Source organism: Lepisosteus platostomus, chromosome 5, assembly GCF_059453375.1.
Source record: "Lepisosteus platostomus isolate fLepPlt1 chromosome 5, fLepPlt1.hap1, whole genome shotgun sequence".
In the NCBI taxonomy this organism is placed as follows: domain Eukaryota; kingdom Metazoa; phylum Chordata; class Actinopteri; order Semionotiformes; family Lepisosteidae; genus Lepisosteus; species Lepisosteus platostomus.
This window is the reverse complement of record NC_142615.1, coordinates 12083746-12154644: the sequence shown is the minus strand read 5'-3', so window position 1 is coordinate 12154644 and position 70899 is coordinate 12083746. Positions and strand designations below refer to the sequence as shown.

Sequence of the window (70899 nt, the reverse complement as noted above, 5' to 3'; positions counted from 1 at the left end):
AATTACGCACGAACTGGAACCCGGGGGACCGCTGTGTGCACACGTTCACAACGCGAGAAATACTGTTCAATACGGCTTCGTGCGAAAAACACGTGTATGACCAAAGGAAGCAGAACAGCGCAGTCTCCAATTACCCAGACTGTAAGCACGGGAATAAAGCTTTGTTTGATTTCTGAAACCCTTCCTTTATGCCCTGTTTTCATTCAGGTAAGGGTCAACTATATTCACAATCCTACTGACAGCAGGAAGATTAAAATATTCTTTTCTCAGCAGCTTATTAAAAACAGCTCCCATGATGTTCAAACCGATTTTTTACACAGAACACTGACACAGCTTTGCATTCTGAATCTCTTTTTCTCATGCTTTTATTTAATATGGCACAATGCACTGGGATAGGGGTATTCTGTTCACAAACCAATAGCATTTAAACCACAGCACCCACAATGCAGCAAGTGTTTTGCACACTAAGCAGGTCCTTTGACTTTTCCCAGCTTTGTTTTGGGTTGTGGAACCTTTCTTTATATTTTTTAGGATTTTCTGAAGATAACACTACAGGTAATACACTGGGATAGGTGGGTCATCTTCATGGCTCAATAGCATTTCACATACAGCACCCACACTGTTGAAACCAAGTGTTTTACACACCAGACAGGCCCCCTAACTTTATATAACCTTGCTGTGGCTGTGGCCCCTTTCTTTAATTTTTTATGATTTTCTGAAGATTACACTAAAGGTAATACACTGGGACAGGTGGGTCGTCTTCATGGCTCAATAGCATTTCAAATACAGCACCCACACTGCTGAAACCAAGTGTTTTACACACCAGACAGGCCTCGGAACCTCGTACAACCTTACTGTGGCTGTGGCCCCTTTCTTTAATTTTTTATGATTTTCTGAAGATAACACTACAGGTAATACACTGGGACAGGTGGGTCATCTTCATGGCTCAATAGCATTTCAAATACAACACCCACACTGCTGAAACCAAGTGTTTTACACACCAAACAGGCCCCAGAACCTCATACAACCTTGCTGTGGCTGTGGCCCCTTTCTTTATTTTTTTATGATTTTCTGAAGATAACACTACAGGTAACACAGTGCGATAGGTGGGTCGTCTTCATGGCTCAATAGCATTTCAAATACAACAACCACACTGCTGAAACCAAGTGTTTTACACACCACACAGGTCCCCTAACCTTATACAACCTTTCTGTGGTTGTGGCCCCTTTATTTATTTTTTTAATAAGAATTTTAGTTTTTCAATATGGCACCATTAGACAGGCGGTACATGGGGATTGGGGGGTGCTATTCATGAGTCAATAGCTCTTCAAGCACAACAGCCACAGTGCTGCAACCAGGTGTTTTACACCAGACATTTCCCCTAACCTTATACAACCTTGCTTTGAGTTGTGGAACATTTCTTTATTTTTTAATGTTTTTTTTTACTGTAATCGAGTGTTGTGCTCACTAGGCAGGCCTCCTGACCTTTCACAGTCATGCTTTGTTGTGTGCAACTTTAATTATCTTTTTAGGATTTTTTGAACATGGCAACTTCCACCGAGACGGGTGGGGGTTGTGGGGGTGCTCTTCAATAGCTTTTTCATCTATACACACAAACGGATGTAACCAAGACACTCAGAACCTGTCACGCAGGGGCTGACTGCTGAGGATAGGGATCCAATGCGGTGCCCTTGGTAGGGTTGGCGCGAGACGCAGGCGTAGTCGGAGTAAACAGGCAGGGGCCCGAGTCCGGGAAGGCGTTGAAGTTGCGTCGGTAGGCAGAGGCGTAAATGAAGAGACAGGCTGGGGTCAGGATCCGAGAAAGCGTAAAACAGGCGAAGGTACAAAATCGAGTGGCTAAAGCAGTTGTCGGAAAAGCGGGGTCGAGGTCCAGGGGAGAAGTCATAGTAAGGCAAAGGCGTAGTTAGTAGGTAAGCTCCGGGAGAGAATCTCAATCGTGAGCAATGACCGGGGGACAGATGAGGGTTTAAGTAGAGGACTGATTGACATGTGCACGTTTGGTATGGGGAGAGCTCGAGGGAATGCGGGAGCGCTTGTCTGCGTGAGGGAGATTCATGACAGAACCAACAGAATCAACCTGAACTCATAGAAAAACAAGAATGCCCCCGAGACACCTGAATCCCCCTCCTGGACCACTCTGGTATCAACACCCCCAAACCCATCCATACCAGCTAACAAGATTCAGAATCGGTGCAACCCTCCAACCTGGACCAAGAGCAGGATGGGACAAGAACCTGCACCACACTACGTACACAGGTTTGTATTTTTGGCTGAAGATGAAAATGTCTAACATAGATTGTTTTGGTTCTAGCAAACAATAAAAATAGTTGTTAAAATCCAAACACACATAATGAGATCACTCTCTGTCAGTATGTGTAACATTCTGGGTCTGGGCTCCTCTGTATTTGGGCTAAAGAGAGTTCAACAACATTTATTAAATGCACTGACATCATAATCTGACAAGATCCATTGTTTAGGGGAGACTTGACCACCCACTGTCCCCCTGGTATCGTGAAGCTCATTGTCCTTTAGCTTTCCAAAACCAGAATCACTTGGGACTCCGGGGGGATCGGTGTATGCAAAATATGAATTCCTTATGCAAGAAATTGTATATGGTCAATATAGCGATCATATCTTATCAGCAGATGGTAATCTCCAAGGAACAAGTAATAGGTTTATTCCACGCTGAAAAATGATCAAATGATTGATGAACCCAAGTGATTTGAAAGAAATGTTAAACAACTCAAAGCGAGGTTGTATAAGGTTAGGGGAGCTGTCTGGTGTGTAAAACACCTGGTTGCAGCACTGTGGCTGTTGTGCTTGAAGAGCTATTGACTCGTGAATAGCACCCTCCTATCACCATGTACCGCCTGTCTAATGGTGCCATATTGAAAAACTCATAAAAAAATAAAGAAAGGGGCCACAACCAAAGCAAGGTTGTATAAGGTTCTGGGGGCTGTCTGGTGTGTAAAACACCTGGTTTCAGCAGTGTGGTTGTTGTATTTAAAATGCTATTGAGCCATGAAGATGACCCACCTGTCCCAGTGTATTACCTGTAGTGTAATCTTCAGAAAATCATTACAAAATAAAGAAAGGGGCCACAGCCACAGTAAGGTTGTATGAGGTTTGGGGGCCTGTCTGGTGTGTAAAACACTTGGTTTCAGCAGAGTGGGTGCTGTATTTGAAATGCTATTGAGCCATGAAGACGACCCACCCGTCCCAGTGTATTACCTGTAGTGTAATCTTCAGAAAATCATAAAAAATTAAAGAAAGGGGCCACAGCCACAGTAAGGTTGTACGAGGTTCTGGGGCCTGTCTGGTGTGTAAAACACTTGGTTTCAGCAGTGTGGGTGCTGTATTTGAAATGCTATTGAGCCATGAAGACGACCTACCTGTCCCAGTGTATTACCTGTAGTGTTATCTTCAGAAACTCATTACAAAATAAAGAAAGGGGCCACAGCCACAGTAAGGTTGTATGAGGTTCGGGGGCCTGTCTGGTGTGTAAAACACTTGGTTTCAGCAGTGTGGGTGCTGTATTTGAAATGCTATTGAGCCATGAAGACAACCCACCCATCCCACCTGTAGTGTTATCTTCAGAAAATCATAAAAAAATAAAGGTTCCATAACCCAAAACAAAGCCTGGAATAGTCAGATGACCTGCTTAGTGTGCAAAACACTTACCTGCAGCATTGTGGGTGCTGTGGTTTAAATGCTATTGGTTTGTTAACAGAATACCCCTATCCCAGTGCATTGTGCCACATTAAATAAAAGCAAGAGAAGAAGAGATTCAGAACACAAAGCTGTGTCAGTGTTCTGTGTAAAAAATCGGTTTGAACATCATGGGAGCTGTTTTTAATAAGCTGCTGAGTAAAGAATATTTTAATCTTCCTGCTGTCAGTAGTATTTTCAATATAGTTGACCCTTACCTGAATGAAAACAGGACGTAAAGGAAGGGTTTCAGAAATCAAACAAAGCTTTATTCCTGTGCTTACAGTCTGGGTAATTGGAGACCGCGCTGTTCTGCTTCCTATGGTCATATACGGGTTTTTCGCATGAAGCCGTATTGAACAGTATTTCTCGCTTTGTGAACGTGTGCACACAGCGGTCCCCCGGGTTCCAGTTCGTGCGTAATTACGCATCGATGAAAAACCGGAGGTTTAAAAAAAGATAATTAGCTCACCGATAGATTGATGTAAAGGCTGTGGAAATATCCACAAGTCGTTGAAGGCGTTCTGTGCTTCCATTGCGGAGATATGGACAAAAGCATATTCGTGCTTGGTCAAAAAAATGTCATAAAAACGAAAAAGTAAAGGCTGAGAAATCATCCACAATGTATTTTATACACAAAGCAAGTGTTTTTGTAACTCTAAGAGGTTTCGTGAAAGCGCTACAGGCGTGCCAAAATCGTTTTCGAACTTCAAGCTAACTTTACCCCGGTCTCTCAGAAGAAGTTTCCCGTCACCCTGCGAGGGAGAAGAGCCATCAATCACCGAGGCAACTACTGAGACGGTTAACATTAAACACGTGAAATGCGAGATGTTGTGATTTTTTTCCCGCTTAAGGCTTCTATCGTTTCTACTCTAACGAGAAAGACCTCTTTAATAGAAGTGAGATTTTAACAAACGTCTCCAGGGTTAACTGCGACCTGAACGCAACGCCTTAGACCACCAGCCATCTTGCCTGTGGTACTTATAATGAAGTATATATTTTCTTTCTTTCTACTCGTTGATAAGAAAAAAAGTGAAATCATGTAATTAGGGATATGTCTTTTTTTTCCATGGGGAAAACTAGCCCGAGCAAATGTGAAGTTTAGAGCAGCGCTCAATAAAAATGATCAGAACCCGAAAGCGCTTCTTATGCGGATCAGTATATTCCGATACCACTGGTTCTGCAGAAGAAATAAGAAAAACCGAACTCAAAGCACTGTGTTGCCATTACGGGTACTCTGCAGCTGCTTTAAGATCTACTCACACCGTGTTGCCATTAAGGCTACCTAGTTAAAAAAAAAACTTATCGTCACCTTTTTGAACGTGATTATTAGACACCCATTAAATCTCAACCGTGGTTTCTTGAGAGATCGTTCAGCGAGCGAGTAATAAAAAAATTACTTCGCTTCCAACCTCTGCTGTCACTGTAAACTCGGACGTGATGATGTGCAGTGTGCCTTTCCTCTTGTCGTATTCAAGAGTACTCACTGTGTGAGCTGTACTCTACTGTGATTTAATTTAGATGATTACGTGGAGTAGAGTGACAAGATCGACTTAAACATTTTCGGTTTGTGAAATGAAACACTAAATACACTACTGTAAATACAAGTAATGGACATTTAAAATAACCACAGTAAAGCTAGAAGAGTGAAAGGTAAAAGACTATTTAGAATGACATTCACAATAGAATTAAAAACGGCACAGCCGCCCGAAAAGGGACTTGAACCCTGGGACCTCAGATTAAAAGGCTGATGCTTCACCGAATGAGCTATCCGGGCTCTGAAAGAATGTCGACACTGTCGGGATCCTCGCAAGTCACCTGTCTCTGACCCGTCTGGAATGACCACTGACAGACTTTATCCAGAAGCGACGGCACCACTTCCAGTAGAATGAGAGAGAAATACAGCATGACATGGATAGTTAAGGGGCTCCCACAATCCATCTTTCCTCACATTACTGATTTTTTTCAATAGCATTTTGACCTTTTTTCACATTCAGATTTTTTTTTACATTTAATAAAATATTTTAATCAACAACATTAAAAAGAAAACAAATGGAACATTTTTTGGAACAATAATTAAAACAATCTTTCAATGCCTTGGTTGTATACGTGTGCACACCCTTTATAAAGGGAGTTGCAACAGTGCTGAAATTTAAAGAGCATTTCTGTAGAGAAAACAGCCTTGATGTTAAGCTTAGGGAGCCTGTCTTTTAGAAATTCTATTTCTTAACACCTTGCACAGCCTCCCGACAGACTAACAAATATTTTTTGGAGAAATTGGCTCACACACCGGAAGACACTAACGTTTATTTACGTTAGAGTATGTGAATAACAGTTTAACCGAAAAGGTTTGTAATTGTGATTTTGTTAAAATTCAATAAATCGTCTCTCAACGATTTATTGAATTGAGCCCCTTAACTACCCATGTCATGCTGTATTTCTCACTCATTCTACTGGGATTGGTGCCGTCGCTTCTGGATAGTCTGTCAGTGGTCATTCCAGACGGGTCAGGTATGACTGCTCTTCGGAACAAGAGACACGTGACTTGCGAGGATCCCGACAGTGTCGACCTTCTTTCAGAGCCCGGATAGCTCAGTCGGTATAGCATCAGACTTTTAATCTGAGGGCCCAGGGTTCAAGACCCTTTGCGGGCGGTTGTGCTGTTCTTAAGTCTATTGTGAATGTCATTCTAAATAGTCTTTTATCTTTCACTCTTCTAGCTGTACTGTGGTTATTTTAAATGTCCATTACTTGTATTTACAGTAGTGTATTTAGTGTTTCATTTCACAAACCGAAAATGTTCAAGTAGATCTTGTCACTCTACTCCACGTAATCATCTAAATTAAATCACAGTAGAGTACAGAACACGCAGTGAGGAGCTCACACAGTGAGTACTCTTGAATACGATAAGAGGAAAGGCACACTGCAACTCTGCAGAACATCACGTCCGAGTTTACAGTGACAGCAGAGGTTGGAAGCGACGTAGTTTTTTAATACTCGCTCGCTGAAGATCTCTCAAGAAACCTCGGTGGAGATTTAACGGGTGTCTAATAATCACGTTCAAAAAGATGACGATAAGTTTTTTTTTTTAACTAGGTAGCCTTAATGGCAACACGGTGTGAGTAGATTTTAAAGCAGCTGCAGACAGAGTACCCGTAATGGCAACACAGTGCTTTGAGTTCGGCTTTTCTTATTTCTTCTGCTGAACCAGTGGAATCGGAATATACTGATCCGCATAAGAAGCGCTTTCGGTTTCTGATCATTTTTATTGAGCGCTGCTCTAAGTACCACAGGCAAGATAACCCTGGAGACGTTTGTTAAAATCTCACTTCTAATAAAGAGGTCTTTCTCGTTAGAGAAGAAACAATAGAAGCCTTAAGCGGGGAAAAAATCACAACATCTCGCATTTCACGTGTTTAATGTTAACTGTCTCAGTAGTTGCCTCGGTGATTGATGGCTCTTCTCCCTTGCAGGGTGACGGCAAACGTCTTCAGAGAGGGAGTCTCCCACGCACGGCTTTCCTTTATCAAGAGCTGAGACAACAGAAACAGACTTCCAACTGACATGAATTACTTCTTGAGCGTTTATGACTGTCTTTAAAAGCTGAAAGCAGGTGAAAAAGTCTTTGGAAATGAGGCAATGACTGCTGACAGTAAACAGAACTGACGCTCAGCTGCAGACAAGCGCTCCTCGTTAGCATAGTGCTGAGTACCCCCGCTTGTTGCGCGGGAGACTGGGGTACGTTTCTGTAACAGGGCGCTGGTTTAATTTTTTAACAACCTGACTTCACTTAAAAAAGTGTGTACTGTGTACTACGTTTCGGACTAGATAGTGTGGTAGAATATGGAGATCATCTCCAGCTTTGAGCTCAACTGCAACAAGAAGTCATGCTAAATGTAGTATAGTGAGTAGACATCGCCAGACAACAGAACGAGAGAGTAGAAGGCAGGTATATATTGCGTAAGGGCGTGATCTGTGTAGTTAATAAAATAGTTAAAATAATATAAAAACGTCTCTTAATTAACATACACAACATTGAAGGCGACGAGAGATGAGTGCTTGACGGACTCAAAGCGAGTGCAGTGCAGATTTTAGTTCTCTTGCTGGTAGAAACGAACTTCTGAATTTTCGGACTTTTCGTTTAGCTTGGCCATGGAAGATATGGCAGCCGCGCCGAGAAGCTTTGCTTATGCCCAGCTTTTTCCACCGCTTCTACTGAACCTCGGAGCCCGGGATTTGTATACGGAATACAAGATATGGATGGAGTCATACAGATTTGTTTTAAATAGCCAGTGGATCTACAGAAGCTCAGGATGCCGTGGGACGTGCTACATTACTGCACTGTATCGGGGCTCCCGTGCAGCGGATTTTCGCCAACCTCCCTGGAGAAAAAGACTGTAGCTGCCTTAGACGCTTCCTTTACACAGCGGAGAAATGTGGTTTTGGAACGGCATAAATTTAGGCAGAGAACTTAGTCTCAGGACGAATCTGTTGATGCTTTTGTGACTGCACTAAGAGAACTGGCTAAATCGTGTGACTTTGGAGTATTGGAAACTGACATGTTAAGAGATCAACTTGTGGAAAAATGTGCACATAAGAGACTATAAATTGCTGCAGGAGGAAGGGCTGACTTTAGAAAGAGCTCTTACAGTCGCTAGAATTCATGAAGCAGCTCAAGCAGAATCAAGAATGCTTTCTGACCACAGTGACAAAGTGACACTGAACGGGGCGCTCGCTCAAACTTTACAAACAAAAGCCGAGCAGCAGGACGCAGTCATGCTAGAGAAATAGAAGAACAGGGGACGGCTGACATTACATGTTACAAGTGCGGACTAACAATGCACAAAGCAGATGAATGCGGAGCGTGAACAGCAAAATGTCTATACTGCAAGAAAACAGGACATTGTGCACATGTCTGCAGAACATCACGTCCGAGTTTAAGGACAAGTATTCCTTTTATTGCTGTTGCTGCCTCCGGTTTACATTTGGCGATGTAAACCAGATTCAGAAAAAAATAATTTGAACAACCTTATTCCCATGCTTACTTGAAGGCGCGGTGGCCAAGTGGTAAGGCGTCGGTCTCGTAAACCGAAGAGCGTGGGTTCAAGCCCCACCCGTGCCAGTTTCACTTGTCATCGCTTTCCTTTAGTTTCAAAGTCTTAAAAAAACTCGCAATGTAGGGATCTCAATAGTAAGAGAACATAACTGTCGCCAGTGATTAGTATTCTTGCATATCCTGCCTTGTTTTTTAGTCGACAAAGCTTGTTTCTCTTCACACCCATCTTCCGAATGATCGCCTCAGCATTGGGAAGGAACGTGCGCTTGGTACAGCCCCCGACTCCATGGTCTGATCACAAACAGATCGGGTGAGCTGTCAGTCCAGGTTGGAAGTAACGTTCGAAAACACTAAAAATCTGACTTAGGAACGAGAAGACCATGCTTTTTTATACGAGTAAACGATAAAATAATATACTGCCTGCAAGACTATGTCAAGTTCAAGTTCAAGTTTAAAGTTCAAGTTTATTGTCATTATACTCATACACAGATATATGGTATAACGAAATGCTATTTAGCTAGCTCTCGGACATAAGTAGTACAAAGAAAAAAACACAACAACAATACAATTGTATAACAAAAGAAAGACAGAGACAACAGCCGATGTGCAAAAAACAACAACAGGCAGTGTGCAAAACAACAAAAAGGTAACAGGTTATGTGCAAAAACATGCATCAAAAGAATGAAATAAAGGGATAGAAATAATGGGGAGTGAGCTTTTGACATGTATGGTAGAGGTAGATTTTCAATGTGTGTCTGGGTTTTTGGTAAGAAAGAAGGCACTGTGAGGTACAGATCATAGGTGAGAGGTGAGGAGAGAGTGAGAGAGGCTGGGAGTTTAATAGTTTGATAGTGCGGGGGTAAAAACTGTTTCTGAGTCTGGTAGTCCGGACCCGAACGCTCCGGTGACGTTTTCCATGTCATGCTAAACGCCACAAATTGTGTTCATCCAGTCGTATCAATCGTCCTAAAGTTACGGAAAATCGGATGCAACTGGTGCAATCAGCACCTATTTTTTCAGGATAGTCGAGCGGTTTAAAACAGCAAATTCACAGCTTCATGTCTTTTAAGCTTTGTGTTTCGATCTCCAAATAGAGGCACGGGTTCAAATCCCACTCGCGTTTTACCCTGTCTTTTTTACCTGCCTTTACACTGTTTCAGTCTTGTTGTGCTCGCTGGCAATCATAGTACGAGGGAAACGGAGAAACTGCTTAGCAAATACATAACGGACAGAAAAAAGCTTCGAAAACACGTGAATGTGATTAGCAGCAGTAAGGTATGCTTCAAATGTTTAAGGCTGATTTATAAAAGCAGCAGAAGAAAGGTGCAGCACAATGCAATTTGTGAGAATTCGCGGGTTTTTATGCTGCTTGGACTTCTTTCAAGCCTATGAAGTGACCCCCGTTTTATTTTCATTTTCAAACTTCAGAACCGAATAACAAAAAGGTTTCATGTGTGACAGCATTCCGTTGCAAATACCGTTTCCACGATGTATTCAGCGACGGGAATGAAATATTTTAGTGCTGGCTCAAATGCGAGGAATTTCAGAAAAACCTGGAAAAGCGACGCTTGCAGTAAAAGACAAATTTAAAGCGTGTAGTCAGCATAAACAGAACAACGCAATGCTCTGTAAAAACGATCTGAAGCCGCAATTACTCTTTTATCTCAGACAGTTCATTCCGATACGATGTTTCCGCAGAATAAATGAAATGCCGAACTCCAAACATGTTGTTGTCATTATTGTTACTCCTGCTGCTGTAGTGTTTGTTGTAAAGGGGCTGGACTACTTTGTTCAGTCCAAATTCCATTATGTGAATTTATGCTTTTTTAATATAAGCATTAACAATACAATGCGTGCTCAAAAACCGTTACTTATTAGCTTAAGAAGCGGCAGTGTTTTGACAAAGTGTGGTATTCGAACAGAAAATGCTGAAGTGTTTAATACTTGCTTGTGAGCAGATCTCCCTCGATTTAGACAAACTCTTGTTCGGCCGATGATTTCAGATCAAAATCTGAATCAAGTGGAAAGAAAGCTGAATTACGCTGGGTACTGGGTATCACTGTTACGCCATCAGGTCATGCTAGGAGGATTGGGGGGATCAAATTGACGCAGAGGGACCCAATGTGGGGGCTGAACCCACAGTTCTGAGATTAAGAGATTCTTGCTCTATGGACTGCGCCTATATAACTCTTGTGCTCCAGCAGTAATGTTTCTGGGTGTGGATGAACATGACATTATAGACTGACAGCAGGAACACGTGGCCCACAGGCAGTGACAGTATCGCTATCACATTTGGCTGCAGTATATTGTGTTGAGAGCAGCAATAACTTTCCTGCAGAGATGGGAGTGTCTTTAATACAGCTCTTTCAATCGGACAGAGTAACAGGAACTGACCTAAAGTTTCGGCTGTGGATCCATCTCCACATAGGGGAAAGAGACAGTAAAATAGCGATGAAGAAACAGAAAGATTTGTGCTCGCTGCAAAGTAGGAAAGAGGTGGTCAGACACATAAAACAGCTTGGTGATAATTTGCAGCGACAATTTTATGTTATTTAGTACACGGATTTCTCTTCATGTTCCTTAAGATGTGTAATTTGTATGTTGGTTGTATGAGAACAGTTTCTCCTAAAGTCCTGTCAATTGACAGTGGAGATCTAGCTGGTGCACATCTTCAAGAAGACTCTCTTTAAGGCGATTACAAGTTTCTCGAACAAATCTGTGTCATATTTTTAAAATAGTTTAGCTAATGAGCAACGAGAGTACAAATAAATTCTCCCATCCTCCATTTGAAGATAAAACTCCATGTGCGAGTCTAAGTTTCCTTGAAGCTACTGATGTTCGTCATTATTGGACATTCCCGGTGATATTGACTAAGGAGCTCAATTTTGACGTGTCGTAGTTCAACATGTGCAAAACACTCGTATCCCCTGCAAATATCGGCAAGGTCAGTGATATTCTCAACAATTTGTGCCATTGCAATTCGTGCAATTCGTGCCATACTTTTTCGAAATGTATTCTGACATGCCAGGATCAGAGGGTCATATTTAAAGAAACTGGTGCATTAAAATTTCTTGTACTTCAGGATTTTGATAGTCTGTTACATTGTCTTTCACACGGCGGTGTCAGAACTGTGAGACATTTTCATAATCGGGGGGAAGGAATAAGCAATAAGCAATAAGCAGAAAGTGCAATCACCTTTTCCCAGTGTAAGTCCGTGTTGTGGTGAGTTTTTAAAATTGGTTTGCGATTTTCTGAAATATATTCCATACAAAAATATAATTTGGACAGTCGCTATTTGGATATTCCCTTTCAGTGAAGATGTCTACAGTATTCCAGCCGGATTAGTACTGATTGAAGAGAGCCATCTACAGGCGAAAGGTGACATAACATCACAGCAGCACCATTTAAGGTGGAACGAAAAACACGCATAAGAAGCTGGTGAATAAGAAGCTACTGTAACTTCAGCCTCGTAGCAGACCCTGGGAGGCACGCTCAAAATAATCATCTTTCCCAGTACTTCAGAGTCATATTTAGATCGCTTTACTGCAATTTTATTTGATTGATGGGAGATGTGAAGCCATCGAGCCTGTACTGCGCTTTCACATTGAAATTGAAGCCATTTCTCCTGCTTTCTCTCAGTGTCCGGGCTGCAATTGCGTGTAAAGGAGGCGACTTGAAAATGAAACGTGTAATCACCTTACAGAGGGTCTTTACGACGGGGTGCGTCAGCTAGTTCTCCATTATTGTCAGTTTACTGGACTTCTGAAGAAACCTATCTACAACGAAGATACAAACTGCACAGTTTAAGGCACATGAAGAGAAATCTGTTTGCTGATTGACTCAAAAAATGTCGATACAAATAATCTGCCAGGCTGATTTACTTGTCCGACCACCTCCCTCCGTCCCCCTTTGCTGTTAGCACAATTCTTTCAGTTTCTTTTCTTGTATTTTCCTTGCTATTTTAGTGTTCCCCATGTATAGATGGATCCACAACCGAAACCGTTTTCACCCTGTGTTTCTGCACACCTTGCACAGTTCCAGTGGCGGAATCGGTCAGCGTGCGGTACTTATACAGTAGTGCACAGCGGAGTCATGCCGAGGTTGTGAGTTCAAGCCTCACCTAGTGTCTTTAGCTACTGAAAGCAACTGCTTTTCCTTTGAAGCCCATGCATGCTGACGCAGCTCCCTACTTAAATTACCATCAGCTGTGTATCTCCAGCTGACCTGTACACAAATATATGAGAGAGGTCAACTGAGACGAAAGGAGCACTGAAGACTTGAAAAAGCTCTCGCATTAGACTCTGTGTTTTTGTTGTTCCCCAGATTTGTTTTTAATGTTCTTTTTCTTTTGAAATTGTTGCGTTTGGTTTTTTTTTTCGTAGTTGTTAGACAACGACCGGGATTTACCTAGGTTCCTGGAAGACTTCTTGTTTTGTGTTTGTTGTTTTTTCGGGTTACAACAATTGTTTTTTTCTATTGATAGGACCCCACGCATTACTATGGGAGTAGTTAACATTAGTTCTTACATTTTACAGTACCTGAAATTACCACATAAACTACTACTCTGTTTCCTTTTTTTTGACAGGCACAAGTGAAGTTTGTTTTTCCTTGCTGCTGATTGGTAGCTACAATGGGTCAATTGCAATAAACTTATATTCAATAAACTCCGCTGAAATTTGTCAGCAACTCTGTACTAAACCTGTTCTCAATTGCAACAAACCTAAAATAACAGCTGCTGCCCGTTAGATGTTACTGCATTAGGAGTCTAGCTTAAACCACCTCTTCATAGGTTTTAAGCAACTCAGTAGCGGACTAAGCAGAACAATTGATCACATTAGAACTGTCTTGAATGTAATGGAAATAATGTACTCATTAAGTAACAAGGTTATGCACCACTTGCTTGAAAATTATTATTATATTTAACTAAAATTGCTTTCCAGACACCACAAATATTCACAATGAATGTTATCATTACACGTATTTATTAATAAAAGTGTTATTTATTAATAATTAACTTCCATGTATATCTTTATTAGAAGCTGTATTACAAGTAATGCATATACAGTCTTTATTATAGTTAGTTTTCAGTTATCCTGGGGAGGGAAGAGAATGGAAATTAAGGAAATAAAAAGTTAAAGGGCTTTTAAGTCTTCAATGTGTTCTGTCATAGCTGTGTGTTGTCATATCTGGGTGTTAATTTAGTATATTTGTTGTATTATTTATTGTGATTTGACACTACACTTGTGTTTCTCAGGAGAAAGCAGTAATATTTTTTTTTTAGTTTTTTGAGGGTACAGAAAATTGTATTGTACGGCCAAATGTAAGGTTACATTAAGAAACCCTTATTGTTACCTTTTGCAACATTATTTATTTAAGACGGTTCTTCAGAATAGTGTCCCTTACGTATCTGTGACTGTGGTCCAACAATAACGGTGCTGAAATAGCCGGAATGTGTGGGAAGAAGATGGAGATGGAACAGGAGGCTTATTCAGTCGATAGAAAGGTTGTGTAGGACTGAACACACTACGGTTATGGTACTGGGTTTAAGAGCATTACGATCCTACAGTCTCCTGATCCGTAATCAGATGCGTTATCCAATGCACCACTGGCCCTTGTACCGCATTCCTCAAGTGCACCACTGTGAGCTTGCGCCGCTACAATAATACATCGCCCCAGTCCAAATTTTCTCAATTAGGTGCACGCTTTCTATGTGTATTTAGTTAAACAGTCTTTCATTTTGTCTGTTTTAAAAATTGCATCTCTTTAAAACAGACAAACGAGTTTATGTGTCGCGCTGAAATTCACACATGAGGGAATTCAAACGAAAAAAAATCACAGAAAAGATATCGCGCTTAAAAAGAAATCCAGAGTGGAGATGCTGGTGATAGAAAACGATGCATGAGATGCTTTACCTCTGAACTAAACTCGGCTCTTTAATTGTGTTAGGAAGAGTGAATAGCCAACAGTGTACATTTTAAAAATCAAAGCAAGACAATGAGACACGAAGAGAATTCCGAATTCTCCTTCATTGTTTAATGAGCTTTAAATGAACGCCTAAGTGAAAGACAAATTCACTATTTTCACTTTGTGATTAAAAAACACTTTTATCACACGTTTGACTTGTGCCAAAAGTTTGAAATCTCTGCAACTATCAGGATGCTTAAGGACATCCAAAGAAACCCCATCACATTTAGGGGAGACGGTGTTGAGGTCGGATTAATTTGAAATGTGTCTCTGGGGAATTTTGATTTACCAACGTTATGTTTAACTGAAGGATACGCTGACTGACTGTGCCATAGAAACTAACGCACATCACCTTTCTTCTACATTCACAGGTTTTTGGCTAAAGACAAAAAAGTCGTTTTCGTTTCCTTGCCAGCTGGCAGTAATTCCTCTGCACTGACAAAACAGATGAGTATTTTATCTTTCGCAATTTGTATGGATTTTTTTAAAAACAAGTCGTTCCAAAAATTAAATGAACACTTCCATTAAATTTAATGTAGAAGCATGTTGCTGTCCATAATGATAAACTGTGTGGCAAGACAGGAAGAAAAGCACCAATGGGATTCAAACCCATGATCTCTCGTTTACTAGGCAGGTGCTTTAACCAACTAAGCCACAGCATTCTCTCATCCTAGTGTTAATCCCGCATCAGCAGGGTCAGTTTGTCGGCATGCCCGTCTCCATTTGGTGGTTTGAGCTGACGCTGCCATGACGTTCCCATTAAATGCAACCGAGAATACTCCAACCGGCACGCCGCTTCGCCTGCTGTCGGGGAACTAAGCCACGGCACTGGCATCAAATATCCCTTTTACAGCCACTTGGACACATCTCAATTGCTCTGAGACACCTGCATTCAGTGTGCGCTGAGCCTGCTCGCTGAGCAAATGACGAGAAATGGCTTATGTCCAAGGAGCTCAATTTTCTTTTTATGTTCAACGGGGTGTCCACTACAGCCGGCACTGAAGCACAGCACAGGCTCTGTGGTTTGACATCTCCCAAGGTAAATGTTGAAATTGTAGGTGGAAGAGGAAAATTACCCTCGTGTATGGGGAAAGAGGCCAACTCATGTCCGGAAGGGGCTAAAGTGTGTATGGAGGTGGCCTAGTGGTTAAAGCAATAACTTCTTCATACATTATACTCTGCACAAGTAGGTTTGAAACCCATCCTTCTCGAGGAAGGGCTTTGACACATTTTGACCTTTTTAAACTTGGTGTGCTTTCGTTTCATTTCTTCACTCCTATACTGTAACAGTAATATTTCTAGATGTGCATGAACATGGTAGGCTGACAGCAGGAACATGTGGCCCACAAGCATTGACAATATCAGAGGTGTCTGCAGTGTGTTGGTTTGTGAGCAACAGTAAAATAACTTGACGTGGAAGCAGGTGTGCCTGCATTAACACAGCTCCATCGAGCGGAAAAAGTAACACAAGAACAGACTTAAATTCAACAGCGAGTTTCTGTAGCTGAAAACAGAAACTACTCCACGTGATGATTGAATTCACAACCTCGGCATAACTCCGCTTTAAAAGCACCCCAACCTGACCAATTGCGCTACATTCTGAATCATTAAGAATTCATTGTAAAACCAACAGAAAGTACAAACTTCTATAACTACAGTCCTAGTTATATAACAATTGTAAGTATAAGGATAAACTACTGCAAGGCAGTGGTCCACCTGAGCAAATAAGGTCGTAATAATGTTGACACCCCAAAACATAGACACTATGTAACGTGCTGTTCCTGGACGGATAGCCCTCCTGCACATCAAACAGTCCGATGTAGTAACTGTGAATTCGGGGTTAGTGTAGTTATCTGACCATTGACAAAGTACAACTATTTTTTACGGCGCAAGTTAAGTGAAAGTGTTCAAAAACTTTTTATCCAAACCTTTTATCCAAAACTGACGGGGGTGGGACTATTCAGTTGAAGGGGCGATTTTGGCATGCCAGTAACATTTTCACAAAACGTCCTAGAGTTACAAAAACACTTACTTTGTGTATAAAGTGCATTGTGTACACACTGTAAGTTCACAACGGGAGAAATACTGCTCAATATGGGATCCTGTCCAGGAATTTCAGGGCTGTAGGGGGTCAGATCTATAGATGTAGTAAACACATTAGTGGAGATGGTGTGTCTGCTCTCTGTGTGAGAGCCGGACAGGAAGAATAATCTGTGGTCTGGGAAGTAGCGACCCTCGTTGGAAGAGCAGGAGAGAATGAAAAAAAAACTTTTTCAGGGACGCTGATTTTTCTCCTTGGGGGAATTAAAAGCACTTCTAAGGAGTGACCTTGTGGCGCAATGGTAGCACATCTGACACCACATCAGAAGGTTGTGTGCTCAAATCATGTTGAGATCGGTTGATGTGTTTCTGCTGAACCCAGAAATTACACCATGCAGTCCAGTTTTATCTGTATACCACATAGATGATCTAAATGAAATAACAGAGCAGTACAGAACACGCATTCAAGAGATTACACAGCAAGTCATTTTGAACACGACAAGAGAAAAGGCACACTGCACATCCGTGAAACATCACGTCCGACTCTAGAGACAGTTACATCACAGAATGGAAGTTTCAGGCCCCTTTTTTATTACAGGTTCAAGCTAACCTGAAAGTTACAGAGTTTTAGGTCACTTTTGTATTAAATAAAATAAATATTATTTGCCCTTTTTTAAATTGTGGATGAAATCCACTCCCATGTACCAAGACCTTACAGTATATTCATGTTAATTAAAATGACCAACGCTATTGGACATTAGCTGGTGCTTTTTGTAACGATTTGCTATTTCATGCAGGAAAGAAAGGAAACCCGACCCAACGTTTGCTTTCAGGTGCGGTTCATTCACATAATGGACATCTATTTCTGAGGAGCCTGATTTAAAATCACACAAATCCGGTCGAACCTACAATCTCATGATGCAAAATCAGATGCGTTATCCATTAAACCACTGGCCAATCATGTAACCGAATTGCACCATGGTGAGTTCAGCACTGCAATACTAGTAATACACCACCCCATCTAAAATTTCTAAGTGAGAAATGTGTTTTCTACATTTTTATCAGTTTTAAAATATCATATCTTTAAAACAGACAAAGGGTTTGTGTGTCACTCTGAAATTCTGATTGATTTAGAATTCAAAGAAAAAATGTTTTCTTCAACAATGCAGTGAAATTATGACATCTTCACTCTACTTCTCTCTTGTAGTAAAGCAGACCTTGCAGTGTTAGCATTTACTCCAGTAAATTAGGTCATGTATCATGTTAAATCACTTCTTCAAAACAAAACATTTCCTGGTGCACGTTTTCTCCATGAAAAAAAATACTTTTTTCCCTTACATGATTTCTCGTTTTTTTCCATCAGAGTACAGAGAGAAGAAAAAAGGGAAAAGCAGTGTCGCAAAAGAACTCCGTCACCCTTGGGAGATGTCAAGCTCATCGGATATGAAAAGTGCCCAATAAAAGCAATTTTGCTTAATTTATCTTAGCTTCAGGACTGCTATTATGTGTGAGGAGGCAACTTGCTCAGCCAGCAGACTCAGTGCTTATTGAATACAGGTATGTTTTGAGTGTCATGCTGATCGTCTTATAAATGCAAAAGAAACTTTTAAAGCTGATAAAGTAATTTGCATGTGGCTACAACATCCCTGGAAGAGAGATTTTATCAGTTGCACATAATCGGTATTTTTTACTTTTTGTTCAGCACTGGAAATATATTTTTTTAAGTTTTCTTAAGAAGATCTCATGAAGTATTGACAGGACCTACCTTTAGCACTCAATAGCGATATTAATGGAGTAGAAATGTAAGATAAATTGATGATCTGAGCTAAAATAGTCCTTCCGCACCTCATGTAACAGTGTTTGTATTCATGGCAAGTAATATTCTTTTTCAACCCCAAACGTTGCTATTGCATTAAGCTTTGTGCGACCATTGGAGGTTTCGGTAGCTTCTGGAGAGCGCACTTTTCCAAACTGAAACCTATAAGAACATTATTCAAGGTACACCATGTCCCAGAATCGTTCATCGGGACTAGGATTAATATCAATGGAAAGTACTTCAAAATAAAAGATTTAACTGAAATATTAAAAGAGTAGGAAAGCATTTAAAATAGAAAAAATCAGTTCAGATGATATTTCATTTTTGAGAAATGGGCACATACATCAGCTCAGTGAGCAGTGCGAGGTGCTCTCTTGGAGATGATGTTAAATTAGTTAAAATCATGTGATAGTTGAAAAAGCTTAATACTTAGTGAAACAGCCAGCACAAATGGTTGTGTTTGTGATTATGTCACTTCTCTACTATAGCAGCGTCGATAAAAGACCCTCTGAAAGCAGTAAAGCACTGCACAACTGAATTCATTGCTATTTGGAGAAATCCACAAACTCGTGTTTTTCATGTGCTTTAAAAGACAGCCATACTCACCGACAAAATAACGACACTGCAGCTGATTTTTTCCGAAGCACAGTTGACCTTTCTGAGCCAAATGATGAAGCTCACCCAGTGAATACTACAGCAGAAGGTGGAGGAAAGTGCAACTTTGTAACTACTGCAACCACAGGAACAACTGCAAGAAGCAGAAACAATTTCCCATCGAATGGTGGTGTTGTCTGAGGTACGCGATGTGAACGTGTGCAGAGAATCCCACAATCTCTTCAAAACTTGGACAAAGTATTTCTGATGGAGCGCTGTGCGCAAAGATTGAATAAGCTTTGCTCCTGCCGATGATTCTGCGTGAAAAAGCACAGCATTCAAGTTTCACAGAAAAATGCACCATGCCTACAAAACCAATTTAAAAAACAATTGCGGCACACTACGATTCACACTGACTCAAAAGTGATCACGGCAGATGTTGTTCCCTGCATAATACTGAAGGGACCAAAGAGCATTGCTGTTGGGAACACAAAATGAGGCTTTTTTATGCCTTGATGTTAAGCTGACAAAGACTATCTTGAAACACCTAGTTCAGTCTCTCGACAGACTGTCAAGCAAAGCTTTTACCCATTGAACTCGCAATAGAAGGAAGGTCTTAACCCACCAACACTTAGCAGCGGCAAGATTCAAACCTAACCCAGCGAAGAAAATGGAGCACAAACCCAGCACTTAGACCACCCAGCCACACTCCCAACACCTTACTCTTTTGGAGAACGTCGGGTGGGTTCAGCTCTTGTTGTGCGATGCTTGGAAATGACTGCACCTTCGTTTTCCGAGATGTTTCCTATCACTTCTTTGTCAGCTCTGAATATAGTGCTTCTTTGGAGCAGGCTTCAGACCTTTTATTTTATTTATAAAGGAGGGCGCATTCAGAAACGTGTAATTCCTGTTTTAGAAATACTTTGGGCGGTGTGTTTTATATAACGCACAAACAGTATTCTGATTGTATACTGTAGACCTGTGTAGCAATCATACTGGACGTGACTGGGATTCTGAAATGTTTCTTGAAAAGGTATTCAGGGCTGCTTGAATCTATAATAAAAAAGTGACCCGAAACTTCCTACCTTCCAATCACTGATGTAGCTCTCCCTAAACCTGTATGTGATGTTTTGCAGATGTGCAATGTGCCTTTACTCCTGTATTAAAACTGACCTCTGTTGTTGGGCGGAGTTGAAGGAGAACTAACTGCACAGAAAAAGTATGTAACAATAAAATGTTTCTACACTTCAAAATGTCCCTTTAAATCCCTGCTCACACACGTCGGTGTGGGGAGCGGGCAGGTAGAGAGCTTTTACAGATGCCCATGATGTTTCTCATGGGGTGTTACCTGCAGTAGCATCTCTCTCCACGCCTTTGGAAAGAAAAGAGTGGCTCCAGTGCAAGGTATGGTCAGAACAGCTGGTCTGATTGTCTTAGAAAACAAGAAATTAAAATCAACAGGGAAATTGAACAATACAGAAATCAGTGCAGTATACCATAGGAAGCAATCAAACAAAATGCTCAGCAAAAATCGTAGTTGAGTAAATTGGTGGAAAAAAATATTTGTAAGCAAAGGAGAGCCCGCGCTGCGCGTGAAACACATCAATCGTTCAGCATTTCTGAAACATTTCATTGAATTGACAAAGAAGAGCCTTTAATGAACTATTCTTTACCCCTCTGTTCCTACTGTATTTAATACCACCATCTATTGTCTCCTCTAACTGTGTATTCTCATCCTGCTTATCTTGTGTATTTTTTTAACTTTATTGGTTTCATTCTGTAAAGCGCTTTGGAAAGCCACCTTTAAAGGCACTATATAATGTAAAGATTATTATTATTATGATTAATAATAATGAACAGTGCATTTAACACTGAGCACATGCGGTCCTTCTTTGCAAAGGATTGCAAAGGTTGGGAATTAGCCTTTCACTCGTGTTGTTGAAGATCGTATCCTGGCTTTGTTGCAGGAAATGTCTGGATGCCATCACCGGATCAAGGAGAGGATCAGGGTTTTGGGAAGTCTTTTTGATGCCTGACACTGTGTGTTGTAACGGGTGTCATTCTGGACCTAAACAACAGAGAACACTGTTGAAATTGCTGAACTGCCTAGCGGACACTTTGTCGCCTTCTTCTGACCTGTATTTAATGCGATTCTCTGAAAACTTGGCACGTTATATCTGCTACCTTTATGGAGGGCACACTCATAAGAATCATAGATTCGATCACAAGCATCTAAAAATGAGCATGAGAAAATGACATCACGCTATAAGGCTGAATGGCACAAATTCTCCTGTTACTTCTTCAGCAAATGTGTGTTTTTTGCTTCTTAACACTGAGATAGTTGGAGATATTTGGCAGCAGTGGGATTCCAACTCACACCCCCAAAGAGACTAGAGCTTTAATCCAGCTCTAAATTAAAAATTGGGTGACTTGTAAGGGCTGGTAGGAGAGGAAAGGTATAAATGCTTCTTTTTTGGACAAAGTCTTTATCTTTACTAAAAGAAGGAAAGAAATATTTGATTATTATTTTTTCACCAGTTGTTTTGATCAAATTATTGTAACGCAGTGCCATATTAAGGTATAATATGTACATGAACGTCATGTCTGAGTCGATGATGGCAGCTGAGTATCACTGGAGGACAGTTCATCATGAGTGGGTAAGCCTGCATAATGAGGGAGAAGAGATCGGCCTCTCTGACGCAGTGTCCAGTGACTCTAACCTTCTGTCCTACTGTTCTCTACTTATGTAGAGGGTGAATGTTTATTTAGGTGAATGTTAGGTTTCATTCTTGTAAAATATTTCTGAGCACTTTTTTTGTTGCTGAAAATTAATCTTGTGCATTTGAATTAATTCCGATATTGTCACCTAATTCTATACATTGTTTCATCAGACTAGAACATTTAGAGGAGCTCAATTGCATTTATGAATTGCATAGTGATATTATTTCTTTCCGTTTAAATACTTCAGTCAAAAATGTAGAGAAGGTGCTCCTGTTTTCACCATTATAAGAACTGTGATGCACCAGTAATATTTACTCTCACAAAAGTATTGTAATTGTATTGTTCTGTTCTGTAACAATCTTGAGTGACACAAACCTTCTGTTTTACTGCACTACACTTCTCCAGAGGCCAGTTCAGCACACAAGGATCCTCAGTCAAACAAACACTGCAATCGCTTGATAAACGCCATTTCTCATCCTTTCTCTTAGTGTCGGTGCTATTATTGTATGCAAAGGAGGCTACTTGACAATTAAATCTTAAAGAGAGTCTTCATGAAGGTGTGCGTCGGCAAGCTGGGCAATTGACTGGGCTTGTGAAGAAACCAATCTCATTCAACAACCATACAAATTGCACAGCTTAAGGCACATGAAGCGAAATCTGTGAGCTGATTGACACATAACAATGTCACTTCACATTATTTGCAAAGTTGTTTTGCTTGTGTGACCACCTCTTCCTACTTCACAGTGAGCACATATATTTCAGTTTCTTTCCCCCATGTGGAGATGTATCCACTGCCAAAACTGCTGTCTGATTATTTAAATTATCTGTAAAACTGTTACATGACTTCATCTAATTGTAAATTTATAAGACGGTCTATGAGACATTTGTTAGAGTAGCTGAATCCCAGGGCTCGTATGGAATCACACACAGACGGGTCTTCTGTGTGATCTGAGTCCCACTGCCCAGAGCTACAGACTGGTCAAATGGTCACTATTGTAGACACGACCATCGGACCATCGGCTACAAATAATCAATATACTGATCATAGTGTCACTACTGGTGTTTATTACATAAATACTATTTATAAATAATAAGATAATTCCACACTCATATGTGTTATAAAACATTTATAAACATTTTGGGAGGCTGACATACAGTAAAGAAAGTAATACCGAAGGGCTGGAAGTCCTGGAAAGGGTTAATAGAACCTCCTTGCTTTCGACCTGGAACAGAGCCCACAACTGCCAGATCAGTGACCCCTGAGCCCAGTTCACAGAGAGGAGAACCAGGAGCTCTTTTATGTCTCTAAGAGGGCTGGGAGGAAGGAAAAAAGGGGGAAATGTGACATGAGTCCAGGCTGTTCTGTCTGATATTGTTCATGTAGCAGCACTGATTGTCTGAATATCTTCTAGTTCTGGATTGTGAGGATAGAGAGCAGTACGGAGTTGAGCTTCTGTCTGAGTGTGAGTCTGAGTTGTGAATCTGACTGAGAAGAGAATTATGATTTTTTATTCTGCCTGAGAATTTTTCCTGAGAATTTTTCTTCTTTTCCAAGTGGTGTTACATCCCCTTCAGATACTCTACACAGACTGCCAGAGAGAAGAGGAGAGAGAGATGGACAGATAAGAGCACACACAGCAAGAGACACATACGTCTTGATTTACTTTGAAGCAAGTGTTCATTTCTTTTCTGGAACAAGTTGTTTCTGAACTTCAAGAAATTCATACAACTTCTGAAAGATAAAATACAAATCTTGCTTCTCAGGACAGAAGAAATGCTGCAAAAAAATGCCAGTGATTTGTGAAAAGCAATGGGAATGTGTCCCTGTGCAGCTGTTAAACAAAGGGCTGCTGGGTCAAATGCACTCAGGGACGTGCTTCAGATTGTGATGATGTAAACATAATCTCTGCTAAAAATTGAAGGGATTTGTTCGCAAACCCTCTTGAATGTTGCAGGATATCTTCGTGTTTTACTCGTGTGCAACTACAACAAGTAAACAATTAAGTACCTAAGTCAATGTCCAAGAAACCATCCTCACGTGTGGAATTTTTCTTTAACTGGCTGTTGGGAGAATTCATTTATACACCCGTTGTATCCTTAGCAAAAATATTTTAAAATTAGTACACAGATTTGTTGGAGAACTTGACAATCCTTGACAATCATTATTAAATGAGCATTATACAAATGTGCGTTGATATTTTTAATATGTACCTTAATTGTAATGTATATATATAATTGCTTTGATATGGATGTTCATTTGAAGGAATTGAGGAAACTATGAAGGATCGCAGAACAACCAAAGATACATTTGGGCATCTGCTATTGGTAAAGATTAACGAATACAGTAAGTGTGAAGCTTGCACACACACGAGAGAAAAAAATCAGCTTAAATTCACTTCATTAGACTGACGGTGTGTATAGCAGAGGATGGTTTCGATCCATAACCTCTGGGTTATGGGCCCAGCACGCTTCCGCTGCGCCACTCTGCTGACAGCTGTCATAGTGTGATTCAACACAACTGCTCTATCTTTGCTTTCTAAAAGTGCGCCCGAGATGAAAAGTCTAAACGGTAAACGCAGACGTCACTTTGAGCACTTGGTCTTTTATAGTACAAATATCACACGCTGCACTACATGGGCGTGTCTTCAAGATCGTTGAGAACCAAACCTTCTGCTTTCCCAAGCAACTGATTTTTCCTCCTTAATTCATAAATCTTCAATGAGAATCAGTGAAACGAAAACCAAACACATGTGCACACTCGCGTCCTAGTGTGAAAGAAAAATGATGGAAGCATTTGAGAAATAAGAAGAGTAGTCTGAACAGCTCCAGTCTATCAACTGCTCTACAAAGTGATCGCTACTTCCACACCCAGTTTATAACACTGAAAATGATTCAGGAAGCACAGCAAAGTTCTAAAAGCAGAGGTTGAAAAGCGTCTAGATACATAAAATGACAATTTCTCAAAAGTAAAATCTTCAGCTTTTAAATATTGTCATCCACATATTTTCGTTTTTCTCTTTTTTACATAACACGCTCTCGAGAAATAGACTGTCTTGTAATGAAGGCTGCATTAGAAAATGTGTGTCTAAATTAAAATCGGGTTTATGACTTCTGCGTTTTTCAGCTTTCTTAGCGCTTGGGTCTCGATTCAGATATTGCAATGAAAGCAACAGGGGAGTACGTTTTCCTTTTCTAAATCAAAGGTGATCTGCTCACAAGGAAGTATAAAAACTTCAGCGTTTACTTTTTGAAGACCGCAAATTGTCGAAACACTATTGCTTCATAAGCTAATAAGTAAGGTTTCTGAGCACGCATTGTATTACTAATGCTGTTATTAATAAAAAAAAAAGCTTAAATTCACATAATGGAATTTGGACGGCTCAAAGTAGTCTATTCTTTGTACAACTTTACTTGCCCGCTGAGTAGAGTTTAAAGCAACGGCAGCAGAAGTAGCAGTAATAGCAACAACGTGGTTAGAGTGTCACAATACACTCTAGGAAATTATTGCGGCTTCAGATCGTTTTGTTCTGTTGAAGCTGCCTACAGGCTCTGAATTGCTGACATTGGCTGTGATCTTTTTTCAGGTTTCATGAAATTCTTCACATATTTGAAATATTTAATTCGGGTTCGCCTAATACACGGTGCAAACCGTACCTGCAGCAGAATGCTATGGCACATGAAGCCGTTTTGTTTATCGGTTGTAAGGATTTAGGAGCGTACTACAAATCGAGCAAGCGAAAAGAAAATTAAACAAGAGTCACTTTTTGGATTGCTAATTCATTGTGCTCTGTTCGTCTAGGTTCAAATCCTATCCTTGTCATGGTTAAGGCCTGAGACGTGTGTGTTTTTTCTAAACGGTGTTTGCATTTGTTTCCTCTTTACTCCTGTAAACTCAGGATTTTTTTTCCTTGGTGGCAACAAAACGCTTCTGTAAATGGTAGAATTTGAAATGCTTTCAAATTAGCTGCACCAGGCATTCGGATACAGAAAAACACAGGGATTTAAAATTCAGGAATATGAATGGCCAATTGCTTACAGCTAGGGTTTTTACGTTTTCTTATTTAGCGATTTGTGTATCAATCTTTTAACAATTCATTAAAATGCTAACAATATGTAAAATCAAAACAACAGCACCGTTAAATGCTGGGGAGACAGGTAGTTGTTTTTTTCATCAGATGCCAATCTCTAATGCTGTGTGTGAGAGCTTAGGTACCTTTCCTTTTCTCACATTTTCTGACAACTATTCCAAAGGGGCACCCTGTGAGCTCCTAATACTTTTTAAAAGTATGCCTGCATGTTTGATTATTGTCGTTTTATTTAGAAAAAGTTCAATATTGATCATAACTAAAGAAAATTAGGATCACGAATAAAAAAAGGGCTGAAGATGCGAGTCGCTCTTGAATCAGAGCTGGGCGACACGGGCTTCTGTTCTGATATGATTGTACGAGAAGCTGGAGGAATCTCTTCTCTCCTATGGAGCATGAGCTGAATCAGGAGTGAGACATTTCCTATGCTCGTGCACATGTTAACACATGACCTACATCGTAAAACTAAATTAAAAACTAACATTAAGTTGTCAAAGACATTCATTTATATACAAACAAGAGACAGACATAGTAATGATTCTACATTAACTTGTCCTGCACTGATCAGACTAATTGAAATGTATGAAAGCCCGTTTCCGCCAGGGAGTTACAAAAAAACGCGCTATGGTATCGCAGAATTCCGACTAAGTAACTCAGAATTGCGACTTAGTAACTCACAACTCCGACTTTATATCTCACATTTGCAACTTCGAAATAGCCCATATTTCATTGTCTGTCCTTTTGTTATTGTAACGGATTCGGGTTCTAGCTAGCAAGACCTGGGTTCAAGCCAATACAGTGAGGCACGAAGCAGGGTGGGAGCGGCGAGGGCACAAGCCCTAGAACCCGAATTCGTTACAATAACAAGGACAGACAATGAAATATGGGCTTTTCGAAGTCGCAAATGTGAGAGATAAAGTCAAAATTCTGAGTTTTTATGTCGCAATTCTATGATTCTAAGTCACAATTCTGAGATACCATAGTGCGTTTTTTTTACTCCCTGGCGGAAACGGGCTTCCATAGGTTCTCAGTGCTGCGAAGCAAAAGCAATCTCTGGAAAATCAGACAAATTATTATCAGATCATGTCAAAAGCTGATCAGTATTTCTTTACTGGGAAGCAAAAAAATGCTTGTATTACACATTTTAATATGACATGCAATTACATATGAAAAATAGTAAAATTATTTTCATTGCGGTACGTGTTGATAGAACAGCCCCCTCGATAAAAGAAAGTGTGGACGGACGTGTCGCATGTTCCGTACTCTGTCTGACAGCGAGTTTAACACACTTTCCTCGGAAATTAGAAACTAATTGAACAATAAATTAATCTGAGCAAATTTTACACGTGTGGGTGATTTAATTCTGTCGAAATTGCGTGGAACTCCTCCGCTGAGGTCAGATACACACGGGAAAATGTTCAGGCGGCTTCACGGAGTCCCGCCTCAGACTGGAATCAGGTTCTAATTAGACGCTGAGAACAATCCGGGTCTCTGTATGTAATTGATTGTGTTGATTGAGCGGTAGTGTGATCAGGTGTGCGGTAGCAGGTCCTGCCAGTATAAAAACCTAGTCACCGCGTTCACACTTTATGCTCTCTTGCTTCAACACAGTTTTGTGATTTACTTATTTTACTCCTGTAGCAATTGAGCGGGCCGTTAATTTGGCGATGCGCTCGTTTCTATTTGTGCTGTGCTTGTACACAGGGGCCGGGCTCCCCGCACTGGTCTCCGCCGGGCCGGCTGGCTGGGACTCTCGGGAATTGGCGCTCCAGGCCGACCTCCCGGCTCCTGAAGACGCAGCCCAGTTGGAGGACTTGAACCTGGCAGATGCGTCCTCCGAAGACCTGTCTGCAAGCGAGAACGACTCGCAGTCCTTGGCTCCCGACTTTCGCCGCCTTCCCGTGTCCAGAGACGCGTACTCGCCCTACTTCGACAAGGAGAAGATGAAGCCCGAAGCCAGCAGCCGCCCCTTACCCGCCTACATCAAGAGCGTCCTGTTTCCTCCCCAGCGAGGGCGGCAGCCGGCTCGCCCGGCCATCGGGGGCACCCGAGGAGTGGCTGTGTGGTGTGACTCCAGCAGGATGTATGTGAGGGTCAGTCGGCTCCTGTTCGGCTTCAGCTGTCGGCCATCGGAGGTGACCTTGGGCAACTGCAGCGTCAGCCGAACCACACGCAGTTACTTCTACTTCATCTACGGGCTTCACGAGTGCGGGACCGAGCGATCGGTAAGCGGGTCTTCATCTACAGGCAGTGTATCGATGTGAGCTGTAGGGCCAGTGTCGGGGTTGCCTTTCCTGGGAATATCCCTTCCTCTGTGACCCTGCAGGTTGTTCAGGGCCGCCTGGTGTACTCCAACACTCTCCGCTATGCCCCGCCCTCCTCCAGTGCACCTGTGCATCGCTTCATTCCCTTCTCTGTGCCGGTCAAGTGCTCCTACAACAGGTAGGCAGGGCTCTGTTGCTGAGAAGCCGCTAGGAAAGTGTCCAGATGCCCCTCATCCCCTCTGTTCTGCAGGTTCCACTACTCCTACAAGGTTGGCTATGTCCCCACGTGGGCCAGGAGAAGGACCTGAAAAAAACGAGCATGGCTTTGTGCTGCTCACTACCAACTGTAAGCTCCTTGAGCAAGTGGCTCCTCCTGCCTGCAGGGGGTGCTGTGTGCAGGTGTAATGCTGCCTCTCTTTCCAGCCTGCTGGGTCAGGCTCTCTCCCAAGGATGAGTACTTCCTGGGTCAGCCCATGTACTTCCAGCCACTGCCTACTTTGCCACAGCAGAGCAGAGGCTGTACATCCACTCGTGTTATGTAACGGAGAAACCGGACCAGCACTCCCAGCCCCATTTCCCTGTGATCGACAACTTGGGGTACGGCCCCTTCTGGGAGAAGAGGTGGGCAGGAGCCCCGAGAGCCTGCAGGGGTTCGTCCTTGTCCCCAGGTGCATGGTGGACAGCAAGGCAGATGGCTGCCTGTCCAGGTTTGTCCCCTCCAAGTGGAAGGATGTGCTCCGCTTCACAATTGATGCCTTCCTCTTCCAGAAGAAGCTGTCCAGGAAGGTACTGCTCTCAAAGGCTGCTCAGCCTTCCTGCTCTACTGATCCATGGTCTGCTTTTCCATCCATGATCTAGATGTGAACCAGACTGTGGCAGCTGTAGTGCCTAGAGCTGCCAGCTTGCCTTCACTGATGGCAGAAGGTCCTTCTCTGTCCCTCTATTGGCCTTGATCCCTTAATGCTGTGACCTTCCCTCTTGCAGCATGAAGTGACTGAGCTGTCCATGCACTGTGTCATGGCTGTGGCTCCTGCTAAAGCAACACCAGGGACCAAGTCCTGAACCTACAACAGGGAGGCTAAGAGGTACATCTGCAAGGAGCCTGCTGAGGGTGCTCTGGGACATGCCAGGTGGAGGCCTCACCTGTCCTCCTCTCCTCCAGGTGGGAGGAGCTGTATGGTGACCATGCGGTCTGTGCCTGCTGTGAGTCCAGGTGTGCTGGCAGTCGGAATGAAGGTGGGTCTGGTTCTCTATCCCTTGTGGATGCATCTCTGCTCAAGAGACAACCATGCTTGGACAACTGAGGAATGATCCCATGCTGGGCAAAGACTGTTTAGATGAGTAGCATCACTGTGGGACTCTGGGTATAGCAGATCCCTCACTCCTGGGTGTTGCTTGTCCACAGGTACCAGGAGCCTGGTGACCAGCAGTTGGGTGGCTGTGGCACCAGTAGAAGCTCCTCTGGATGTGGGAGCTGACTGGACTGAGGATGAGGAGGGAGACCCTCAGAGCACCAGTGAAGATGTGGAGGGAGCAGAGGACTTTGGAGATGTTGGCCAGTGGACAGGTAGGGTCTGGCAGGAGGAGCTCCTGTAGGGGTGGTGTCCTGCAGTTCAGCTGGATTGTTCTCCTTCTTCCTCCGCAGGTGCCTGAATGAAGGCTCCAGCCTGGCCCTTGTGACTCTCCTGCCTCCACTTGCCTTGTAATGGCAACATCTCAATAAAGCTGTGAAAGACCCTTCTGCCTGCCCTTGTTTCTTTATGGTTTATAGGTTTGAATGGGGTGGAGGAATTCAAGGGAAGTATTTGTGGGGGTTCCCCTTTCAAGAATGCTTCCCGTATTGCTGCCAATGAGGACTGAAAATGACTGGAGTAATAAAGCGTTGTAGTGGGGGAAGATGGCCGCACTATTCCTTGGGCAGGGCATTGTGACTTTTTTTTTTTTTACTGTGAGAGAGATGGAGGTGTTCAATATACTGGAAATCCTCCTGTTTCCGAGATGGGTAGTGCTTATGGAGTGTGAGTTGCTACTGTAGTGCCCAGTAAGAGTGAGATCTGGTGTCCCATTCTAGGCTGCACAAACTGACTAAAAGAAACGCAAGGAAGGAGTTGTCAACAGGGGCTTGGTGTAAAGTAGGCCTTCCCATCCAGAGGAACAATACTGGTGCAAAAACATCAGTGAATAATGGTACAGTTAGGATCTCTGAGGTCTTATCTTATGGGTGTTGGTTTCACAGCAGTGGTATTGGACAGTCATGGGGAAGTATTAGGATTGAGACTGGAGATCCCAGTACTTGACTGGGACTTGACTCTCCGCTATGCCCCGTACTTGACTCTACTTGGGAAGGCGGGTGTTCACAACCACCTCTACCACCAGCACAGACTGTGTAGATTGAGACTGAACGCTTACTACACAAAGCCTCTCCCCTGTTTCAGTGTCCCATGTCATGAATCTCAAGTGAATCCTAGTCTTCCTTTGTGACTACCTATAATTTGCACAAATCCTGCTGGCCCACTAACACTGTCAATTCTTAGCCCTACTGCAGTGCCCTATTAAAGCTTCAAGGATTTAGGATAAACTATTTTATATAATGGTTCTGAAGGTGGCTTCTCAAAGCACTTGACAGAATTACAATAAGAATACACAGGATAAAACAATTCCAATAGACAGAGGAGACCATGGATGGTGGTACTAAGGAAAGTAGAAGCAGAGGGCTAAAGAATGGAACCAGTTCAGTAAAGGCTCTTCTACAGAACAAGGTGTTGAGTCTGAATTTGAAGGAGTTTAGGGAAGGTGACTCTGCTATCCTTGGGCAGAGAGTTCCAGAGCCTGGGGGCATAACAGGAGAAGGCCCTGTCACCCATACAGTGTAGACGGGCTTGGGGGACAGTTAGGAGACCAGAATTAGAGTGAAGGTTATGAAGTGGGGAGTAGGGTGATAATAGATTAAACTGCAACTGAAATGTGAAGGCACGTTCTACAGTTTATGCAAGAAAGGGTAATGTTAGGCTTTTATGGGATGGGGGTACTGGCAGCACTTTCGAGGACCGTTGGTACAACAGCAGTGCTCAAGGATTCATTTCTAATATTGAGGACAATGGGTTATATACCCATCGTTCTTACCAAAGGATCAGAGACCTTTTGCTATATAAAAAGACTCCTTTCCACCACTAATTTATACAGGTTTGGTTCATTTGGGTTTTATCAGTTAAACATTTAAGTGAAGTCATTGTCCTGCTCGCGGCCGAGCCCGACACACGGTACCGTCTGGTTTCTGTCGCTGGGCGCTCACCCTGCGGTCCATATGGGTCCTAATGCCCCAGTATATGGTAGTGGCAATTTCCCTAAGGAAACAAATACTCCACATTAGTCTGAATGCCACATTCTTCATTGGTCCCATTACATCACAGAAAAACAAAACTACTCACTCTTTAATCTCGTCTAATCCAAGACGCACCGAATATCACAGTCTTCTTTTAACACGCGTGCTGTGATTCCTCTATGTAGCAGAAATGACAACCGAGGAGCCGAGAGATTATTTCAGCATTTCGCGTCAGAACGGAAAACACAAACGACTAACTTGGAATGACTTGCTTTTGACACTTTTCAAACCGTTCTTTGTGCACGACGACTGCGCCACCAAGCAAACTACATAAATATGAGAAAACACGCAAGAGAGTTGTCACTCAGAGTGTCGAAGGGTCGATGTATACTGGGGCTCAGTTGAAATGCAACGTCAGGACTTTTCCGAATTATGTCACACGAAGAGAGCACAGCCCTTTCCGCCCTGCCGCGTGTGTCTCGGTAACTCGCTGTGATCGTATAGTGGTCAGTACTTTGCGTTGTGGCCGCAACAACCCCAGTTCGAATCCGGGTCACGGCAGAATAGGGGCGTCTGCTTTTACTACTCGCACGAATGAAGGCAAAAAAAAGCCAATCGACGTGAACGAACGGCGCTTTACAGAGGAGTACTGCCTGACTGGATCGTTGATGAACGACAGAGGCCACTCCGACCTCTTCTCGGTTTTCTTCAATGACTTACTAAGGATCTTCTTCACATTCGCCCATGCAGGGGAAGCCAGTTACACCAAAGCAAACGCAGGAAAGTGCATTTCAAGCAGAGACCAGGAGGGACTTGTTTACACTGAGAGTGGGCGGAGAATGGAACAATGCGCCCAGCCCTGTTGCTGGAGCCGATTCTTGATGAGCTCTTGGGCTCACTAAGAGGCCCCCGCTGGATGCTAATCTTTCTGTTGTTCTTGCAGGTCCTGCGCTGCTTTTGAGCCGACAGAGCTCGACCTGGTCTGTCGGCACAGCCCAATTGCAAATGATCGGCTCCGCGTACAGAAGGAACGTGCGTTTGGTACAAGAGTGCACGAAGGCTCCGGAAATACATTGGGAACAAATGACCGGTCGCTCAAGACCTCTGTGAAGTACAGGAGCGTGCAAAACGAGGCTGTTTCCACCCGGTCTCAAACCGGGGACCTTTCGCGTGTTAGGCGAACGTGATAGCCGCTACACTACGGAAACCTGCAGGGACCGCTGCTGGTGTCTCGCTTGCGTTTCAGGCTGAGAAAGGGACGCGTCACTTTAGGAAGGGGGCGCTGGAGAGAGGAACAAAGGGCGCGATGAAACAAGATGCCGAAACCCGGGATCAAACCAGGGACCTTTAGATCTTCAGTCTAACGCTCTCCCAACTGAGCTATTTCGGCGGTGTGCAAACCCCACAGCCACCTGCTCCAGCCTTCCTGTGTTGTGGCATGAGCGCACCAAGAGTAGCGGGAGAGTGTTGCAGGAACGTCACTCAGAAGGAAAGCCACCCAGATGCGCCCTCTGAGCTCTGTCCAGCGGGGGGGGGGGCGGGAAAGCAGACAAAGAGGTGACACCTCAAGGTCTGCACGATCACAGCTCTCCGCCGCCCCAGGCTTCCGCTCGATAAGCTACTGGACACACCCGCCCCTCCTCACACAGACCGTGGAAAAGCCCCCGAGTGGGAGGGCTCGCTCTTCCTCCCAGGAGCTCTTGGACACGACGCCCAGACAGGGTGCGGGGAGCCGCCGCCTGCAAACACGGCTCCAGGCAGGACTCCACTCCGCAGGAGCCGCAGAGCAGAGGAGATGAGGGCAGCTTAGCTCCTGTGCAGAGACCTGAGCTGTTGTTGCTGTGGATGCTGTCTTTTCTGCACTCGGGGTAGGAGTGAATGTTGAGTTGCCCTTAGAAATGAAGCAGAGCACTTCAACGGCACGCGTGTGTGTGTGTGTGCGCCCTGGTGATTCTGGGAGACAGATCGAACCTGGGCTAAAAGAGAGGGGGCTAAGCCCTCTTCCATTTGCTAGTTCAAAGTTGTACAACCCCTTTGTATCTGCTAGGAGGCGCAGTCGTCGTGCACAAAGAACGCTTTGAAAAGCGTCAAAGGCAAGTCATTCCGAGTTGGTCGTTTGTGTTTTCCGTTCAGACGCGAAATGCTGACATGATCTCTCGGCTCCTCGGTTGTCATTTCTGCTCCGTAAAGGGATCACAGCACGCGTCGGCTTCCAGCATGCTGGGTCGGGACACGATGCCGGGGATTGGAGAGAGCGATGTCTTCCTCGTTAGTATAGTGGCAAGTATCCCCGCCTGTCACGCGGGAGACCGGGGTTCGATTCCCCGACGGGGAGTAGCTTTTCTTTCACCTCCTTAGAGAAATGACTGCCTTTCACTTCTCTGTTTTCTTTCACAGCGTCGTGCACCTTTTCATTGCTCTCGCTTTCAGAGCCTCCGCACGGCAGTCGACTCGACATCAGGAAGCACATTGAAGTGAAAGCAGGAAGCGCTGCGACATGCACTGTGCAGATCCCGCCACACTAAGAGGTGAGTGGGTCTGTTCGATGCACAAAGAACGCTTTGAGAAGCGTCAAAGGCAAGTCATTCCGAGTTGGTCGTTTGTGTTTTCCGTTCAGACGCGAAATGCTGAAATGATCTCTCGGCTCCTCGGTTGTCATTTCTGCTCCGTAAAGGAATCACAGCACGCGTCGGCTTCCAGCACGGTGGGTCGGGACACGATGCCGGGGGTCGGAGAGAGCGATGTCTTCCTCGTTAGTATAGGACCTGTCACCTGTCCCCACCTGTCACGCGGGAGACTGGGGTGCATCAGGACGCGCCTTGAAGTGAAAGCAGGATGCGCTGTGACATGCACTGTGCAGATCCCGCCACACTAAGAGGTGGGTCCAGTGGGTCTGTTCGATCACAGCGCTAGGCGAATCCCCAATCCCCTTTTGTGCCTGGCGACAAAAGATGTCTGTTTTCACCCGGTTTCGAACCGGGGACCTTTCGCGTGTGAGGCGAACGTGATAACCACTACACTACGGAAACGGTGGTAAGACGTGCCCAGCGGCCCAGCGCTGAGCTTCGCCAATGCGATTTAGCTGCTTCCAGTGCCTTTATTGGAGTGCGCTGATGGACCGTGCTCTCTCTCCAGAGACCAGCACGCCTGTCATGGACGGAGCAGGAAAGGCGGCGCCACATTCTACAGCCCTCTCCACGCAATCGACGAAATCGGGCTACTGAAGTGGAGAAAATCGCCTCTCCAGAAAGTGCAAATATCATCTTGGAGACTATAAATCCTATTGCCGAAGGTCAGCCCTGTCTACCAGAGTAACCCTCCCACAGCGATGATCAGCTCGTCTCACACGCGAGAAGTTTCGGTTGGAAACAAGCGCCCCCTCTTCTCGCACGTTTTGCACGTTCGAGTAGTTTTAATGCGGCTCTTTCGTACACGGTGCTGATCTTTTGGAAAGCAGGAGGCAAAACCGAGTCGAACCGCCTTGGTGAAAACCAGGAACCCTAACCGCTAGACTATATGGCAGCGAACAACCATGCTGTTCCCGGCATCATGCAAGCAAACTACATAAATATGAGAAAACACGCAAGAGAGTTGTCACTCAGCTCAGAGTGTCGAAGGGTCGATGTATACTGGGGCTCAGTTGAAATGCAACGTCAGGACTTTTCCGAATTATGTCACACGAAGAGAGCACAGCCCTTTCCGCCCTGCCGCGTGTGTCTCGGTAACTCGCTGTGATTGTATAGTGGTCAGTACTTTGCGTTGTGGCCGCAACAACCCCGGTTCGAATCCGGGTCACGGCAGAATAGGGGCGTCCGCTTTTACTACTCGCACGAATGAAGGCAAAAAAAAAGCCAATCGATGTGAACGAACGGCGCTTTACAGAGGAGTACTGCCTGACTGGATCGTTGATGAACGACAGAGGCCACTCCGACCTCTTCTCGGTTTTCTTTAATGACTTACTAAGGATCTTCTTCACATTCGCCCATGCAGGGGAAGCCACTTACACCAAAGCAAACGCAGGAAAGTGCAATTCAAGCAGAGACCAGGAGGGACTTGTTTACACCGAGAGTGGTCGGAGAATGGAACAATGCGCCCGGCCCTGTTGCTGGAGCCGATTCTTGATGAGATCTTGGGCTCACTAAGAGGCCCCCGCTGGATGCTAATCTTTCTGTTGTACTTGCAGGTCCTGCGCTGCTTTTGAGCCGACAGAGCTCGTCCTGGTCTGTCGGCACAGCCCAATTGCAAATGATCGGCTCCGGTTACAGAAGAAACGTGCGTTTGGTACTGTTGTAACAGAAGGAATAAGGTTCTTGATCCCAAGATGAAGTAAAACAGATGAGTTTATTGCATGCAAGGAACAATAAAGCCGAAGTCTTGTTTCCCGCAAGAAACAACAAAACCGAAGTATTGTTCGATGTGCCGGTACAAACTTTTAGGTTATATAGTCCTTGCTTGCTGCTTCAGACATCATTCAATGTTATGGTAAGGGGGGGGGGGGTCATGGTATTTGGCCAGTTAAGAGGCCCTGGCCAAATGGTCAGTTTAAGATTATGCCCCCAGGGGGTTCCTTGTTCGCATCTGGAATCCTTATCAGTTAACCCCCTTTCCTGCCATAAACCCCTGTTGCTTAGAAGTCTAATTTTCAGGCAGAACTGACTTAAGTTAACCCTTTTTACATCTTATCTCTTACTTCATTCCCCCCTTATAAAATATGGCATACGTCAGGACTGCCTATTTTTACACATACAATGTCAGGGCAGATCTTTCCTTTTTAGATGTACAGGCATGCATTACCATGACATTGTGTGTTCCACAGTTACAACAATATGTTATTGATGTTTTTGTACAAGTGATAGTTACAATTATACATATAAAACAACCCTAATCCTACAAATACATAAAGTCCTACTCCAGGACCCAAACGCAGACCTCAGCCATGTGGAGATCTATCGTCAGGATCTTGGAACAGCAATACTGACCCAACTCCGATTATAATTTTTTGGCTTATAGATATGCCAACACCCGGAATGTATTGATACCATATCCTCAGAAATGCTCCTCAGGCCTAACAAGCACACTGTTGGTCTTAGGAAACATCAGACACAGAAACGGTAACAACATCCTTCTTTCTGTTCACTCAGTCTCTGGTGCCGTGGGTCGGTGAAAGTGCGATACGCGGATCCAGCGATCTCATCCTGTCACTCAGATGGCACAGTCAGTTGTTGGAGGCACTTGATATGGTCCCTCCCAGCAGGATTGCAACGTCTGGCAGGGTATCTCTTCTTCACCTACACCCACTCGCCAGGTATCCGGTCGTGTCTCCCCTCTACTGGAGGTCCCCAAGCGTCCGGCACCTGTTCACAAGCCCTGTGCACTGCTTCAGTTAACAAACCTACAATACTTTAATAGAGAGTTAGTTAATTCATCAGTGCGTTAGCCAAACTTGGCCTCCAGGGAGCTTCTTTGGCTGCCCGTGATGATCTCAAATGGGCTCAGTCTCACAGTTCTGTTTGCTCCAGCCCGCAAACTGCACAGGACTGCAGGTAGAGCATCTACCCACGGTGTTCCTTCAGTTGATATTTCCTTAGTTGGTCTTTCAGACTGTGGGTGATGGGGGCAATGTGACTTCTAACTTACCCCTAGTGAGGCAATTACAGCCTGGCACACCTTCCCAGTGTAGTATGCCCCTAGATCAGTATCCAAGGGGAAGGGCAGTCCGTACCACGGGATCATCTTTGTCATACACTTGGGTATGTGCCAGCCCACATCCCATCATTATACAACCCCACATTTTTACACATTTGTTCTAACCACTATTAAACATCTATTAAAGCCCTCAACCTGAATTCTCCCCTTTCCCCAATAGAGGTTTCACAGGGGTCTCAGACTCCCGCTCTCCCAGTGCCGCTCGTCTGGCATCTGCATCTGAATGGTTGTTACCTTGAGTTACTGGAATTCTTTATTTATTGTGTTATTTACACCTTACTCAAGCTGCTTCTGTCGGCAGCTGTAAAACTACAAATCAGTTCAGAGACAAGCCCAGTATTCTTAACTGGAGTCCCTGCCGTTGTGAGAGAATCCTATTTCTCCATAGCCATCCAGAATTGTGGCCTACATGCAACAAATACATACATTATATACATATACAGTAACCCTTTGTCCACACTTACATATAAAGGAATGGTTGATCCATCTGAGGAAACCCCAGTCTCAGCACCTGTAAGAGAGCTTGTTTCAAATGATTACAGGCGGCTTTTGCTGCTGGAACCAAGGCAATCTTGTCCTTGTACTGCACTCCCCCCTTAAGCAGATCTGTTAAAAGTTGTGCTCACCCCGTAAAAACATTGCACCCTGGCCCTGTTAAAATTCCACAATGCTCGACACAAAAGGGCCTTATTATAACTGCTTAATATTAGACACTCTAAAGCTGAAGCAACTCAGACTTGTGGGTTTCCTCGTCAGGGGAAGAACTCAGAATACCATCAACATACTGAGTGATCACAGTCAGTTGAAGCCACGTGATACCCTGTTCTGGATAGTCATTCTTTGTAATGCATAATATTCCAACCCAATAGATTTGGGATAAAACCACCCATTAAAATCTGGTACTCGGCAAGTAAAACTTGCTGCCCCAATACTCCTGTGGCTTCCTGCTGTCTTCCCATATACATTACTCTATAGCACACTGTTGAACAGAGGAGTGAAACAAGCATGACAGTAGTGCTCCAGTATCCCCTAACAGAGAAACCAACACTCCATTAACAGTACATTTTTAACCACTGGACTGGGACAGACTTAGGGAGGCTACAAGGGATTTACAGGATCTAATCGTTAGGTAAACAGATCTTCTCACAAGATGTTATTCTCCCCAGTCTCGATTCTAAACCTACAGCGTTTCAGCATGTCTGGTTTCGAGACATTCGAAAAAATCCAAATTGTTTCCACTATTGCAACTAATTGTATAAAAATACAAAAACTGTTTATCTAACTACTTTTACGTCCACCTGTACTGTACTTATACGTTTCAGACGCTCTTATATTTTCCAATCTCCTTACAGATGCAGCCATTCAAAGTGCGCGGTACAGACACATACCGGAGGTAATTGGCTACGGCGTCGTGCATCGTGACGCGCGATGACGCAAAATACCGCGGTGCGTGATTGGTTGACCGACAGGGGCACTCGTGGTCCGTTGGTCTGTCGTAGAAAGACTTACTGTAAACGTCTTTACTGTGCCCGTTGTAGATATTGAATTTTACCACTGAAGGGAAATCTTAGTAGCTGAGCATAAAAAGAATAGGAGCATACTGTAACGCGTGTGAAGGCCATAAACGATATTAATTTTGGAACATAAACATACAGTATATAGCTGGTCTTGGTACTTTAAAGAAAAAAATACACACCAGTATTCCATTTCTCCCTAAACATTGTAAGCTTCGAAGTCTTTAACTAACGTGATACCGGAGTCAACAAGCATACTTTTAGAATTTGATTAAAAGGGAATATAATATGGAATCGCGTATCTCAAGAATTTAATAACGGTATGATTATATCCATGTACTGCGACAGGGCTCTGTAGGGCCGTTTCGCCTGCCTGTTCACGCGAGCTGTCTTGTAGCTTACTGGTCTAGGTGCATGACTACCAACTGGCAGGTTGTGTGTTCAAACCCAGCTGGTGCTGGACTTTTCATTTTTATTTATTTATTTTTTAATCGCGTAAGATAAACATATTACCGTATGCAAACTGTACTGTATACAGTATGCATATGTATATTTAATGTCTTAACTGTGCCCGTTTAAGTATTGAATATTCATATCTAATTTTACCACTGAAGGGAAATCTTAGTAGCTGAGCATAAAAAGAATAGGAGCATACTGTAACGCGTGTGAAGGCCATAAACTATATTAATTTTGGAACATAAACATACAGTATATGGCTGGTCTCGGTACTTTAAAGAAAAAAATACACACCAGTATTCCATTTCTCCCTAAACATTGTAAGCTTCGAAGTCTTTAACTAACGTGATACCGGAGTCAACAAGCATACTTTTAGAATTTGATTAAAAGGGAATATAATATGGAATCGCGTATCTCAAGAAATTAATAACGATATAATTAAATTCATGTTGCAAAAGAACTGCAACGGACATAAAAACTCCCTTGCTTTTAACAGAGCGTTCCATGATTTCTAACTACGAAAATGCCAGGTGAAAGGATTTGTAAACATATTTTGTTAAAGCAAGTCAGTTTTTTCCGCAACACATAAAATACATTTTTCCAAGAAAGTTTAGCCTTTGTCACTAATGAAACCACTAAATAAAGACATAAATATAGAAATCTTAAGATTTGTTTTATTTAATGTTGGTAGCAGGATGAACTGTCAGAGTGTATATTTTGTCGCAGAGTTGCTGCAAGATGTTAACAGTGAAAAAAGTATTTAGAAATGAGTTATTTCAAGATGAAAAAGAAAACATACACGAAACATGGTTTCATTATGACCAGAATCGGTCTTGAGATATTTTTAACTTGATTTACAGTATTTGAAAGGTATGTCTTAACACCGATACTACAGTGCTTAAGTACTGCTCACGTATATGTTTCTAGGTTTATATTATGCATTTCATACGGTCAAATTACTTTTGAGCAACTAATAAGAAGCGCGAAACGGTATGTGTTTTAGTTTCGTTTTGTGCTGGGACCCGTGGATTGATTAGAGATATCAAGTACATACAAGTCATTTTTTAAATGTTGTATTTCGTCTTGATAAAATGTTACGTGTACATCATCTATCAACAATTACACAGGTTCAGTTTCCGTATTGCGGATTTTGGTTACGTAATATTATTTTCTAGATTTCACGTTGTGAATATATGATTTGGGCAAACAGAGCCGCAAAGAAGTTAATTATTGGTTGTTGTTTTTATTTTTGCAGTTTTATCTAGAACAAGCGATGCTTAAACCTTTGTCTGATTCTTGTGAAACTATCCACACGACAGTTACAGTACCTAGGAGTTGACTTCAGTGATGTCACTGATGGGATGTTTCTAAAAATCCATCCTCTGTAAAACGTCTTCTCTAGTTGTCCTGCATATGTATTCGCTAATGAAGCTGTGTGTTCTGAGCCTGGATCTCTACATTTCTGTATGAACCAGCTTAGAGGGCTAAAGACAGCTTGTGTTTAAATTGAGTGTAAGGCAATTTATGCTTCTAAAGTCATGGTCAGCATTTATTTTTGTACTGTGCTGTAAACTTGTTCTGTGCCAAGTCACATTATTTTATAGCGTTTTTATAGCGTTATCAAATCCGGTGGCGCTGTGTGTTAGTTTCCTGACTCCCATGTCACATGGTCTGTGATTGAAACCTGTACAACTGGTTTAATTCGTCACAGCCAGCACTCTTCAGGTGTGAGGGTTTTCTGCTCAGAATGAAACGCTAAAATGTTTGTGTATATTCTAATGGTAGTGGGGGCAGGGTGTGTGGGAACAGGTTTGGTTGAAATTGCATTGGAGATCTATGTTCTTCACACCTGAAACATTTTCTCTGAAAGCATTTTCTTCGTAGTTTAACCGATCTTGTTACAGAATGTTACAGTTTACTATTATTAACCATATTAATTTTAAGTGCTTAATGTAAAATCTTGTAAAAATATATTTTCATTGTTCCAATATACATTAAGTCTGACTATCATATAATAAGTTAAATACAAAACTAAAGAAAAAATAGGGTTAAATATAATTCAAAATATTTTGCTAACAATGTTAACTGTTTATGAATAATAAAATGTATTAACTAAGGAGTAGGATGGCACAGTTGTTAGTATGTTTTTGATGTAGTACTTGATGTCTCAGTGGCTTTCAAAATTAAATTATGCATGCAAACCTGTGAACTAGAAAGATAACTAAGATATCCATCCATTATATTCCATAATATCCATAAAATATATCGCGCTGAAATATGTGTGACACAGTGGTGGCCTGACACGGTGAGGTGCCCTGGCAGCTGTATGATGCAGTGGTGGTCGGGTATGTAGAGGTGTTGTGCGAGGCATGCTTTTTGCACGCATGAAGTAAATCCCATGATCGCTTTTGAACTTGGACAAAGTACTTCCAAAGGAGCGCTATGCGCAAAGATTTAACAAGCTCAACCCCCGCCGACGATTTGGTGTGAAGAAGCAGAACATTCAAGTTTCACAGACAGAAGCAGCACGCCAGCACAGCCAACATTAAAACGGAGGGCACACTACGATTTGCATTGACACAAAAGTGATCTGGGCAGACGTCGTTCCCTGCATAACGCAAAAAGTGGCAAAGCGCTTTTGGGTTGAGAGGACGCAAGAAGGTTTTTGTTTTGTGCCTTGATGTCAAGCTGAGAAAGTATCTTTAAACACTTTGCTTAGTTTCTCGAGAGACTGCCAAAAAGCAGTTCCCACCCTTTCGTCTGAAGCCAGCTGAAAGGGGGTCTTGACAGAAGCACCTGGCAGCGGTGGGATTCGAACCCACGCCCCCGAAGAGACTGGAGCCTTAATCCAGCGCCTTAGACCGCTCGGCCACGCTACCTGCTGTGTGCTGTCTCTTTGTCTCATTACTTGCCCGGAGGAAGCCGGGTGGGTTTTGCTCTTGTCGCCCGACTTAGTGGCGTTATGACCGTGGAACTGACTGCACCTGCTTTTTCTGAGATGCTTCCCCTCTCATGGCGAGATCTCGATTTCTTTAACACCTCTGGATAAAGATCTTCTGTGGAGCAGGTTTCAGACCTCTGCGTACAGCACCCTTGATGTCATTTTATTTTTACAGCAGCCGCATCCGGAAAGTTGTGTCTTTTACGTTTTATTTGAACAACAAAACTACATACAATACAAACAAGAGCACATATAACGTATCAAGAAAATCGTCAGGGGCACATGCTATAATACAATTACACTTTATGAAAAACGATTACACAAGGTAAATAAAGATAAGGTCCGCACAGCTTGTTCTTACATTTCGAAAGAGTCCGTAAATACCCCTTTACGTCTATTTTGAACTGTTCAAACGTAGGACTCTTACCAGACCATTTCACTTTATACCACATTCCTAAACGAGGATGCTTCTCCTGTTTTAGAACTATTTTGGGCGGTATGGCTTATACAGCACACCCACAGTATTCTAATGGTGGACTGCAGATCTGTGCTATAGTTCAGTCGAATTCAAAGGATCCAGCAATCGTACTGGATTTGACTGGGATTTTGAAATGTCTCTTGCAAAAGTATTCGGGTTTGCTTGAACCTTTGATACAAAAAGTGATCTGATCTGAAACTACCCAGCTTACAATCTCTGAGGTAGTTGTCACTAAACTCGGACGTGATGTGTGCCTTTACTTTTGTAAAAAACTGGTATCGGGAAAAGTTTCTTAATATTTCTTTTGATTAGCATGGAAGAAAATGTGATCATTACCTATGGAATTTCCCGCCAGTGTGGAGCTTGAATTCACAACCTTGAGACTCAGTGTTCAAGAGTCACAGAAGAGGTCAGCCTGGTCTTCAGTTTGCCAACGATTAGCTCCGGCAGTGCTCCTCTGTAAAGCAGATTGTTCGGATCGGTTATGTGGGACGGCACTTCGATACTAAGATCGTTTGCAGCACACGCATGGTTTCCCACTTCACGCAAAAAACATAGACGAAGGAAGCTCTATTTTCTTGGGCTGCTGACACCCGGATTTAAAGCGCTCTGGGTGCCAGCTAAGTCTCTAACAAGCACACTATAAAGACAGGAATTACACTTTGCTCACGTCACGCATGGAATGGCGAGGCTACTTGATCCAATATTATCTAGTCTCACCTCATATGGTGCCGATTCCTGGTTTTCATTTAAGAAGGAGCACTGCAAATACCGTAAACAGTGCAAAACGTGTGATGAAAGAAGTCTTTTCCCCCCTTTGTCTAAAGCAGAACACAGCGGAGTCATGCCGAGGGTTGTGAGATCAAGATTTCAGTGGAGCACTGTCGTCTACGTCTTTAGCTACATGAGTTGGACATCCTCTTGTACACGGAAAGCAGATTGAGATCCTCTGACATGAAAAGTGCCAGATAAAAGCCATTTCTCATCCTTTCTCTTAGTGGTGGAGCTATCGCATGTAAATGAGGCAACTTGCAAGGCGAGCAGGCTCGGTGCAAACCGAACGCAGATGTCTCAGAGCAGTTGAGACGTGTCCAAGTGGCTGTCAAAGGACAGCACTTTGCCAGCACCGTGGCTTAGTTGGCTAAAGCGCCTGTCTAGTAAACAGGAGATCCTGGGTCCGATTCCCAGCGGTGCCTGTCTTACTGTACAGAATTTATCCTTATGGGCAAATCCCATGCCTTTTAATTCAGGTGAATGCAAGTGTTCGTTTCCTTTCTGGAACAACTTGTTTTGAAAGAAATCTATACAGCTTGAGAAAGATGAAACACAAATCTTGCTTATCAGTGAAGAAGAGGTGCTCCCAGCAGGCCAGCTAATACCAGCAAGTTTTTTTTCACCCTGACCCAGAGAATGGAGAAAAGCGAGGCGCCTGTGGCTCTGCAGTGTAATCAGTTCGGGAGTTCGGCGGTTAGCTGAAAGAGTGGTAAATGGAGCTCGCCCCAGCCCGTCCTTATTCTTTTAAAGAGGATAAAAAATTAACTTCGCCGCCACTACTACCAGCTTTAAAAGACTGCCATGGGCACGGAAAAAAACACACTACAGATGACTTTTCTGGAACCGAATCAGAGATTCCATTACGAACCAACTGACAAAGCTCAGCCAGTGAATACTGTTAACAGAATGTGAAAGCACGATCAACTTTGTAACTGCAACCACAGGAAAAACAGCAAGAAGCAGGCTCCATTCCCCATTTAAATCTGTCGTGCGAGGCATGCTTTTTGCACGCATGAAGTAAATCCCACGATCGCTTTTGAACTTGGACAAAGTACTTCCAAAGGAGCGCTATTCGCAAAGATTTAACAAGCTCAACCCCCGCCGACGATTTGGTGTGAAGAAGCAGAACATTCAAGTTTCACAGACAGAAGCAGCACGCCAGCACAGCCAACATTAAAACGGAGGGCACACTACGATTTGCATTGACACAAAAGTGATCTGGGCAGACGTAGTTCCCTGCATAACGCAAAAAGTGGCAAAGCGCTTTTGGGTTGAGAAGACGCAAGAAGGTTTTTGTTTTGTGCCTTGACGTCAAGCTGAGAAAGTATCTTTAAACACTTTGCTTAGTTTCTCGAGAGACTGCCAAAAAGCAGTTCCCTCCCTTTCGTCTGAAGCCAGCTGAAAGGGGGTCTTGACAGAAGCACCTGGCAGCGGTGGGATTCGAACCCACGCCCCCAGAAGAGACTGGAGCTTTACTCCAGTGCCTCAGACCACTCGGCCACGCTACCCGCTGTGTGCTGTTTCTTTGTCTCATTACTTGCCCGGAGGAAGCCGGGTGGGTTTTGCTCTTGTTGCCCGACTTAGTGGCGTTATGACCGTGGAACCGACTGCACCTGCTTTTTCTGAGATGCTTCCCCTCTCATGGCGAGATTTCCACTTCTTTAACACCTCTGGATAAAGATCTTCTGTGGAGCAGGTTTCAGACCTCTGCGTACAGCACCCTTGATGTCATTTTATTTTTACAGCAGCCGCATCCGGAAAGTTGTGTCTTTTACTTTTAATTTGAACAACAAAAATACATACAATACAAACGAGCACATAAAACGTATCAAGAAAATCGTCAAGGGTTCATGCTATAATATTGTACTGTTTTCAGGTTCCCTCAGGAAAAGGTCAAGTGGCGACGTGATAGTTAACCAAGCGACAGCTTTATTCTTTTATCGAAACCACACAAAACCAAACAGAGGACATACACACACATGAGGAGACTGATGGAGCACGTTCACATCGTTAGGGTGGTAATTACTTAACAACAGGCTATACACTTATAAGGCTACATGGTACCATGAGTGCCTAGGTGCACTTCCTCCTCACCACCGGGCCAGGGGGGTTACACTGTCCCCACCTGAAGCGTCTGGCGTCCCGCCGACATCGAACACCCCCCTCAGGCTATACTCATACTCTGCTAAAGGCTGTGGAACTCTGCGTGAGCGGCTGTTACGAAGCGGTGGTTGCCGGCGGCCCGCGGTCACCCCATTGTCGGCCGGCTCTGGCCCTGGCTGCTCCTCCGGAGCCTCCCCGCGGGGCTCCTCCCCCCGGTCCCGGTAGGGGGCCAGGCGGTCTCGGTGCAGAACCATCACTCTCCCCCGGTAGCAGACCTTGCCTACCACCCCGAGGACCTCAGTGGCCCCCTCCCACAAAGGCACCAGCTTAGGGCTGAGGCCTTTGCGGCGGCGCGGGCTGTACACCCAAACCAACTCCCAGGGCTGGAAGGCAGGCCCCCTGCAGCGCAGGTCGTAGTTCTGCCGGACTCCCGCCTGAGTCAGATGGGTCCGGGTAAAGCTGTGCACCCGCCGCATCCACTGCTGCAGGTCCTACTCGTAGTCCGGTCCAGCTGGTGGTGCCGACTCGTCTCTGGGCGGCGGGCCGAAGACCAGCTCCACCAGGGTTCGCATTTCCCGGCCCAGCATGAGTGAGGCCAGGGTACACCCGGTAGATTCCTGGACTGTGGTCAGAGCTCGAGGGGGAGGTGGTGGTCCCAATCCCGTTGGTGCCAGGACACCAGGGTTGGCCAGCTGGGTGGCGAGCATCCAATTAAACCGCTTCACAGACCCGTCGCTCTGGGGATGCAGCGGGGTGGTCTGAGTCTTAGAGATCCCCAGGCGCTGGCAAACTCTGACGAAGACCTGGGACTCGAAGTTACGCCCCTGGTCACTGTGTAACTCCTCCGGCACCCCCAGCCTGGCAAACATCCCCTCCAGTAGTGCATCGGCCACCGTGGGGGCACTCTGGTCCGGGAGGGCATAGCCTCTGGCCACTTCGTGAAATAGTCCATTGCTACCAGGACATAGCGGTTTCTGGCCTCGGCCCAAAACGTCCACCCACACCCGCCCCATAGGAGCCCCTACCTGGTGTTGTTGGAGAGGGGACCTTTCTGCGCCATGCACACCGCACACGTTCGGCAATACCGCTCCACGTCCCGGTGGCAAAGACCCCAATACAAATGGCCTCGGTGACGCTACTCGTCTACTGTTTTTTTACAGCCAAAATGCCCCACTCCCGGCTGGCCATGCACCGCTCGGAGCACAGCCTCGGGGAGCGACTGCGGCACCACCAGCTGTCACTGTATCTCACCACTGGAGGGTGCCTGCCACCCCCGTAGCAGCACCCCATCCTTTACTTCCAAGGCCTCCCACAAGCACAGAGGGACTCGACGGACTTTGGGTGTGGGGCAGGCTCCTCTCGCATAGGCCGCGCTCCTGCTGCCTTCCAGCGGAGCACCGGCCCCACATCCGGATCAGCTGCCTGTCGCTGCACCACGTCTGACATACCCACCCCCAGCGGCCCCTCCAGGGCCGTGGCCACGGCACTCGACTCGGTGCGGACGGCCCCCTCACACTGCTCCCGCTGGGCGCAGTAGCAGCAGTCCGCGGCCTCACAGGGGTGCCGTGAGAGAGCGTCAGCATTGAGATGGCGAGATCCCGCACAGTGTACGACAGTGAAGTTGTATTCCTGCAGGACCGCAATCCATCGCACCATCTAACCCTCCGGCTCCTTAAAGTGGAGCAGCCAGGTGAGGGACGCATGGTCGGTCAACCGGAATCGGGTACTGAACAGGTACGGCCTGAAGTGGCGGACCGCCACCATCACCGCCAGCAGCTCGCGACGGGTCACGCAGTAGTTCTGTTCAGCCTTATTCAAAGCCCGACTGTAGTAGGCAACTACCCGCTCCCCATCTGGCCCCTCCTGTGCCAACACCGCGCCCACCTCTGAGACTCTCACGTCGGTATCTAGGATATACTGTAACCACGGATCGGGGTAGGCTAGCACGGGGGCCCCCACCAGAGCTTCACGTAACCGACCGAAAGCCGTCTCGCAGTCCGAGTCAAAACGGCGGCCCTTGTCGGTGAGGCAGTGCAGCGGGGGAGAGATGCTGGCAAAATCCCGGACGAACCTCCGATAATACAACGCCAACCCCAGAATGCAGCTCTGCGACGGTGCGGGGAGTCGGCCATCCCCTCACTGCAGCAACCTTACCTGGGTCTGTAGCCACCCCTCGCGGTCCAACAACATGTCCCAGGAAGGTCCCCGCCCGCAGCAGGAGCTCTCACTTGTGGGCGTTGAGCCTCAGGACAGCACAGCAGATGCAGGCCAGCACCGCCTGGAGGTTCGTCAAGGCCTGGAACCAGCAGGTCGTCCAGATACAGCACACACTGGTTCCGCGGGACCGATGCCAGCACCCTCTCCATCAGCCTCTCGAAAGTCGCCAGGGCATTGCACAGGCCAAAGGGCATGACAGTAAACTGCCAGAGGCCCTGGCCGATGGAAAAGGCCGTCTTTGGTCGAGCATCGGGAGCGAGCGGTACCTGCCAGTAGCTGCAGCGGAGGTCAAAGGAGCTGAAGCAGGTCGACCCTGTGATGTAGTCCAAGGCGTCGTCTATCCTCGGCAGGGAGTAGGAATCTTTCCAGATGACCTCATTCAGCTTGCGGTAGTTCACGCAGAACCTCCATGAGCCGTCTTTTTTTCGGAGCAGTATAGCTGGCGCCGACCACAGGCTCGCGGAGGGCTCAATCACTCCCACTGCGGGCATCTCTCTGATTTTTTCCTCAGCGGGAGTATGCTTGGCATGTGTCCCGGTTGGATGCAGATGGGCCTAGCGTCGCCAGTGTTGATGTCGTGTTGGACCAGGGCGGCGCGGGTGCAGTCCTCATCCCTTGCCGCAAAGAGGTCCTCTTTTTGGGCGAGCAGTTCCTGGAGCCGCTGCCGGTGGTCCCAATCGAGGCCCTCGCAGCTTCACTGGTAGAGGTCCTCAATGGCGCGCCTCGCTTCTACGCAATGCTCGGCCCCCGCCACCGCCACGGCCGCCTTGTCAGACCCCCCGGGTGATTCAGGGGCAGGATCCGGCACACTCGCTCCCCGGCTCGCAGGCCCGGTCCGCCCCGGCGACTGCCACCGCCACTGCCTCTTTTTCCCTCGGCTCCGGCAAGCCAGCGTCCCTCGGCCTTCACCGGGCCTGCCCTCCACCAGGTGAAGTCGCTCTCCCTGCCACATCAACTCCTGCCGGCCCAAGTCCAATCCGGTCCCCACTCCCTGCAGCAGGTCCAGCCCCAGGATGCAGTCCTCCTGGATGGGTGCAAGGTAGCAGGCGCACCATCGCTGTACCCAGACGGAAGGCAAGCACCTGTTTCCCTGTTTCGGCACGGCTCCTCGGGTAAGAGGGCCTTGAGAAAGGCCTGAAGAGCCATCTCCCGCTGTGCCTCCCGGGGGAAAACCGGGTATCCTCAGCGGGCGAGGAACATGACATCAGTGGCGACCGGGCCCAGCCGGAGAGCTGCTGCCAGCGCCGCGTATTCACCTTAGTCCTCCTCTGGGACATCCAGGAGAACCTGGCAGGCCACTCCTTCCAGCGCCGCTGCCAGGTGGCCGGCCATCTCTGCCCGGTTCCAGCCATTTGTCCGGGCCGCGAGCTGGAACTGCGCCTCGTAGGTTTCCCATGCGCTTCCCCGTCGTAGCGACTGGGTAGCACCCGCGCTGGCGGGTGTGGGAATAGCTGGCCGACTCCGGCAGGGAGGGCATCTTCTCTCTTGGGCATCCACTGGGCAGGAGTAGTGGGCAGTCGCCCCAATTCTACTAGCGGGACCACTACTGGGTAGCCCGGGCTGTGGCCACCTGTCGCACCCAGGAGTTGCTCAGGCTCTGTATGTGCGCTGCCGGTGGGTTCAGTCTCTTTTAGGGTTAGTCGGCGCTTGACAAAATCAGTGAATATCTGCCATGGTCTGTCCATCCTGCCCGCTTCTGACACCAATGTAACATTTTTCAGGTTCCCTCAGGACAAAGGACAAGTGGAGACATGATCGTAAACCAAGCGACGGCTTTATTCTCCAAACAAAACCACGCAAAAACCAAACACAGGCTATACACACATGAGGAGACCGACAGAACACTTACACATGTTTAGGGTGGTAACTCGTTAACTTCGGGCTATACACTTATAGAGCTATACAGGACACTAAAACTACTATCACAATATTTACGTATGCAGATACATATCATCCTGCTGACCCTCAGACTCCCCCCGGCTACAACTCCCAGCCTGCTTTGCGGTACTATGAGCGCCTAGGTGCGCTTCCTCCTCACCGCTGTAAAAGTAAACTTCATAGTTGTGTTCAGAGGCTATTGGGAATCTTTTGCGTTTGCAACGTTTTTTAGGAACACGTATTTTGTTTGTGGCAATGTACACTTTGTAATGTTAAACGGGGACTGCTGCCCCAGTGTCTCCAACCAGTTATTAAATCTCCGTCTCAGAAGAAATTATTGAGGGTACTGCAAAATGTGAGAAATTCCGAGACCTTCACAAATTCGTGAACGTTGTGCAAGTCCTGTATGGTCGCCATGTTTGTGGAGATCAGCGCAAGGCTGCTCTCATCACGGGTGACAGCTCGCGAGAATTGTGATGTAGGGGCTGCCCTTCCTGCTGGGGTCAGTTGTAATGAACTGAAAGCAGCACCCCAAACTGGAATTCAGCCTTAAGACCAGAAGCAACAAATGTGGCCGCTGAAATTAGCCCCCTGTTTAACTTGAATTGCCTTTAGTGTTGACAGCATGAAGTCTGCAGAATAATTTCTTGCTTAGAATGTTTTTTCTTTCCATTTACAATGATTTTTTTTTCCTTTTGTCTGTTTGCATATCATACATCAGCTCCACTGTTATACTCCTGTTTTTTAAATTATTTCATATATTTTCTCCTGTGATTCCTCATATGGTTAGCTTATATTTCTTCATTAATTATGGGTTTTCTTATCCATTCAGCCCTGTTTGCTGGGTTGTTAGATGGTCTAATTTCCAGTTTCGTCTCCTATGTGTTCCGATCATTTGATCGCAGCTCGTCTGAGAAAGGTCTTTACACCCTGTATCATTCACACCACACTGTGTTGCAGACAGTAGCTGCGGTCACCCACTTTATCTGTCTCTGGAGCTGTAATCAAGAGCATTATCAGATATGGTATTTCAGTGTGGTTCGGTCATCTATCAGTTCATTTTAAATGGCAAATGACCCGCCTCATCCAGACAGCTTTCAAGGTCAAGGGAGTGAAACAGCAGCCCTCCCCGCAGGCTGATTAGATCTGATTAGACCTTTGAAAAATCCCTAATCAGACAGACAGGAACAATGATATCAGATCCTTCCCACATCCTCAACCCTGAATACCAACTTCTTCCTTCGGGCAAACGTTTCAGGGTTCCCAAAGGTAAGTGAAACGGATACAAAGATTCCTTTGTTCCACTATGCGTTACAGCTGTCAACACAAAAATGTCAAGGATAAACAATTTTGACTCTTACAACCCACCTGAGTGCAATATGTTTTTGCGATGTGTTATAAACGTTCCATGTTATGTGTTCTACTGTACATGTGCAATAGAATGATGTGCAGTGTTTTTCTTATTTTTTGTAATAGTGTAATGTGCAATGATTTTATTTTCTTCTCTCTTTATGTGCATGCTATTTAAATGTACAGGAGTGCTGGGTGTCCATACAAAATTCCCTCAGGGGACAATAAAAGTCTTATCTCTTTGCTGGAATTTTTTTTTGCCCATCTGTTGAGAGAATTGAAGTGTGAAAGAGCGTGAGGTGTTAAAGTAGCTCCTGTCAGCTTTATTATATTGCTGTTGCTTTGTTTGAATATACTGTTATCTGTTATTTTTGTAAAAAAATCATCTGTGTTAGTGTGGGCGTTGCTCTGTAAATGGCTGACTTGGCTTTTAACTCATCATTCTGTACGGTACAAAACAGAGCAGAAGATAGATAAGACTTTATTGATCCTGAAGGGAAATTGATGTGTTACAGCAGTCCAAGACAAGCCAAAAAAAACAGAAAACCAGACACCAGAATAGACGAAAAATTAAGATGCGTACAGCAATACAAAATAAATATTAAAAAAATCACTTAAATAGAAATATAAAAGACTCTTTTCACAGGTCCCAGACTCTTACACAGTCAGGTCTCCCTGGGGGGCGGCGTTTATTTGAACATCTCTCCAGGCTCCGTTTTTGTGCCTGTGTCTTCTATAAGTCTCTCTTTCAGCGAACTCAGAGCAAGAGCTGCTGCCCTTTAGTGGTTACTGAAGTAGGGGGACGAACTGACATCACCTCTTCATGTGGTTTAAGCAGCTGGAGTCACATTAGAACGTCCCCAGATAGGGTGGACATAATACGGTCACTACTGTCATGAGTCTGTTATGCAGCTGTCGCTGGGAACATTTTAATATTTAACTGAAACTGCTTTCCAGTGAACATTAATACATGCATGAACTAATACGAATGTCATTTAGTAATGGCAAACTTCAATGTCTGTCTTTGTTCGTAGCTGTATTACAGCTGGTGAATGTAGAGCCATGTGCGATGTGAGGGCGTGGTGTGTGAGAGTGGGTTTTCAGAGATCATGGGGAGCAGAGCGATCTGAAATGAAGGAAAGGCACGTTTAACTGGGGTGGAAACCTGAAATGTGTTCGGTCACCTCTGAGTGTCAGTTGAATAGATGTGTTGTCTTTTGTTATTTGGATGGGACTCCACCCTCTTGGCTCTCAGGGTAAAGCAGGGATATGGAGAAAAGGTTGTTTAGTCAAATGGAAGGGTACGTTTGTACCCCACCCCCACCACCCTTTATGTACAGAGGAGCCTCCTGTCCTGACTGGAGGAGCTCACCCAGGTGTGTCTGGAGAGAAGCCAGCATCTCGGCTTCCACCACAGGGCTGGGCGGCTTGTTCCCCACCCCCACCCCCCTCTGTGTACAGAAGACCCTCCTGTCCTGACTGGAGGAGCTCACCCAGGTGTGTCTGGAGAGAAGCCAGGGTCTCGGCTTCCACCACAGGGATGGGCGGCTTGTTCCACACCCCTGCCCCACTCTGTGTACAGAAGACCCTCCTGTCCTGGAGAAGCTCACCCAGCTGTGTCTGGAGAGAAGCGAAGGAATAAGCTTCAACAACACGGCCGGGCAGCTTGTTCCCCACCCCCACCACCCTCTGTGTACAGAAGAGCTTCCTGTCCTGAGTGGAGGAGCTCACCCAGCTGTGTCTGGAGAGAAGCCAGGGTATCGGCTTAAACTACAGGGCTGGGCAGCTTGTATCACAGACGGCAAAGGAATCAGACTGCTCCCATCGAGACCATTTTATTGTGCAGTTCCATTATTTCATGCCATACAGATGGGGATCAGGCACATGAATTACACTGTGTGTGGGGGATCCCAAGTATGACATTGTGGAGCTATGTGACAGTCACCCCCCTCACTTAAGCTGTCCAAATTCCATTAATGAACATAGTCAAAAAGGTGCATTTGAAATTTTCTGCAGTCACACTAGAAACATGGACATAACCAAACCCCCCTGCTGTAGATTAGCAACACCCTAGCCTTGATCCTAGTCTGCATGATAACCCCTCACCAGAACCCCAGGAGCAGGGAAAAGCGATTCCCATCCTCCATGACATCATAAATCACCACATGACATCATCAAGAAACTAGACAGATGGCCAAGCAGGGACCCTATTATAATGCAGGAAGCGCAGAGGAAGTGAGAGAACTCTTCCCGGTCCTCGTCCTCCTGCCTCAGACTCCGATGGCCATGTCCTGGGAGAGGCTCAGCTGCTCCAGCTCTTGCAGGGCCCGGTCGTACTCCCTCTGCAGCTGCTCCGCAGACAGACTGGAGGGGCGCAGGGCCAGGAAGCTGTAGGCGTCTTCGCAGTGAGAGAACTTCTCCCCCACACTGGAGCAGCAGGCACACATCACCTGGAAGGACTGCAGTGTGCGTGTGCGTGTGCGTGTGCGCAGATCAATTGTGTGTATGTGTTGCATTGATGTACACAGTACAAATGTGTAGTGTGTATACAGTATAGTTGGGTGTAGAGTGTGGTTGTGTGTATTGTGTATACAGATCAGTGGTGTGTAAAGTGTGTATGCATTGATGTATGTAGTACGAATGTGCATGCATGTGTAGTGTGTCGTTGTGTGTATTGTGAATACAGATCAGTTGTGTGTACAGTGTGTGTATGCATTGCGATGATGTGTACAGTATGAATGTGTGTGCGTGTGTAGTGTGTATGCGTTGTGTTGATGGATATAGTACGAATGTGTGTGCGTGTGTAGTATGTATACAGTATAGTAGGGTGTAGAGTGCGATTGTGTCAGATCAGTTGAGTGTATGCATTGTGTTGGTGTGTACGGTGCCATTGTAGTCAGAATGTGTGTAGTGTGCATTTGTGCACAGTGTGTAGATGTGTGGAGAAAAATGGCAGTTATTAACTCTAAAATGAATGACTGTCCTAAAATATCGTAGTTTCCTTATTTCCAGCTACTGTAGAGAGCTACCCGTCTGACTGACGGAGGCTCCCACTGAAATTCGGGAGAGAAAATCACACCACCGATCTGCCCCTCCACCCACCTGCTCCGCCTCATCCAGGCTCTTCAGGTACTCCTCCTTGAAGTCCTGGATGTAATCCAGGAAGCTCTCTCCCGCCTCGGTCTTCTGCCCCAGGCTGGCGATGGCCACCCGAGCCGTGTCGCAGAAGTTGTGCAGCCTCAGCAGGATCTGCTGGACGCGGGACAGGCAGCGCTGCACCTCCTGCAGCTGCTTGGGCTTCCCGAGCTTCCCTGAGGGAGAGGGAGAGAGGGAGAAGGGTGGGCAGCAAGCAACAGGCACAAGGCAGGGTTCACCCTGGACAGGACAGCAGTCCATCACAGGACACACACACACACACCCTGGACAGGACAGCAGTCCATCACAGGACACACACACACACACCCTGGACAGGACAGCAGTACATCACAGGACACACACACACTCACGCACCCTGGACAGGACACACACACACACACACACACACACACACACACACACACACACACACACACACACACACACACACACACACACACACACACACACACACACACACACACACACACACACACACACACACACACACACACACACACACACACACACACACACACACACACACCCCCTGGACAGGACGCCAGTCCATCACAGGACACACACACACACTCACACACCCTGGACAGGACACCAGTCCATCACAGGACACACACACACACCCTGGACAGGACGCCAGTCCATCACAGGACACACACACACAAACACGCTGGACAGGACACCAGTCCATCACAGGACACACACACAGACACACACACACCCTGGACAGGACACCAGTCCAGGACCAGGCATGGACACCCCCCTCAATCGGCACGCTTACCTATTTCCACCAGCACCTGGGAGTATGCGGTTGAGCTTGGCGGCATTGTCCCAGATCTCCCGGGTGAGGCAGTTGTCCTGCCCGTAGAGGTGGCGCAGCTCGCCCTCCAGGGCGCTCAGGCGGGCGTTGTTGCTCTTGTCGCTGTAGGCCCAGCAGCCGCCCTGGCGCTGCCTCTTCTCCGCCAGCTTGTCCTGGATCTGCCAGCCCACCTGGGCCTTTTCCTCGTTCAGGCGGGCCAGCCGGTCCTTCAGGGCGTGGGCATGCGCCCTCAGCGCCTCCGCCTCCTGCGTCTTCTTCTCCCTCTCCTGCTGCTCGCTCTCGCGGACCGCCTTCACATCGCTGCAGGTGCCGGCCATGCTGCCGTTCAGGCTCTCGTACCTGCGGTCGAGAGAGAGAGAACAGGCAGGAGGAACTGAGTCTCTTTAGTCTGAAGGGTGAGTCCCACACCGTCAGACTGGAGGAACTGAGTCTCTTTAGTCTGAAGGGAGTGTAAAACTATCTGAAAGCGTTTGAAAGCGGAGAACAGAAAACACCTCTTTGCACAAAGTGTGGTGGGGGTGTGGAACAACCTGCCCAGCTCTGTGGTTGAAAACTGGCTACTTTCACACCATTACAGCCTCGGATCCATTAACCATTAAAACAGGCTAGACCGGTTCGAAATGAAAAAGAGGACTTGGCCCTTCTTATGTTCTCACGACAGAGAAAAACGAGTGCCTTGGGGGGGAACGAACGTGAGACTTGACGTATCGTTCAATAGCCTTTATCCATTTGCTCAGCTGTTCAGTTCAACCCTTCCATCTTGAGGCTGACTGAACTCCGATTAAAATGATGAGAATGATATTTAACCCCCTTCCCCAAGAGAGCATCAACAGACCCAGCAGACGCAGCTGGAATTCCCCAGAGAAAATAAAGATGCGTACTTTTCCACGACGTTCTGCACGTCGGAGCACATCTTCTGGATCAGGGTCTTGGAGAGCTCCAGGCTGACCCGGGCCGACTGCATTTGCTGGTCCCTCACCGCCTGCCGAATTGCTGGGAACACCCGTTTCATGATGTCGGTCCCCACATTGGCGCACTTCGGGGGGGGGGAAGAACCGGAAATGAGAGAGAAAGGTAAAGTTACTTGTTCCCCACCCCCACCACCCTCTATGTACAGAAGAGCCTCCTGTCCTGACTGGAGGAGCTCACCCAGCTGTGTCTGGAGAGAAGCCAGGGTATCGGCTTCAACCACAGGGCTGGGCAGCTTGTTCCCCACCCCCGCACCCCTCTGTGTACAGAAGAGCCTCCTGTCCTGACTGGAGGAGCTCACCCAGCTGTGTCTGGAGAGAAGCCAGGGTATAGGCTTCAACCACAGGGCTGGGCAGCTTGTTCCCCACCCCCGCACCCCTCTGTGTACAGAAGAGCCTCCTGTCCTGACTGGAGGAGCTCACCCAGCTGTGTCTGGAGAGAAGCCAGGGCATCGGCTTCAACCACATGGACTGGGCAGCTTGTTCCACACCCCCATCCTTTGTGTACAGACGTGCTGCCTCCCCCCCATCAGTTTGAAATACACTTCCAGGCAGTGGTCCACTACACGAGCATCACTATTAGTGCTGATGGGCCAGCAATAATGATATTTAAAGGGCACGTTGCCTACCTGTAAAAACGTAGCCGCCGTAGAGATGCACAGCTTGCGCGACTCCGTCCCCCGCTGGTGGACTTTGGTCTCCAGATCCGGGTACTGGCAGAGGCTGAAGTAGGACACCTTGAACAGCACGGCCGCCTTCTGCACCACGGAGACCAGCTCCTGGAGCTGGATCACCGACTGCACCGCGTGGAAACCGGCCTGGACTGCGGCCGCACGCAGGCGGAGAGAGAGAGAGAGAAACCGGACAGGAGGCCACGTTAAAATCCGCTGCGGGCCGCCGAAAACAGCCAGACGGCAGACGGATAAGACGGGAGGGGAGGAGAGCATTCAAATGCAGCTGCCTCGGCCGCTGCAGGAAAAGCTCGTCCCAGCAACAGGGAGGAAAGAGCTGGGAGTTTGCGCCATTCCCGAAGGGGGAACCACAGCGCTGTTTCCACTTAAATCCAAAAATAAAAATTAATTTTCTAGAACATCGATGAGGAAATGGTGGTAACCGAGATCTAATAAGTGGGTCTTTTAGTAGTAACGAGTAACTTTTTTTACTAGTTGTTTGAGGACGCCTCATTGTTGAAGGCTGATAATTCGGCCCTTTTCCGCCAGAGGGCCCCCCAAGTCCTATCAGACTTCCATCAGGTCTACGCGTTCCCACAGTTGAAGCCATTTGGACATAAGGAAGAGATTCCCGAGGATAATATAACCACCCGTGGCTGTTTTGGGGGGCATTCATTTTCGATTTTGTAAATTAGATCTCACTTGACGCTGCTCAAGAACGTCATCTTTGATTTTCTCAGTCTTCCGTCCTTATAAGATAACGGGATGAGAAGTTCCTTTGTTTAACAGCGTCTGATCTTTAAGCCGACTTGTCACGCACATGGCATGCAGTCGGTGATCCTTTTTTCGACCTCGGAGGTACCAACACACCTACCTTTGTTCTCCGCCATTTTTGTTGCTGATCTTCTTTACTTCTGGAAAAGAGAGAGACGAGATCAAAATGTTTTTTTTTTTTAAATAGCTTGGTTTCTCCCTCCCTCGTCTTTTTAAAAAATCTGTGGTCAGTATGTGCTCTTCCTTTCCCTGTATCTCTGTCACCCTAAGCGTCACCCAGGCGGGGCTCCACACTGGTGGGGGGTGGAGGGGATCCCCGTGACCCGGAGAGAGCTGGAGAGTCCGGAAAGGCGCTATATAGGTGTAAGGGGGTTGAATAATATGACCTGTACCCCCCTTTTGGGTAAGAGGAAACTTTTTCCAGGGTCCTTCATTATAGGGGCAGCTCCAGCGTGCGTGTTTGCTTCTTCGCTGGCGAGTAGAGGGTCGCCGGTGTGTTTCTGCCGGTGCCTCGCTGTATCTAATGAATTAATTCCTTATATACAAAGGGGCGGAGCGCGGAGCGGTGACTCTGTGCCTCAGGGTCTGCCGGTTCCAATCCCGCAGCCGGCAGAGGAAGCCCTTCACCCCAACTGGTCCAGAGGTGCTGTATAAATGGCCGACCCTGTGCTCTGACCCCCAGCTCCCTGTCTGTGTATCTCACGGAGAGCAAGCTGGGGTCTGTGAAAAGACACATTCCTCATGCAAGAAATTGTATAGGGCTAGTTAAAGTAATCTCATCTTATTTTATAGCTGCTGCCTCTACCGCGTTTGCTGGGGATCGGAGTGAAGTTGCAAATTCTTACTGAATGACAGTTCTAGTGCTCTTCACGCGAGACAGGGGAACCCGAAAGAAAGCCACGCGCGTGTCCCTTTTTAATCCTTATTGCGTTACGCATCGGTCATTAAAACCCCCCACAGACGCAGATCTGAACCTTTCTGATTGGAACAGGAACCCCGAGACACCCACAGCCCTGCACCGTGAAAGAGTGCGGCGGGGATTCATTCCACGCAGAAAAGCAGAAACGGACACACACGCTGGGTTTTTTTTTCTGCCCACGTTTCGTCGTGGAATTAACTTTTAAGCCTGCTTAAAACACACACACACACACAGGACAGGACACCAGTCCATCACAGTTCACACAGACACACACTCCGTGCTCGCGTAGGATCGGTGCGTCCGTGTGATCCTGGATCGTGGATTAATATCGGCGTACCCACCCCGACACACAATGCAGAGCAAACCGGGGTAAAGTTAGCTTGAAGTTCGAAAACGATTTTGCCACGCCTGTAGCGTTTACACGAAACCTCTTAGAATCGTGAGAATACTTGCTTTGTGCATAAAATACATTGTGAATGCTTTCTCAGCCTTTACTTTTTCGTTTCTATTACATTTTTTGAACCAAGCACGAATATTCTTTTGTCCATATCTTCGCAACGGAAGCGCAGAACGCCTTCAAACCAAATGCATTTTAAAGACCACGACGTGGTCTTTCCACAGCCTCTACATCAAAGTATCAGTGAGCTAATTATCTTTTTTTAAACCTCCGGTTTTTCATCGATGCGTTATTACGCACTAACTGGAACCCGGGGGACCGCTGTATACACAAGTTCACAACGCGAGAAATACTGTTCAATACGGCTTCATGCGAAAAACCCATATATGACCATAGGAAGCATAACAGCGCAGTCTCCAATTACTCAGACTGTAAGCACGGGAATAAAGCTTTGTCTGAATTCTGAAACCCTTCCTTTACTTCCTGTTTTCATTCAGGTAAGAGTCAACTATATGCACAATACTACTGACAGCAGGAAGATTAAAATATTCTTTACTCAGCAGCTTATTAAAAACAGCTCCCATGATGTTCAAACCGATTTTTTACACAGAAAACTGACACAGCTTTGCGTTCTGAATCTCTTTTTCTCGTGCTTTTATTTAATGTGGCACAATGCACTGGGATAGAGGTATTCTGTTCACAAACCAATAGCATTTAAACCACAGGACCCACAATGCTGCAAGTAAGTGCTTTACACACTAAGCAGAGAGCGATGTCTTCCTCGTTAGTATAGTGGCAAGTATCCCCACCTGTCACGCGGGAGACCAGGGTACATCAGGACGCGCAATGAAGTGAAAGCAGGATGCGCTGCGACATCCACTGTGCAGATCCCGCCACACTCAGAGGTGAGTGGGTCTGTTCGATCACAGCGCTAGGCGAATCCCCAAACAGTGTGGGTGGCAAGAAACGAAACGGGCCTGTTTCCGCCCGGTTTCGATCCGGGGAAATCGGGCCCAGTAGTGGCGGGATCTGTACAGTGCATGTCGCAGCGCTTCAATGTGCTTCCTGATGTCCTACCCCGAGTGCAGAAAAGACAGCGTCCGCAGCAACAACAGCTCAGGTCTCTGCACAGGAGCTAAGCTGCCCTCATCTCCTCTGCTCTGCGGCTCCTGCGGAGCGGAGTCCTGCCTGGAGCCGTGTTTGCAGGCGACGGCTCCCCGCGCCCTGTCTGTGCGTCGTGTCCAAGAGCTCCTGGGAGGAAGAGAGAGCCCTCCCACTCGGGGGCTTTTCCACGGTCTGTGTGAGAAGGGGCGGGTGTGTCCAGTAGCTTATCGAGCGGAAGCCTGGGGCGAATGAGAGCTGTGATCGTGCAGACCTTGAGGTGTCACCTCTTTGTCTGCTTTCCCGCCCCCCCTCCGCCCAAGCTCTGCTCCAAAGTAGCCCGGCAACCCCTCACACCTGCACGTGTCACAACCTAAGGTGTGGTCATTAGACACCCGTGGGGTGTCGTTCTGTTCTTGCTAATTGTTCCCTGCCCGTCGCAGGCAGGAGTCCATGCGAGGAAGATGCGCTGGACAGAGCTCAGAGGGCGCACCTGGGTGGCTTTCCTTCTGAGTGACGTTCTTGCAACACTCTCCCGCTACTCTTGGTGCGCTCATGCCGCAACACAGGAAGGCTGGAGCAGGTGGCTGTGGGCTCTGCGCACCGCCGAAGTAGCTCAGTTGGGAGAGCTTTAGATTAAAGATCAAAAGGTCCCTGATTCGATCCCGGGTTTCGGCATTTTGTTTCATCGCGCCCTTTGTTCCTCTCTCCAGCGCCCCCTGCCCAAAGTGACGCGTCCCTTTCTCAGCCCGAAACGCAAGAGAGACACCAGCAGCAGTCCCTGCAGGTTTCCGTAGTGTAGCGGCTATCACGTTCGCCTATCACGCGAAAGGTCCCCGTTTCGAGACCGGGTGGAACCAGCCTTGTTTTGCACGCTCCTGTACTTCACAGAGGTCTTGAGCGACCGGTCATTTGTTCCCAATGTATTTCCGGTGCCATTGTGCACTCTTGTACCAAACGCACGTTCCTTCTGTACGCGGAGCCGATCATTTGCAATTGGGCTGTGCCGACAGACCAGGACGAGCTCTGTCGGCTCAAAAGCAGCGCAGGACCTGCAAGAACAACAGAAAGATTAGCATCCAGCGGGGGCCTCTTAGTGAGCCCAAGAGCTCATCAAGAATCGGCTCCAGCAACAGGGCTGGGCGCATTGTTCCATTCTCCGCCCACTCTCGGTGTAAACAAGTCCCTCCTGGTCTCTGCTTGAAATGCACTTTCCTGCGTTTGCTTTGGTGTAACTGGCTTCCCCTGCATGGGCGAATGTGAAGATCCTTAGTAAGTCATTGAAGAAAACCGAGAAGAGGTCGGAGTGGCCTCTGTCGTTCATCAACGATCCAGTCAGGCAGTACTCCTCTGTAAAGCGCCGTTCGTTCACATCGATTGGCTTTTTTTTGCCTTCATTCGTGCGAGTAGTAAAAGCAGACGCCCCTTTTCTGCCGTGACCCAGATTCAAACCGGGGTTGTTGCAGCCACAACGCAAAGTACTGACCACTATACAATCACAGCGAGTTACCGAGACACACGCGGCAGGGCGGAAAGAGCTGTGCTCTCTTCGTGTGACATAATTCGGAAAAGTCCTGACATTGCATTTCAACTGAGCCCCAGTATACATCGACCCTTCGACACTCTGAGTGACAACTCTCTTGCGTGTTTTCTCATATTTATGTAGTTTGCTTGCATGATGCCGGTGAAGTGGAAATCTAATAAGTAAATTGATTCTTAAAAATGTAGAGAGCTTTGAAAAAAATATATTGGTGCTTTTAGATAATATATTTCAAGGATGTAAATGCTGTGCTACAGTGCGTGCAGAATTTTAGAAAACAGTTCGTCAACAAAGTACACTGTTTAGGTTAGTTTAGAAGACAATGTACCAAAACAATATATGCTGTCTGGGTCATTAGAATTAGCTGAAAGTAACTGATTAGCTTTGAATAACAAATCTAGTTTTTCTTCTCTCGCTCTATGATGTAATTTGTTTTCTCTTAGAGAAAGGGGAAGTTTTAGAAGGGACCAAGTGCTGAACTTTTTTACAGCGCAACGTCTTATAAAAACCCTGTACTGCTTGTAACAAATTGAGTCTCTGGTTGCACTTTGCAAAGTGGCAGCAGGGCTCCCAATATTGCAATATTGAAATAAAGACCTTACTCAGGTGAGAACTCTCTTTTGTGGCTTCCTTGATAGTTATATTTCCATGACAGAACACACAGCTTCATTAGCGAATACATATGCAGGACAACTAGAGAAGACGTTTTACAGAGGAAGGATTTTTAGAAACATCCCATCAGTGACATCACTGAAGTCAACTCCTAGGTACTGTAACTGTCGTGTGGACAGTTTCACAAGAATCAGACAAAGGTTTAAGCATCGCTTGTTCTAGATAAAACTGCAAAAAAAAAACAACAACCCATAATGTACTTCTTTGCGGCTCTGGTTGCCCAAATCATATATTCACAACGTGAAATTTAGAAAATCATATTACGTAACCAAAATCCGCAATATGGAAACAGAACCTGTGTAATTGTTGATAGATGATGTACTCGTAACATTTTTACAAGACGAACTACAACATTTAAAAAATGACTTGTATGTAGTTGATATCTCTAATCAATCCACGGCGACATTGTTAAAGCAGAGTCCCAGTAAAACGAAACTAAAACGCCCTGGGCATACCGTTTCGCGCTTCTTATTAGTTGCTCAAAAGTAATTTGACCGTATGAAATGCATAATATAAACCTAGAAACATATACGTGAGCAGTATTTACGTACTGTAGTATCGGTGTTAAGACATACCTCTCAAATACTGTAAATCAAGTTAAAAATATCTCAAGACCGATTCTGGTCATAATGAAACCATGTTTCGTGTATGTTTTCTTTAAAGTACCGAGACCAGCCATATACTGTATGTTTATGTTCCAAAATTAATATCCTTTATGGCCTTCACACGCGTTGCAGTATGCTCCTATTCTTTTTATGCTCAGCTACTAAGATTTCCCTTCAGTGGTAAAATTAGATATGAATATTCAATACTTAAACGGGCACAGTTAAGACATTAAATATACATATACATACTGTATACAGTACAGTTTTCATACAGTAATATGTTTATGTTCCTAAATCAATCTCTTTTATGAGCATGTGAAAGGCATGGTGAATCGATTCTCAAAAATTACTGTACTTTGCATGATTGGAAACAAATGCGTGATTGCGAAATGCTGTGGTGTTACTTTTACAAAGACGGTCAATGAAAAAAAGAATGTTGACCAGGGCAATACTTTGAGTTTACACTTACAGCTTGTCCAAGGTCATTCATTATTAATACTTTTAGTAATATCTTCGTTAAAGACTTTGATGGCCACAGCTCAAACATGAGAGGTTGAGTTTATTAGCTCCACCTTGCCGAAATTCCGGATACTATTATTTTGCTTGTCATATTATAGGAGAATTTACGGTAACTAGCGGTATTTACCAGTAATGTCACGACAACCAGGCAGTCAAGAACAAAGCGTAAGCGAGCTAATCAGACCCAGCAGCGGGTGATTATTAACAAACGCCGCCGCACGAGTTAAACCACCTGCGCACACTCATTGCGGTGCACACTGCTATTTAAACCATCTGCACCTGCTTCCCACTGCTCGGTATTGAGTCTACTCCTTGAGAGCTCTACCTGGCGTTTTTCCCCGTACCTCGTTTATTCTGGTTTTTGGATTCCCCTTCTGCCTTTTCGACTTTGCACCTCGCCTCTCGACTCGGACTGTCTGCTACCGGTGAACTTCCTGGATTACGACTTGCCTTTCGCCTTTTGACTACGACCTTGCCTCTCGTTCTGGTTTGTTCGCCTGCCTCATCTATCACCCGTGCCTGCGTCTGCACAGGATCCGTGTATCTTCTCACCAGGGATTCCTAACAAGTAACCCGCGGTATTTAATGGTAACTTGCGGTAGACTGCGTACAGCGTACCGGAAAATAATGCGGTATCGCCCACGCATTTTGAATGGCTGCATCTGTATGTCCCCCAGCTCTGAGCCCATTGGGTCTGCTGGTGTGACTAGAGCTGCAGCGTCGCCATGCTGGTGGGGGTCAGTTCGGCTTTTCTGTTGGAATGAACAGGGGGGTTATATGATGGTGCTGTCTGTGGTCTGGCTGTCCTGCTGGTCTGGATGAGGGGTGCGTAGTGTGGTGCAGGTTCTTGTCCCATCCTGCTCTTGGTCCAGGTTGGAGGGTTGCACCGATTCTGAGTCTTGTTAGCTGGTATGGATGGGTTTGGGGGTGTTGATACCAGAGTAGTCCGGGGGGGGTGCAGGTGTCTCGGGGGCATTCTTGTTTTTCTTTGAGTTCAGGTTGATTCTGTTGGTTTTGCCACGAATCTCCCTCACGCAGGCAAGCGCTCCCGCATTCCTACGAGCTCTCCCCGTACCAAACGTGCACGTGTCAATCAGTCCTCTGCTTAAACCCTCATCTGCCCCCCGGTCATTGCTCACGATTGAGATTCTCTCCTGGAGCTTACGTACTAACTACACCTTTGCCTTACTACGACTTCTCCCCTGGACCTCGACCCCGCTTTTCCGACTACCACTTTAGCCACTCGATTTTGTACCTTCTCCTGTTTTACGCTTTCTCGGATCCTGACCCCAGCCTGTCTCTTCGTTTACGCCTCTGCCTTCTGAATCCACACCGACTCAACTTCTACGCCTTCCCGGACTCCGACCCCTGCCAGTCTCTCGACTACACTTTCGCCTGTCGATTCTGTGCCTACGCCTGTGCTACGTGTGGAAGACCGAGTCAAAAGGTCAGGACAGTGACTATGCGTGGGAAAGGTTTTCTGTTCGCACCTAACACCACTGTCTTAGGTGCAAACTAAAGCCTGTGATTCCTCACACCCATTCAACCAGAGAAAATTGAAACAGATTGTAGGATGCCAAATGGCACCCCCCTGTCCTGTTTGTTTGACTTCTGACACTGCCCCTTTCCCTGTATGTTCCTTTGATATGTTAAAGTATTGCCTACTTTTAATGTATAAAAAAGGAAAGTATAACTTCAGTCCAGTGAGCATGTCTTGAGTGCTAGGGGAAACCCTTTCTCTGTGTTATGCTCCCCTTCAGCTGATTGTATTAAAGATCTCTGTTGACAATCTCCCAACCTGAGTGAAGACTGAGTTTTCTTCGACATACGCCTTCCCAGACTCGGACCCCTGCCTGTTTACTCCGACTACGCCTGCGTCTCGCGCCAACCCTACCAAGGGCACCGCATTGGATCCCTATCCTCAGCAGTCAGCCCCTGCGTGACAGGTTCTGAGTGTCTTGGTTACATCCGTTTGTGTGTATAGATGAAAAAGCTATTGAAGAGCACCCCGACACCCCCCACCCATCTCGGTGGAAGTTGCCATGTTCAAAAAATCCTAAAAAGATAATTAAAGTTTCACACAACAAAGCATGACTGTGAAAGGTCAGAAGGCCTGCCTAATGGTGGTGCTGGCCCCACTAGCACCTCTTCCAGCAGCAACCTTAGTTTTTCCCAGGAGGTCTCCCATCCAGGTACTGACCAGGCTCACACCTGCTTCAGTACTGAAGGCTGCTGATTATGGCCAGCAGCCATATCACCCTGCAACTCACAACTGGCAACCCACTGAAGCTAAGCAGCTGTGAGCCTGGTCAGTACCTGGATGGTAGACCTCCTGGGAAAAACTAAGGTTCCTGCGGGAAGAGGTGCTAGTGGGGCCAGCAGGGGGCGCTCATCCTGCATTCCAGGTGGGTCCTGATACCCCAGTATAGTGACGGGGACACTATACTGTAAACAGGCGCCTTCCTTCGAATGAGATGTAAAACTGAGGTCCTGACTCTCTGTGGTCAGTACAAATCCCATGGCGTTTCTTGAAAAGAGTAGGGGTGTAACCCCGGCGTCCTGGCCAAATTTCCCCATTGGCCCTTACCAATCATGGCCTCCTAATAATCCCCCTCTTTGAATTGGCAACATTTCTCTTCTCTCCTCCTCACTGATAGTGGTGAGTGTTCTGGCGCACTATGGCTGCCGTCCCATTATCTAGGTGGATGCTGCACATTGGTGGTGGTGGAGGGGAGTCCCCATTACCTGTAAAGCGCTTTGAGTGGAGTGTCCAGAAAAGTGCTATATAAGTGTAAGCAATTATTATTATTATTATTAATGAGCACAACACTTGATTACAGTAAAAAAATCATTAAAAAATAAAGAAATGTTCCACAACTCAAAGCAAGGTTGTATAAGGTTAGGGGAGCTGTCTGATGTGTAAAACACCTGGTTGCAGCACTGTGGCTGTTGTGCTTGAAGAGCTATTGACTCGTGAATAGCACCCTCCTATCACCATGTACGGCCTGTCTAATGGTGCCATATTGAAAACATCATAAAAAAATAAAGAAAAGGGACACAGCCACAGCAAGATTGTATAAGGTTAGGGGGCCTGTCTGGTGTGTAAAACACCTGGTTGCAGCACTGTGGCTGTTGTGCTTGAAGAGCTATTGACTCGTGAATACCACCCCCCTATCCCCATGTACCGGCTGTCTAATGGTGCCATATTGAAAAAATCATTACAAAATAAATAAAGGGGCCACAGCCACAGCAAGGTTATATAAGGTTAGGGGGCCTGTCTGGTGTGTAAAACATATGGTTTCAGCAGTGTGGCTGTTGTATTTGAATTGCTATTGAGCCATGAAGAAGACCCACCTATCCCAATGTATTACCTGTAGTGTTACCTTCAGAAAATCATAAAAAAATAAAGAGAGGGGTCACAGCCACAGCAAGGTTGTATGAGGTTAGGGGGCCTGTCTGGTGTGTAAAACATATGGTTTCAGCAGTTTGGCTGTTGTATTTGAATTGCTATTGTAGCGGCAATGCTTGTTAATAAGACAGAATTAAGCGTTGGTATGCTGTCCTAAAGGAGGCCCCATCTCACCCTCCATCTCTGTGGTGCAGCCACAGAGAAAGAATTCATGCAGGCTGATTTAAGATGTTTTCTTTTGATAAGAAACAAGCTCCCAGACGGGGATGCAATTAGCTAAGCCTGGCTATCATGATCAATGGTCATCCATTGGCGCCTATCAGTCTAGGGAGTGCCGAATGGACATCTGGACTGCATTCCTAAGTGTCAAGAGTAAGTTCGTGCCCGGAGATTCCAAATCCATACACAGTGGATAAGTAAACCCCATGTTCTACATTGCGTCTCGAGAATTCAATTGTACCTCAACACAAGTTGTTATCAATTTAATTCATGAGTAATGTATTTACTTCCGAGTTTAGAGTAACAGTGGGTAATAACACTGATTAGCGATTTGATAACCGAACGATATATATTGACATATATTCTCTGTTGTGTATCTCTTTATGTTTGCATCTCTTCGAGATTATATATCTTGTATATTGATAACTCTCACAGTAAGGTCTGCCGCTCGTATCCAGGCAGACTAGTATATCTTTGGTGCATAATTTATATTAATAAATGTATCTCATGTATTGAACCCGTGTGTGTGCGTTGTTAGTTGTTCTGACGATTGATTTTCTAAAAGCTAAAACGAACAACCTCGTGATTACTGTTACAATTAATAATTGTCTCCCAGTCAGGGTCTGTGGTCGGATCGGCATGGGGGAGATCGCCGTGTCCTGCGCGAGACGCAAGGGCGATGCAATTCAGGCATGGACCCCCTGCTCCTGATCACGGCCGTCCCCCAGCCCGCGGAGAAACCGTAAAAATTAACCTCCACTCCCTGAGGCAGTTAGCCAAAGATGTAGAAAGGTTTGACCTGTCAGTGTCAGGGAATAATGTGGAAACCTACATCGATGAGCTGAGATATACTTTGCAGTTTATGCCCGAAGCGTCCGAACAGGAAAAGGCTATGTTAGTAAGGAAAACTACCAGCCGAGCGGTCCACGAGTGGATGTCTAGACAAGGACCGGAGGTCTGTAATAGCTTTGAGGAGCTGTGTCAGGCAATGATCGGAGAATTTTCGGCTTTTATTGATCCCATAGCTGCCGTGGCCGCTGCGCACCATATTAAGCAGGAAAAAGCTGAAGCCCCTCGCGACTACTATGAGAGGCTTAGGCGCACTTATTTTGCAGGGCGGAATGAAGAGGGTTGCGAAGAGAACGTGAATTTCAAAGGTTTATTCATTGCTAATCTGCATCCCTCAGTCAGGAAAATGATTGTGATGCACACTGATGCAAAAGCGATGAAAATGGCTGATATTAGAAGGTTGGCTCAAAAAGCCTGGGGAGCTGGTCTCTTCCTCAGAGCGAAAACCTGCTAAAACGGCCGTGTTCGCCACTAAAGCCAGCAGGGTTGACGACTCGCCTCAGCTTGAGGGAGCTGAGGTTCCTGAGCCCGCTAAGCCCCAGCGCAAAATAGGCAGGCAGGACCGCACTAAGCGTCAGAGCCGCCGTGAGCGCTACGGGGAAGGCAAGGGCTCAGGCAGAGCCTATCATAAGGCTGGACGAAGGGAGTCGACAGCAGCCCACTTGGCCCGGCTTGAACAAGCCCTGCTTGAGAGATCAGGACAGGGTAAACCTTCCGCACCGAATGCCGGAAGTGTGAATGAGCTGAGGGGGACCACGCCCCTTCTCACTGGAGGAGGCGGGGATCCATCCCAAACCCCTCCCTCAGTCTATCTGATTGGGTGGGAGGGTTCCTGCCTGGAAGAAGGCTGTGACTCTGAGTTGGGCGCTGACCCCGCCCCTGAAGTCAAAGAAAAGACAGGCTTCCAACAATTCTTAGGGAATCTCAGCCAGAAAGGCAAAGCAAGGCGTATTTATATCAAGGTTTCTCTTGAAAACGTCTTAGATAGAGAAGCACTGATTGACACTGGGGCTGAAATTAGTTTGATGTCAGCCGATCTACTCAGCGAGCTCAAACGAGTAGCGAAAGGAAAAGGCATCAGACTTAAGGTAGAACCGTGTAAGATAGATATTTCCAGCTATACCCAGGATCATGCCAGGATCACACACCGAGTGTGGGTGACACTTAGGTTCGGGCCAATGAATGTGGTGCATCCTGTTTATATCTCTAGGTTTAAAACAGAGCCACTACTCATTGGCCAAGACCTGCTTGACAGGCTGGAGCCTCTGGTGGACTGCCAGCATGGAAAATTGTGGGCTCAGGTCAAAAACCCTAAGCCTGTCGCACAGCAAAAAGGGGGATTCAGTGGTTATGCTGTGATCACACAGTGCCCACTGAACACTATAGCTGAGTTGGAGGTTCCTCCTGGTTCCTCTGGACGAGAAATAAATGTCTCTTCTTGCTTTCCAAAACTACAGGGAAGTCGTGCCCTGGCCAAGGTCCCAACAGCCTCCATGCCACAGGAGCGGTGCTCGTAGCAGCCGCCTGATCCACCAGGTAAAGCAAACCCCTTTCACATCCCTAAAGAGGAGCGGATCTCCCCACTTGGTGATGAAAAGGAGCTTTCCCTGTGCACCCTGGCACCCAAGAGGGGTCAGGACCACCACCCCGCAGGGGTGGAAGGGATCCAGATGGCAAGAGAGCAGGTTGGTGATGTAGCCCTCACCCTTAGCCCTGAGAGGTCCTCTATTAGTGAGGATCTGCTTGAGCAGCTGTCACAGGGCCACCGCCAGGTGCCCCTGGTGCAACATTCACAGGTTAGACAGGAGGTCCAGCTGGACACTGGGACTACTGCGCTGTGGACACACCTGATCCCAGATGCCGATTCCCTCTGCTGTGATCCAGGGAACCTGCAGTCAGGTAACATTATTTCTCACAACTACCAGGTAGTGAGAGAGACAGACCTGATTGTTCCTGCCTCAGCGGCAGGGTTTCCAACACACCCAGTCCCCAAGAAGGGACAGGGAATGAAAGCCGAGCCGGTTTTCTTACAGCCACCAGCTCAGTCTGTCAGTCTGAGTCTCACCAACAGTGGTTCAGCCATACTGGAGCTGGATGCTCAAGCCACCCGCCTGCCAGCGCAGGACATCGCAAAGAGGGGTGTCAGAATCCCTGCCTGCACTGACATGGGCCTGGTGGGTGATAGCGAGTTCAAAGACAGTGAACTAGCTATCCCAGTGCTGGGGCAGCTCCCTGAACCCCTAGCGAGGGAAGGGGGGAGCGAGCAGGTGTCCTACACCCACGCCCAGCGAACGATTGTAAACATGCCGATAGAGGGATTCCTCAATCAGGAGGGGTGCAGGGTGGACCTGAACAGTGAGAATGGGGTAACAATCCCAGATCACTCAGGTGCTCCAGATGACCACTCAGCCGAGGGTCAGGCATGCTCCACCACTGCACCGCCCCCTGCAGGGTTCCTAGAGCACAGGCATGAAAAAATCAAAAAAGCAGATGCCCTGGAAATGGAGGAGCAGCATCAGCAGCTGCGTCAGATCTCCCCAGATTTCCAGGATGTTGGTGCCCAGGATGCCACATGGCATACTGAGAAAGACACCTTGTACACGCTGCGCCAGCTTAGAAAGGCGACAGTCACTCAGAAGGAGATGACTGGGATCAGCCACCCTTAAAAACTTTTGGGAGGACTGATTGCTGCCGCCACTGTTGTGCATTTGCTCTTTTTGGTAGGTTTGTTTGTTACCAGCACTCTCACCCTGACAGCCCCAAGAAGGCAGGTGTCAGAAATGCCAGAGGGTAGTGAAAGACTGTATCAACAGAAGCAGCGGCTGGAAAGCCTAGGGAAAACCTTACAGGGCACAATATTAGCAGTAAACCTTCATGCAGCAGTGTTAAATAACACCCTCCACACCGTGGGCAGGATTGTCGACGTGTTACAGTGGGATTATGCTTACGTGCAACAGGTCAGAATGCTGATGCAGGATCTGTTTAGGGAGCTTAGTGCCACGGTAACTAGCCTAGCCATGGGACAGATTCCAACCTACTTGGTTCCACTGTCCTTCGTAGAAGAAGTACTGAGGACCACCACTTCCGAGATGGTGCAGCCAGTGCAAGTACATCTTGCATACAGTCTAGGCAGTGCCATTCCCATACATGTCAACCCCGAAGCCAAGGAAATAGGTTTCCTGTTGAGCCTTCCCATCGTGAGTAGCAAGGATATCTATAGACTCAAGTCTATATCGAACGTTGGCTTCTGGAGGGGGGACATGCATGTGAAGTTG

At 46.0% G+C, this 70899-nt stretch overlaps 2 protein-coding genes, 1 long non-coding RNA gene and 6 other non-coding genes across 9 annotated transcripts; 5 read left to right on the top strand and 4 right to left on the bottom strand.

Annotated features, from left to right (window-relative positions):
• Positions 1–8779: 8779 nt before the first annotated feature.
• Positions 8780–8851, top strand: trnat-cgu (transfer RNA threonine (anticodon CGU)). The gene has a single exon. It is a non-coding gene; the product is annotated as a tRNA-Thr (tRNA).
• An 18821-nt stretch (positions 8852–27672) lies between these two features.
• LOC148663593 (zona pellucida sperm-binding protein 3-like) lies at positions 27673–28643 on the top strand. Its single transcript, XM_088633047.1, has 3 exons — positions 27673–28230; positions 28332–28447; positions 28520–28643. Exons 1-3 carry the CDS (start codon positions 27673–27675, stop codon positions 28575–28577), a joined length of 732 nt encoding a protein of 243 aa, XP_088489173.1. The 3' UTR covers positions 28578–28643.
• Positions 28644–28855: 212 nt separating this feature from the next.
• LOC148663592 (uncharacterized) lies at positions 28856–29820 on the top strand. Its single transcript, XR_015937138.1, has 4 exons — positions 28856–29055; positions 29254–29354; positions 29432–29505; positions 29675–29820. It is a non-coding gene; the product is annotated as an uncharacterized LOC148663592 (long non-coding RNA).
• A 3088-nt stretch (positions 29821–32908) lies between these two features.
• Positions 32909–32981, bottom strand: trnaf-gaa (transfer RNA phenylalanine (anticodon GAA)). Its single transcript has one exon. It is a non-coding gene; the product is annotated as a tRNA-Phe (tRNA).
• Positions 32982–33854: 873 nt separating this feature from the next.
• Positions 33855–33926, top strand: trnad-guc (transfer RNA aspartic acid (anticodon GUC)). Its single transcript has one exon. It is a non-coding gene; the product is annotated as a tRNA-Asp (tRNA).
• An 8138-nt stretch (positions 33927–42064) lies between these two features.
• On the bottom strand, positions 42065–42146 carry trnal-aag (transfer RNA leucine (anticodon AAG)). Its single transcript has one exon. It is a non-coding gene; the product is annotated as a tRNA-Leu (tRNA).
• Positions 42147–44885: 2739 nt separating this feature from the next.
• Positions 44886–44968, bottom strand: trnaf-aaa (transfer RNA phenylalanine (anticodon AAA)). The gene has a single exon. It is a non-coding gene; the product is annotated as a tRNA-Phe (tRNA).
• Positions 44969–53278: 8310 nt separating this feature from the next.
• LOC148663587 (uncharacterized) lies at positions 53279–58677 on the bottom strand. The gene is made up of 7 exons (XM_088630879.1): positions 58655–58677; positions 57495–57534; positions 56579–56772; positions 55863–56017; positions 54959–55320; positions 54111–54319; positions 53279–53458 (listed from the first exon to the last, which is right to left on the bottom strand). Exons 2-7 carry the CDS (start codon positions 57508–57510, stop codon positions 53279–53281), a joined length of 1116 nt encoding a protein of 371 aa, XP_088487005.1. The 5' UTR covers positions 57511–57534; positions 58655–58677.
• A 1739-nt stretch (positions 58678–60416) lies between these two features.
• trnaf-aaa (transfer RNA phenylalanine (anticodon AAA)) lies at positions 60417–60489 on the top strand. Its single transcript has one exon. It is a non-coding gene; the product is annotated as a tRNA-Phe (tRNA).
• The last annotated feature ends 10410 nt before the right edge of the window (positions 60490–70899 follow it).

Bases quoted from the DNA above. Each gene is read 5' to 3' on its own strand.
- LOC148663593 (XM_088633047.1), top strand. From the start codon at position 27,673: ATGCGCTCGTTTCTATTTGTGCTGTGCTTGTACACAGGGGCCGGGCTC. The intron at 28,231-28,331 runs GTAAGCGGGTCT...GTGACCCTGCAG, and splicing joins AGTGCGGGACCGAGCGATCG to GTTGTTCAGGGCCGCCTGGT. The intron at 28,448-28,519 runs GTAGGCAGGGCT...TCTGTTCTGCAG, and splicing joins GTCAAGTGCTCCTACAACAG to GTTCCACTACTCCTACAAGG.
- LOC148663587 (XM_088630879.1), bottom strand. The intron at 56,018-56,578 runs GTAGGCAACGTG...CCCCCCCCGAAG, and splicing joins CGGCGGCTACGTTTTTACAG to TGCGCCAATGTGGGGACCGA. The intron at 54,320-54,958 runs GTGCTGGTGGAA...CCTCTCCCTCAG, and splicing joins GCTCAACCGCATACTCCCAG to GGAAGCTCGGGAAGCCCAAG.